Here is a 72,089-nt window from a genome sequence, read left to right as displayed (position 1 = left end):
TGTATTTAACAAACAAAATTCTGAAAAGAGCTTAATCACCCATGGGCAAAAGGAAGATTAAAATTGAAACAACAGGATACATTATGTCTTGTTGTCAAAACAAAACAAAACAAAACCCAATTTATAATCTTCCTTATTAAAGGAACTGTCATTTTATGCCTGCATGGAAGGAATGAAAAAATCCTTAGTCTCATGGAATGACAAAGGCTGAGAATCTGAACCATTATTTTCAAGGAAAATATAAAGAAGATATAAGGAGGAATATGGCTCCTAGGATCAAACCATGAAGTATCTGAGATAAGTACAAAGCAGGGCCACCTGCCATTAGCTCCTTTTTGTCACAGGCTATCCGAGCAACTCTGTGTATAGAACCATGCAGTATAAAGATGGAAATATTAATTACTTTATTAATGGTTTATCATTAATTCATTAAATTAATTTGTAAACCAAAGCATCGATTGTTATACCGAAAGTGAGTCAAACTGCTTTCTCGCAGAGCAAGAAACAGATTATTATTTTCTTTTTTTGGGGAGGAAAATCAGTTCACTAAAAGCAAGGATAGATTTCTGTGGGGGGAGGAATCTTTTCTGGGAATATAAATGAGGAATGTATATTCCGGGAATATAATTGAAGAATACAGAGAAATTGCCTGAGCAGCCAGGGATCAGGTTAGGAAAGCTAAAGCCCTGATAGAATTAAATCTGGCCAGGGACGTCAAGGGCAACAAGAAAAGATTCTATAGGTACTTCGGGGATAAAAGGAAGACGAGGGAAAATGTGGGCCCTCTCTGGAATGAAACAGGAGACCTGGTTACCCGGGACACGGAGAAGGTGGAGGTACTCAATGACTTTTTTGCCTCAGTCTTCACCGGCAAGTGCTCGAACCTCACCACCCAAGCCGCAGAAGGAAAAGACGGGGACTGGGAGAACGAAGAGCCGCCCACTGTGGGAGAACATCAGGTTCGAGACCACCTAAGGCACCTGAGGGTGCACAAGTCCATGGGACCCAATGAGATCCATCCACGGATCCTGAAGGAACTGGAGGATGAAGTTGCTAAGCCACTATCCATCGTATTTGAGAAGTCATGGCAGTCTGGAGAAGTTCCCACTGACTGGAAAAGGAGAAACATAACCCCCATTTTTAAAAAGAGAAAAAAGGAAGGCCCCAGGAACTACAGGCCAGTCAGTCTCACATCTGTGCCTGGGAAGATCATGGCACAGATCACTTCCTCCTGGAAGCTATGCTAAGGCACATGGAGGACAGGGAGGTGATTTGAGACAGCCAGCATGGCTTTACCAAGGGCAAGTCCTGCCTGACTAACCTAGTGGCCTTCTATGATGGAGTGACTACATCAGTGGACATGGGAAGGGCTACAGATGTCGTCTATCTGGACCTCTGTAAGGCCTTTGACACAGTCCCCCACAACATCCTTCTCTCTAAACTGGAGAGGTATGGATTTGATGGGTGGACTGTGCGGTGGGTGAGGAATTGGTTAGATGGTCACATCCAGAGGGTAGTGGTCAACAGCTCAATGTGCAGATGGAGGTTGGTGATGAGTGGCGTCCCTCAGTGGTCCGTATTGGGACCGGTACTGTTTAAGATCTTCATCAATGACATCATAGACAGTGGGATTGAGTGCACCCTCAGCAAGTTTGCAGATGACACCAAGCTGAGTGGTGTGGTTGACACGCCAGAGGGACGGGATGCCGTCCAGAGGGACCTGGACAAGCTTGAGAAGTGGGCCTGTGTGAACCTCATGAGGTTCAACAAGGCCAAGTGCAAGGTCCTGCACCTGGGTTGCGGCAACCCCCGGTATCAATACAGGCTGGGGGATGAAGGGATTGAGAGCAGCCCTGCCGAGAAGGACTTGGGGGTACTGGTGGGTGAAAAGCTGGACATGAGCCAGCAATGGGCGCTCGCAGCCCAGAAGGCCAACCGTATCCTGGGCTGCATCAAAAGAAGCGTGGCCAGCAGGTGGAGGGAGGTGATTCTGCCCCTCTACTCTGCTCTGGGGAGACCCCACCTGGAGTACTGCGTCCAGCTCTGGAGCCCTCAGCATAAGAAAGACATGGACCTGTTGGAGTGGGTCCAGAGGAGGGCCACGAAAATGCTCAGGGGGATGGAATACCTCTCCTATGAAGAAAGGCTGAGAGAGTTGGGGTTGTTCAGCCTAGAGAAGAGAAGGCTTCGGGGAGACCTTATTGCAGCCTATATCAGTACTTAAAGGGGGCTTATAAAAAAGGTGGCAGCAAACTTGTTAGCAGGGCCTGTTGTGACAGGACAAGGGGGAATGGCTTTAAAGTAAAGGGGGGTAGATTTCGACTAGATCTAAGGAAGAAATTTTTTACGCTGAGGGTGGTGGAACACTGGCACAGGTTGCCCAGAGAGGTGGTGGATGCCCCATCCCTGGAAACATTCCAGGTCAGGTTGGACAGGACTCTGAGCAACCTGATCTAGTTGAAGATGTCCCTGCCCACAGCAGGGGAGTTGGACTAGATGACCTTTAGAGGTCCCTTCCAACCCAAACTATTCTATGATTCTATGATTCTATGATTCTAATTTACATTGGTGAAGCTGGCTAGAAGACATACTAAGTCACCCTGCAAAAAGTATACTCCTTAAATGTGATTTTAGGATGGAGCAGTTTGGAATGCAAATTTTATTAAATAAGCAAAATTAAGACTAGGGAAGAGGAAAGTCTATAATTTTAAAACATTGACATTTTATTATAGCATTAAGTATTACCTCTTGGGTTGCCGAAAATATGCCTCTAATCCCTAATATGCTTTGGATTACTTATTCCCCTATTTACTGATTACTGTATTTACTTTGTGTATATAGACAAAAGTATTACGTGACATGACAGAGCCAGGCACCTTGTTGAAGACAATTGGAAATGAAAAACAGCAGGCCAGTTAATACAGTTACTTGAAAAGGTGAAGGACTGGGCTTTCTACAGGCATGTGGATGGAGAAGGAGCAGATGGACGCTAGTTGTAAAAGAGTGGGAGTGAAATAGCTCTAGATGAATATACACACTGCTTCAGCCTTCCAAGAATTAATAGTAGGTAAGACAGATGTCTAAGATCAGTGAAAGACGAGGGAGTTGGACAACTAAAGATCAGCAAAGCCCAGACAGAGAGAAATGCATTATAAAATCTTTGAAGAAAGAAATTAAAAGCTTTCCTTTGGTTCTCCACCACGTAAAGGTGTTTTAGCCTTTATATTTTTTATTTTTTCCTACTGTCCTTTCACAGAGTTATAACAAGTTTGAAATGTCTTCTGACACCGCCCCCCCCCAAACCACTACTAACAATATTGTAAGCCAACAACCAATGTGTCCTGGAGGGCCAAAGTAGCAGCTACCCCGTAGTAACTTTCAGCACCCAGTAATCCCAGTTTAAGCCAGCATTCATTCCTGCTTATGCAGAATGCAATAAACCCACACACAAACTAGACCTGCATGTCATCTATTCTTGCTGTCCAATTAATAAAATGGTATTCCTGTTTGTAGAGGCTAGCCATGTTAGCCTATACATTAGTATTCAGGACGCCATTCCCCTCAGGCTGAAATATGCTGCCTGCAGATGGCATCCGAAAGCAGTACGTGCAGTTTCAGCCCCAGGGTTGGGGATGGTGGCCGTCACTCCACCAGGGATCAAGTAGATTGTCCGGGTGAAACAGACACCACTGTGGAGCAAAAGCCCCTCACATTTTAAAGCTACTCTGTGGACTTCAGTAATGTCGGAGTAGGATTTAATCTTGTGCTGCCACTCTCCGGGGTGGGGTGCCTTTCTCCCTAATGTGCTGGTCAGACTTAACACATGGTCAGAGGAAAGCCACTGAGCAAATGATAAATCAAAGAAGAATCTTGTTACTGACCTGTTTTCTACCAACCTGGATGAAACATGTGTGTATGCTCCCAGTTTTAAAGAGAGTCAAGTGGCTGATTTCCACTTCTGCTATTCAGGATCTGTGACCACCTCTGTTAGTAGCAGAAGGCTGGCAAAGCCCCAGGAAGATTTGCGAACAGGCCACATCGACGGATTTTTGACATTCCTATGATATATTTAGGGAAAAGAAAAATGCTTCACACTCTTTCTTCAAATTCTTCCCTAAAACTCTTCCTACACAACTTTGGATGACTATGAAACATGCAGTAGTAGCTGGGTGTGGTTGTCGGCACGCACTGGACCCGCCTGGATACAGCGTTAACACGTGAACACCATTGTACGTATCTGTGATTAAAGTGCTCTAGCACCCACATCCACCTTGTCTCCGCACTATCTAGTTGGCGTTAAGCGGCAGCAATGGGCCGTAAGCGTTCTGGCAAGCATTGCTGCTGGTTGAGGTGACTAAAGTCACCTTATGCTACCCCAGTGCTTCCTCGCCTGCGCTGGGTGCACAAGGGGCCCTGGGTTGCAAAGGGGAATGGGTTGTACCGTATGTGTTTCAGAGGTGTCTTAGCCTGTCAATATCCATGCCACGGGGGATAGGTATGTTGTGAACAGAGTTTGGGAAATGGATGTGTGTTCAACAGCCAGTGCAGTTGAACTGGGCTGAATTATGCCCATCACAGCTTTGCTGTGTTTACACAGTGTCAAGGGAAACTAAGATCTTGGTCTTCAGCTGGGTCTCGTCAGATTGAGACAAACAACAAAAACTGCATAAGATAATAAAGCTGTAATTTGTAGTCTCTGGTATTAAATTATAAATTCCCTAAAGTGAGGACTACACTTTCTGTGCTTCATGGCATGCTGCCTAACTTGTTTCATCCTCAAGGGTGAGAGGGTGAAGTTGAAGTTCTTTTTTTAACACATTGGCAGTCCCTCCTAAAGCTCAACATCAATCTCTCAAAGATTTTTCTTTGTTTTAGTTTTGTTGAAATGTCTGTCAAATCATTAGCTATTTTCTGCAACCAAACATTAAAAAAAAAAAACAAAAAGCAACTTCACCTTCAGAAAACTAAAAGCTTTCAATATTTTCTTTGCATCTCAAACCCCCCACTACCTTTGCTTCAGACAAAATAAAACAAACTCCATTCTTCAGTTGCACCATGTTGCCAGAAGTAACTAGTTCTGCAAACGTTTTTGCAGTTGACCAGAGAAATACGTGCTGACTAACTGCACTCTTAAGAGATTGCCTAAATATCACAGGAAGGTCTGTGGCAGAGTTGGAACAGAAGTGTAAAGTTCTGGCTGTAATTCCCACTTGTCCCTTTATCAAAAAAAGGAAAAAAAAAAAAAAAACCACAACAAACCACCAAGCTCTCATTCCCCTAGATATGAATCATTTGCTTGTTATTTTTGCAGCTCTTCTTATTTCAGCCGTTTTGGAGGCTGCATGACTTTTTGTTGGATGAACTTTGCAGATTCAGGTCTGGGTTTTTTTTCAAAAGTACTTTTCCTAATTGTTACATATTCTCTAAAGTAATACATTCAAGGAAGAAACAGCCTCTGAAAGCTCTTTTGCAATGTGATTGAAATACTTTCACTCATTAAAACGTTTTGCCTTGTGAGTGAAGGAAATGTTTGGTACAGTTTTGTGTTATATTTATATATTTTATTTGATTTTAATGCTTGGGATAGATACCATTTTTCTGCTTTGTTTCCTAGCTTTTCCAAGAAATTTAAAAATAATAAAATATAAAGTGTAAATTTGCTTCAGCCTACTTTATTACATCCCGAAAGAAAAAAAGCCAGCTATTAATGGACAAAACAGTCAATCAGACTACCTGTGGTGCAAAGTATTACAATGACAGAATACAGTTCTTGGTGATTAGGTTGTGCCCATCTTCTGATTGAACAAAATGAAGCTGCTCTTATAATAGAGATAACATTACCAGGTGAGCTTCATGGATATGCATTGTTACATATTTTCTAAAATTATTTATTTCTTTCTATGGGCTTTGTGGCAATCTGGATATTCTGGAGTTTGGTTTGGTTTGATTTTGATTTGTTTTGATTAGTTTGTCATCACTAATGGAAAGTATGAAGTTAGAAACAGGTTTCAGGGAGTTACAATCACATTCGTCTTTTCTCCCTTTCGTTAAGTGTTAATGTGACTCATCCTTATGGTTACAGAGAGAAGACCAGCAAGGCCTGGACATCCCCCAGTGCAGCCAAGGGAGGGAGCATGAGCAGGGACTGGCTGCCCACTTGCTTCAGTGGAAGAGCACAAGGAATACAAATTCTTGAGAGTTACAAGCAGGTGCTGGCAGGGCAGGTATATGGAAGGTGCAATACTGGGTACCTGGCAGAGGAAAAATCATTGAGGTCATGATGGAAATGTTGTACTTAGGAACATCATGGGAAAACACTGGACCCCACTGTTGAGGAATTTTTATTGTACCCCTTGAGGAGAATTAAACAAATGTTTGTGCTTAAATATAAAAAAATATATATATTAATGAACAATGCAATGGACAGAATCCTATGACCATAAGCGATTCTACAAGGAGCCTGCAAAGATGTGTCATGAGCTGATTCCTTACACAAACTTGAACCAGTACCAATTCTGAGAGACGTTGCATGGGGCACCTTAGCCGGGCCTTGGGTCCATGCCCCAGCCCAGCTCTGCTGCCCAAAGGTATCCCCTGAGCTTGGTCCCCTGAGTGCTCCCATTCCAGGATGGCTACAAGACAATGCTGAGGCTGTTTCTTATCTCATCACCAAGGGAAACTTCACTCCCTTGCAAGGATTCCTTCTGTTTCTGGCATCCCTGCTTCCAGCCAGTTTAACCCCTTCTGCAGTTGGGCTGTCTTGCCCTCCATGCCAGATCATTCCTCAGTCACAAATTAGAACTGCTGAGCAGTTACAATTTGAATTTCCCCTTCACCATGTAAATGCAACTGTAGGGTTTCCAGGCCACTGACTGAGGGGAATAAAGCAGCTTATACTTTCTCAGGTATTGAATACAAACTCTGGGTGAGCCAGAATCTCGTGAGCTACTGCCCTTGCCAGAGAGCAGTACAGAGACACATCACCACGGAAGAAGCCCTGCATGTGTGGCCTCTGCCTCCACCATTTTCTGCGTGTGAATGGGTGCAATATGCTGCAAGCAAGGGTGACACCGTGGCTGGCCAAAGGGAGAAGGAAGAAGAGTCCACTCCTCCAGGGGAGTGTGCAGGGAGTGCTGGCATTGCTCTGTTCAGCCAGACATACACGGCCCCATTCATACCGCTGTACAGATATACCAGATAAAGTAGCCATCTGATTCTCACTGCCAATGGCTACAAGTACAGCTCCGTAGCCCTGCTTAGCCTCAAATATTGCACCGAAAGCCCTGTTCACACTCCAGGAAAAGAACATTTTTGAGCAGAGATTTGAGACATACTTATGTCTCAAAAAAGGGACGTAATTTTGGTAGAAACCATTTTTTCCCTCATAAATGTGACTATGGGGTTCACCCATGAATGTCTCTGCTCCAGGGAGCATTCTTTCCTGCAACTCACCCCAGAAATTCCTCTTACAATCAGTCTGATGGGAAGCGGTGAAGGTGTATGGGTACGCCCAACTGACTCCCCTGTCAGACTAAAATGATGACAGGTGCCACTTGGATTTGATCCCAGGTGCTGAGCAGGTGGATCACAAGTAAATCACTGCATTCGTCTCCTTCACAGCTCAATAGTTTACTATGACTCTGTATGGAGAGAAAATATCCCACAATTTCAAAATGCTGTTCTAAAGATGGCACTCATAATAGAAACTCTGTAGTCATCAGAAAAAAAAAAAACCACAACAATACCAATAGCTATCTGGAACAGCGCAAATCCGAGCAACTAGGGATTCAACTACAATATCTAATGCCTTCCAATGTGACCTGGACTTGCGCTATACTCTTGTGGTATGGGAATAAGGAGCTTAATCCTCAAGCTTGCTGAGCACCTACTGAGAAGTGCTGAGTACTCAGAATTTACTGACTTCTGTAGGAACATATGCTAACATGCAAATCTATATAATAGATTTCTGATGATGCAATATAATTTAGCATAAGATGGTTTCTATATCATGCAGCACTTTAATGATGATGATTCTGCCTTGCTTACTCTGTCCCTTGAGTTCTGTCTCATTTTGTACTGAACAAAATAATCTACTAGTGAAAGTTGATTTTTTCTGTGGGACAAAGGTAAATGGAACAACATTGTTAAAAACAATGAACACATGTAATTAACTTCCGTGTGGCTAGGCATTTGACTTTGGATCTCTCAGTCAATAATTTTTGCCAAAAGATAAGATTGAGTAGATATGGAGATAATTTTAAAAATATAATTCCCCTTTGAGTAATGAGAGTATTGATCTTTGATATGAGAGAAAACACAATATTATGAATTATGCGCCTGGATAAAAGAATATTTGTTTTTCATGCTATGCAAATTCTAATACCCCTTCTTTAAATTTAGCTTTCTGTTTTGTAATTCGTATATTAATGTTTTCTTAATCATTCTTTTAAGGAGTTCTTTTTTGTATATTTGCCTTGCATGTGATGCAACAAGTGTCCCTGCTTCCCTGCTTCCTTCTTTCCTTCTCTATGGCTATACTTAAATGCTGGTGTTCTGAAATAGATTTTTATAATTACAAAATAGTGAAGACCTTTTTTTTTTCTGGCCTGAAAGCAGAGAGTTCTTTAGGTTGATAAGTGAGGAGGCAAGCCATTGAAACTTAGTTAGCTTGAAGCAGGAAGAAAACATGCTTTGGGTTGACCTTTGACTGACATAAGGGAAGAATCAAGGAATCTTTAATATAATCATAAGATTCTTATAGGTGAAGTAATGTGCCAGACTGATTTTTTAAAATATTTGTTGCTTCTTTTTCCCCTGGAGACAGCCATAGACCCACAGCAGAGTTTCTGCTTATCCTAAATAAATGTTAAGTGCTTTGCCTTTGAAATCTGAGTGTTAGTTTAATCTGAGAGAGTGATGATTTTTTTTGAGATTTCATTTTATTTTGCCTTTAACTGAAGCAGAGAAAAATCAGAACTTTTCAGCTGACTGTAGTTGTTATATCAGCAACCTGTTAACCAATCTTTAAAGAAAACATGGAACTGTGGCAGAATTCTAGTTTTATGTCATATTGCATGGCAACTATAAACAGGACTGTGTTAATGTTTATTGTCTGGTTTGTGGTGTATTTAATTGCTTGTTAGCATTACAGAATGTGTCGTATGTGTGCACAGGAACTGCTGATTTAGATAGATACAAAAGTGTAGGATATTGGAGGGATGCTTTTGCTATTTTTACTGCTTCCTTCACCCTACTAAAAATTTATAAGGTTGCCCCACAGGCTGAAATCTTCATGTAGCTGACACACGGTCCTTTCTGTGAGCTGAAAGAAGTGGGAGCTGCAGGAATGGTTCACCAGTGGGTAATGACCAGGGCTCCCAGGGGCTCAGTTTCGGGCTGGCATTCAGACCAGTAAACTGCCAGCTGTGACTTGGCAATGTCAAACTCAAGGAACTCCTCACTGCACCCTCTGCAGTTAATGGGGCTCTGGCGTGAATCTGCTGCCTTGTTGCTGGCACCATTGGTGTGAGTGACAGCCACACGAGCCGTAGGTGAGCCACTACTATGTCACGCACGCAGGAGTGCCGCCATTGCTTCTGCAGAGTGAGCGGAGGGGTCATGGAAAATGCCCACGTCTGCCAGGAATGATCATTTCGGTGAGCGCATGAGGAGGACCTCCTCTACAAGGCAGAATATGCAGTCCAGGAATATATGAAGGCTGAGACTGGCAGCTCACAGACAGCATGTGTTTGATGCAGAGTAAACAGGTGTTTCACTAGGCTGCAAGAAAGACGCTATAATCCCTGCTTGCTCTCTGTTCCTCACCAGTCTTCACCCTGCTCATAAAATACTAGCCTCTTCTTACTCGATGGAAAATTACACTTCCAAACCTACATCTTGTCTGCTTCCTCCCTTTTCCCCTCTATCTTCATTGTTTTCTTCTTTTCTTTTCCTTTACCTGTTCTCTCCAGCTTCAAAATCCCTTTCCAAACACAGAAAGCTCAGAAGGAGTAATTGCGAAGTATTTCTAGGGAATTCTTCTCTTTCTATATGAAATTCTAAAATTTCATATAAATTTAATTCTACTGATGAATAGCCTCTTCTTTCTTGACCAGATTGTCCCAGGCCACTTCTTTTCCATTCTGTATCTGCACAGCTGTCAGCCACTGCTATAGTCCTTCTGGGCAATATAATGAGTCAATATAAAAACTTCCATTCTGTTTAGAGGGATTCCTCATGAAATAAACCATCCCTTAGAAAGCTCTACTTAGAGCAGTGTGGCTTCACTGCCATCTCCAAGTAGAGTGAGCAAGAACCAGTTTCGAGCTCATCAGTGAAAGCTGGTTACCACTTACAGTCATAGAGGGATTTTTGGTAAACGTTGGAGCTGTTTTTCTGCATTTCAGAAAGAGTTCTAATGTTACCAAAAAGTTCTCAGTTTTCCTTCTAGTTATCTGATAGGTAAATTCCAAGGGGGGAAAAAAAAACCCCTTAAACTAGCCTTTTTTAGGCTATGTCATTAAAAATATGATTTTAGATTAAAAGAGTTCCTTGCTATAATATTTTTGTGAAAGAAATGCAGAAGGAGAAGGCTAGAGGCATCTGTTAAGCAAAAATGGAAGGAAGTGAAGCTGTATTTAGGTGCACAAAGATGTGGAATTTTCAGGACAGTAGCAGGGTTTTTCACATTGTTTCAAGAAGCTATAAGTTTGAAAATAGACATTCAGTGGAGAAAATAAAATTATTCATTAATATGCCAAGAACTTCGGTGTACTTCTGTATTCACTCTGTTTTCTTAGAGCTCTCTCTGATTTATAATAGCAGAATAGATATAACACCTTTTAACTTAGATATGCAGCCCCACTTCCTAAATTAGAAGAAAGAAAGACTATAAGCAGGTGAATAGTTTGAGTGACTTCAGATTTCAAAATTATTTATCTGAATTATTCACTGAAGACTTGAGTCAATTCCTTTCAACTTAGTTTCTGTTGACAACAGCTGTGGGTTTGTTTGATAAAAAAAGGAACAGTTTACAAATTCTTCTCTATTAAAAAAAAGGTGATAAACTCATAATGGCTTTCAGTCAGGAAGAATAGTTTGGCTATGCTTTTCACAGCCTTCAAACACAGTTCACAATTATTACTTTATCACTACTCCCTTCTCATAAGGCTATATCCCTCAGCCACTATAATTCAACTAGAAGTAGGACTGAGGCAGGAAAGGGAAGAAGAAAGTAAGAGAAAGGAAAGCAAGGAAACCTAGCACTTATAAGATTCAATAAAATGTTGGCACATAAGTAGTTCCAGATCTTGTGGGGTTGAGTATTAACTGGTATGCTATAATTATTTTTTTTACTTTCCTTAATGGACTGCTCCAATAAGACAAAAAAACAACCAAACAAAACGCAACTTTATAAAATGGAAAAAGTTAAATTAATTTTAAAAAATGAAAGTTTCTTTTTTTCAGACAAAACACTAGGGAGTTTGCATCTTTCTGGGCAATACAATAGACACAAACAAGAAATTCTCCTCACAAAACCAATTTATCCATGGCCAAATTCAAGCAACACTTTTACCCCTGTCTTCACATCAGCAGGTTCCAAAAGCCACTATTTTCCTAGCTAATGGAGGAAAGCTAAAGACTAGAAAGGATGGACATAGTTGTGATGGTGTGCTCCCCTGCCCAACCTGACCTTTATCTCCTGTAACCCTGCTTAAGTGATAACTACCACGGGCAGTCGTTAATGGATGCTGATGGTGATAGTTTTGTCCATTAACGAAGTGGATTTGGGAGCCAGATAACAACACAATAACCCTTGGTTATTGTGAGAAATACGCCCACCTAACCACAGTTATCAGTATGTAAATATGACTATGAGTCAATCATCTTACCCCTATAAATAGTGAGCAGCCCAAGAGCCCTTTGAGCTCTCCTGCACGGCAGCGGGCTGCATGGTGGGATCTCCCCTTGAGTAGGGACGCCTCTCAAGGTTACTCCTCGAGGCTGAGAGATTCCTTGCACAACAGATACTCGGTAAGTGACTAACAGCATGCTAAACTTTGAAATCTTAGCTAAGTGATATAAAGGATTGATTGTGCATATATAATCCTTTAGACATAAACCGTTGACCAAGACTGGGACTAGGACTGGATCCAGCCGCACCTAAACTCCTCTCTGAGAAGTTTAGAAAGCAAGGGGATCCTTTCTGAACCTCATGACTCAACGGGAGGGTCTTCCTAACAGTTTTGTCTGACCCTGTCCTCTATGCAGTAGATAATCAAGTGTACCTTGCCATCGAATCTTGTTCACTGTTGCATTTACCATTGAACTTTGTTAATTCACACTTTAACTCACTGTTTTCTATCAATAAAGTATTGTTGCTTCTCTCTTACGAGTGAAGTGCAGTCTCACTCCATCCATGACAATAGTCCACACCTTGCAAGATGCCTTGTTTCTTTCCCTTAATGGCATGTTGAATTGAACATGAGGATGACTTCTTTGGCACAGCTCAGCACCAGTTGAGTACATTAATTTTGCCTCTAAAAGAGTGTGTCCTTCGGCATTCAGTCTTTCATGGCTAGGCTTGCTATCTGTGAGTTAGGAGGTTCATCCAAGTTAACATTTCTTTTTGTAGGTAGTGGCTTACAGACAACGAGAACAGAGCTTAACTGCTAGGTGAGAATTTTTTGTAGACCTTAATGTTGTTATTCTTGGAAGTCAGAGGTTGGAAGTGTCAGTTTATTCTGAATACCTAATTGTCGTGGTTTAACCTCAGCCGGCAACTAAGCCCCACACAGCTGCTCGCTCACTCCCCCCTGTGGGGTGGGGGAGAGAATCGGAAGGGTAAAAGTGAGAAAACGCGTGGGTTGAGATAAAGACAGTTTAATAGGTAAAGCAAAAGCTGCGCATGCAAGCAAAGCAAAACAAGGAATTCATTCACTCCTTCCCATGGGCAGGCAGGTGTTCAGCCATCTCCAGGAAAGCAGGGCTCCATCATGCGTAACAGTTACTTGGGAAGACAAATGCCATCACTCCAAATGTCCCCCCCTTCCTTCTTCTTCCCCCAGTTTATATACTGAGCATGACGTCATATGGTGTGGAATATCCCTTGGGTCAGTTGGGGTCAGCTGTCCTGGCTGTGCCCCCTCCCAGCTTCTTGTGCACCTCCAGCCTTCTCAGTCAGTAGAGCATGGGAAGCTGAAAAGTCCTTGACTAGTGTAAACACTACTTAGCAACAACTAAAACATGGGTGTGTTATCAACATTGTTCTCACCCTAAATCCAAACCACAGCACTGTACCAGCTACTAAGAAGGAAATTAACTCTATCCCTGCTGAAACCAGGACACTAATCATACCTGCTAGTGTAACAGGTTGTATGTTATGAGGTCAACGTATTATTATAGAAATAGATTTTTACTCCACTGACATAGTAGGTCTGTGCTATGGGATAATGAACAATAAACAGAAAAATGACTGAGGCCAGAATTTCAAGAGCTGGAAATGCAGCCGTGGGGAGCATGAGAGGCTGAAAGACAAGCACAGCACAATGAGAGCAAAGCAAGGGGCCAGAGTCTTGCACTCACAGTGAACCAGATTGGGGTAAATTAGCTTTCCCCAGGGAGGGAAAGGATAGGGCTATTGCAGAAAGCAACACAATACATCTGTAAAGAGGTCTTGGAGTAAATCAGAGATTGCTCCAGTCCCCCTCTCCCTCCACCTATATGATAACCAGATGCCAAGAGTGCCATTCATCTTACTGAATGAAGGTGTCTGGATTGCAGTTCTCTGCATTTTATCAAGTCACCCAAAGCCCCTTTGGAGCACTAAGACCCAGTCAGTGGTGTCTAGAGCACACTTCATCTCATCCTAATGCAGAGATCTACATTGTTCAAAAAAACAGCACCCTCACAGTGGGCTTTGCTCTCTCTCCAGATTGTGGAACAAGCCTCAGCCGATTTATGCCTGCACTTTAGCCAATTAAAATTGAGAGAAATGGTACCCAAAATGACCAACTGGAAATGCCTCACAAAAAAGTTGTGTTCTGCCTAACATGGTTATTCATATTGCAAATTCAAACCTGGATACTCTTTCATTGCTTTTCAACACTTTGTTTAGATTGAAGGTGAGGTAAGCACAATTACACTTTCTATAGCCAGCTCCAGCTCTGAGGAAAACATCCTTAAACCTCTTTTTTAACACCCTCAGGGCTTCTTTGAACTTTTATGTCTTATAATAGACTCCTGTGGGCACTAACATTGCCACAGGAGAGGTGGGATATTGTGCACTGCTGTCTCTTGAAACTCCTCCTCAGCTCTGGCCCATAAAAAAATGCCTCCTATGACAGGGTCAGGGCCAGTGTCAGAGCGGGAAACATAGCTATGGAAAAACCACATCCCAATTTCACACAGACATTTTGCTGGAATAATTCATGTCTCATTTCCACCGCCAGAGTGACAGAAAGAGCTGTATCATCTACAATATAAAAGCAGTGCAATGTCAACTTCCTACCTTATTCTTGTTCCTATGGGAAAAGTGATAAATGCACTCTGCTTTGCTTTGTTCACCTCATGACACTCTGCTTGTAGTGGTATTAAACATATTCTTTTGTGATATTTAAGGATGATTCACAGCTAAGCCCTCCAAAGTTTCTACAGATGTGTCATCAGATTTAAAGTATAGACTCCAGAATTATGACATGACACAGTCTCTCATTAGTTATGGATTTGTAATTATGCAATATTTTTGTACCTTTGTCAGGCAGTGCCGTGGTATTTAGTTTTGCTTTTGCTTTGTTTTTATTATTATCTTTTACTTATTTTGCAGTTGAACTCTGCATCTGAGACATCATCTCTATCTAAAATGTCATAGCCCTAGCAATTACTTTTAAGTGTTTAGTGTTTTACCTTACCTTGAGTTTAAAAAACATTTTTTTCTCTTAAGCAATACATAATTATATATTGCTCACAATGATTGATGGTTTATTGAGTGCAGGATCATTCACAGGCTGGATCGATGGGCCCAGGCCAACTGTATGAGGTTCAACAAGGACAAGTGCCGGGTCCTGCACTTCGGCCACAACAACCCCATGCAGCGCTACAGGCTTGGGGAAGAGTGGCTGGAAAGCTGCCCAGCAGAGAAGGACCTGGGGGTGTTGGTCGACAGCCGGCTGAACATGAGCCGGCAGTGTGCCCAGGCAGCCAAGAAGGCCAATGGCATCCTGGCCTGTATCAGAAATAGTGTGGCCAGCAGGAGTAGGGAAGTGATCGTGCCCCTGTACTCGGCCCTGGTGAGGCCGCACCTCGAATACTGTGTGCAGTTTTGGGCCCCTCACTACAAGAAGGACGTTGAGGTGCTGGAGCGTGTCCAGAGAAGGGCAACGAGGCTGGTGAGGGGTCTGGAGAACAAGTCTTATGAGGAGCGGCTGAGGGAACTGGGACTGTTCAGCCTGGAGAAAAGGAGGCTGAGGGGAGACCTCATCGCTCTCTACAACTACCTGAAAGGAGGTTGTAGCGAGGTGGGTGTTGGTCTTTTCTCCGAAGTAACAAGCGATAGGACAAGAGGAAATGGCCTCAAGTTGCGGCAGGGGAGGTTTAGATTGGATGTAAGGAAAAATTTCTTTACTGAAAGAGTGGTTAAACATTGGAACAGGCTGCCCAGGGAAGTGGTGGAGTCCCCATCCCTGGAGGTTTTTAAAAGACGTGTAGATGAGGCGCTTAGGGACATGGTTTAGTGGGCATGGTGGTGTTTGGTTGACGGTTGGACTCGATGATCTTAGAGGTCTTTTCCAACCTCAATGATTCTATGATTCTATGATTCTATGATCATGAAATAGTACCCTGAATATAACAACAAAGCAAGTCCCACCAAGTCTCAAGGTTTCAGGAGCTGTCACACAGATCAGTCATTTTGTATTATAATCATAAAGGCCTCCCAAAATGATTTAAACAATAGTAAAAGAAAATTGATCCTTCACTTGCAGAGTGGAGGCAACTTGATCACCATAATTGTGGGAGAGGCAATAAGATATCACAAGGGAAAATAATCTCAAGACATTTCAGATTTCTTCTACTCGTTTGTTGGACCTTTTTTTAAAGTTATTTGATATGATCTCTAAGTAAGAGCAGTTCCATAAAACGAAGTAAAGGTGTGTATACATCAAACCCTTTGGAAGACGACCCTTTTCAGAACTACTTCAAAGGGGAGAACTTTCAGCATGCAGCAGTGTATGGCTGTACCTTTTCACCTCAGGAGTGTACACACAAGGAACAGGATGGCATACTGGGCAAACAGCAAGCCTTACCTCTGATCAAGTTAGGTGATGATATCCCTTTTCACTGATAAGTTCAAAGGTCCTCCCAAACTGTCTAGCTTTGGGATAGAAATGATTTATTGTGGCAAACTTATCTACTCCACTGTTTTTACAGTTGACAATCTCTTCCAGGCTAAATTCTGGGGAGGAATACCCCCTGTATTTGCATATTCACAATGATATGCTGCAGGTTGAACAAGATCTCATTTTTAAAGAATACCAAAACTCTGAAAGAAAAAAAAAATGGTTCTGGCCAATAATATTCATTGATGTTGCTGAAAGGTTGGCCAAGATCTTCTGAGATGCCAAGATAAGAGTCATTTTAAGAGTTTAGGTTTTTAGCTCACAGATATCAGATGGGAAATATTTATATTATTCCTGTGCAAAAACAGAGAGTGATAGGCATGTTGTAATTTGGTCAAAATGACAGATAAGATTAGGTGACCTTTCAGAAAAAAATACAAGAAAAGACACGCAAAAGTGTTTAGCAAGCACGGTTGTGTATTCAACTTAAGCTAAGCTAGAACAGTCCACCAAAACTAACAGATCTGTTTTCTCTGATTTGCATGCAGAACAGCTATTCCATTTAATGAGACTCACTCACACAGAACTGTAGGAAATGAAAAACTAAATCAGCCCCCTTGACAAGCCTGGAGAATTAAAACTCAAACCTGCTAATATAAAGACAATACTATTATAAACTTTAAAATCATATTTTATAAGCAAAAATATAGTACTGGAAACCAGAGCTAGATAAAACATTCCAGTGAAAATGCTTTTGACTTTTCTGAATAGAAAAGGTCAATTTTGAAGAAACAATTTTCTTTCTTTCCCCATATAGAATGACACAGTTTTGATGGCCCTGGCCCAGGATGGAAAGGAAGTTTAGCCATGTTTTTGGCAATGACTAAAGAAATTGCTTTAAGCTCACACTCCACAGTTTGTCACACAAGGAAAGTGGTTTGGGCAGGGTACAAAGCCTTAGAGCTGACCTGCTGCACAAGAGGAAGTTCCTTGAAACATTTATGCTTTCAAATATTTGAAACATTTAGAAAGGAGAAAAATTTCTTTCTGTTCAGTTCCATCCCCAAATTTGTCAGTTATGTCTATTACATAATACAGTGATTGAAAATATTTTTTTTCATATATAATTGTATTGGCCATCATCAGCTGAAGTAGCTAAGCAGTGGACAATGATCTCTATCTCTCCCAGTCTCCAAGAGCTTTAACTAATGGGAAAGATGCCAGTCTGACAGGGACACTTGTTTTCTAAAGAGGTGTAGAGGAGAATCCTTTGCATTGGAAATCTTTGGAAATGAGGAGGTCAGTCACCTCCTTCTCCGTTCACTCTCACTATGGAAGAGATTGGGGAAGGAGCTTGGCAGAACTGAAGCAGACACAAGTGCCTTGAGTTATGTTGTGCAACATCTTTTTCTGGTAGAAGGAACCCAACACTACTGTGGCTGCTTTGATTTGTCAGATGGCCTTAAATTAGGCACACTTCTGCATTACAACACAGCCAGGATGAGACACAGTGGGGCTGTTGGAGGAGAATTTCTCTGACCGCTACACAGTGATGATTTCATATGTTTTTCTTCATGCACATTTGCTTGATTTCATTGCTGTTGACACAAATAATATCTCCTTTAAGACAGGAAGTGAATCACTGTCAAAACTGTGAGCCATATTGCAGTGCTGCTTTACTTTGCAGTATTATGCACTTTGCTATGCATTATGCTTCCGTGGTTTCTCTGATGATGTTAGTATACACAGCCGTAGTGGAGCAGCAGGGAGCAATCGCACACAACACGCATCATGGCAGTGCAACGCACCCACCTCTCCACCACACTGTTGGTAGATGCACTGGAGAAAAGATCTAACACATGATGATCTTCCAGTCCTGGGACTGCTCTACTGTGGCTTGTGGCTGCTGAGAATGATCAGCAGCAGAGGTAGGGCACTGCACGGTGGTGTTACTTTGAAAACATTTACAGAGAGATGGAAAAGCAAAATATCAATTGCAGTGTTTCTGTTCAGCTAGTAATGAACAATACCTGTTGGGGAGATAATGTGTGTGGTCATTTGCATAAAGGTACTTACTGCCAGGCACTAATATGTACACTACCGCTTGAGTGAAATAATTTTTCTGCCTCATAAAAGAAGAACTACTTGTTGCTATGGTAGTACATAGAATCCGAAAACACAAGAGGCTGAAGTTATTAGAATTTAGATTAGTCTAATTTATTTTAAATTTAAGTCAGTTTTTTAGCCATGGTGTGGGAAAGAAGAAGGATTTGTGTGTACTGCAAAAATCCCCACAGAGACTGAAGCCAACAAGAACTTTTTCAATAGCTGGTTTGTGAATAATGTTGTATCACAGTCCTTTCAACATAGATATTTGGCTGAAAATATTATTGCAGATTTTTAATGATTTTTCTGTCAGGAGTGAAAGGCCTGATTTTGTAATCAGGGTGGAATTTCCATTTGAAACAATGGCAGCTGTGTGCATAGGCAGAATCTGACTTTGCCCTGCAACTGAATACAAAATAAACCATTTAAAAATAATATAATGTAGCTGATTATAAGTCTTTATTTATATTCAGACAGTGCTCTGAAGCCATCATAAGGATGTAAATCCTTCAAACGTGGATAGGCTTTACCCTGATACAAAATGGATGGAGAAGGAAAACTAAGGCTGATAGCTATGGTCTTCTGATCACACGAGTCATACAGATCATTTGATTATGATCATCCTCCTAATTATTTCTAAATCACTCACATCAGTTTCAGATCTCCTGTCACAAATCACCCAATTTCTTGGGGGCTTCACAAGTCACTTTGATCTGGCTGCCTAACATTTCTCTAAGGCATCTCTCACATTTGCAACTCAGGACTTTAGCCAGATAAAAATTTTTACACATATATTTCCTGCCTTTCCTATTTTTCATCAGTCCTCCACCATCACTAGAGACAATTCAAATAAAAATATTGTGCTATTTTTCAGGACATTTGGTAAAGTTATATACTTCTCTTCACTTTTCTCCTCATGAAGGTTGCCATGAGTGAATAAGATGTTATTGTTTTCTGTTGTTTTACTGAAATAGCTCATTACGGGTACGATTCCCAGAAGACGACCTTCCTGATAATATTTCTACAAATATTAGTATTCAAAGCATCTTTCAATTTTGGCCTCACTGAATGTCCATGTACACAGAGCAGAAGCCAGTGAATAGCACTCAAATTACCTTGGTGATCAGTTACGTTCTGCACTTCTTGAGACATTTCTCAGAACGGCTTCATGACCCTAAAGGATCCTGGAGACAGTATACGAGTTTTCTGATAGTGTTAAAGTATGTTACAAATAAATTTAGAAATCCAATTACATTTTATTTGACATGGCAAAAGCTAGATAGCTGGCTTTAGGGTTAAAAACATCTAATGTTCTTCTACAAATTCTAAACTATTACTAACTCGAATTATTGGTATTTCAAATTTACAGTGTATGCTCCAATTCAACAAGATAGTTAAACACATGTATAGTTTTAAACACTTGAGTAGTTCTTGCTGAACAGATTAAAATCACTTTGCAGTACTTGAATGCTTAAATATCTTTATGAATTGGGGTCTAAATTTACTGCTGAAGTATATATGTTTTTCATAGTAATGCCTGCCTTTTAAAACTATATTTTTAAATGTTAAATACTGGGTTGTGACTCCAATCTGCTACTTGTGTTTGGAACAAATACTTTGCAATTCAAACTGGTGTTTCTCATACTCTTTGTTCAATTGTGTTCAAAATACTGCAGTTATTTTGTTTTAAAATTGCATCAGTGATACAAATACTGAGATTTAAAATTGCTAAAGATAATATTTACAGGTATAACTGAAATTATCTAAATTCATCATTTGCAGTTTTTTTCCTGATCACATGCTCTGCCATGATATCTTTTAATCAGCAAACATAAGGAATAATGTGTATGTGGTGGAGCAAACAAAATAAAAACTGGGCTTTTTTCACGCTGGAGTGTGGTGCAAGACCACAAAAGACATTTATTAGGAATGTGCTCTGGTGGTTCCACCTTATTCCCTACTGTACAACAAGCAACAAAAAACAAAAACTTGTAATAATGTATGAAGCAAGTTTTGTCTTGTGCTAAAATATTTTGAATTTGCAAAATTCTGTGTTCTTGTTCACTCATGACAAACTAAGGGAAAAACTAAGGTGAGTAAATGTGAATGTTAATTATTTAAGGTTGTGGTTTATATAAAAGTGATACCAACAATACAATCATACTTGTTCAAGATGCTAAGGAATATCAGTGCCCATTAACACATTTCTAACTGAATTCTCTCAAGTGCAATTAGTTGAATGTTTCCTTTTTTGGTCTTTTTAACCAAAAACATTTACTGTAACCAAACTTTAGATGTAATAATAACTAAACATCCATTAATTTATTTAACTAATTATACTGTAATTACTTTTGTATGAAAATTTTGGAGAAAAATGTTATCTTTACTCTTTGAGGCTTCTTGTGCCATTCTTTACGGCACCTTGGCCCAACAATAAACAATTCTGCAACTGGAATTTGGTAGCTACCTAAGAATTACTTTTCATATCCCATGAAACATAAGAGAATACTGGCAATTCTAGTTCACAATGGGATGAGATAAGGATATTTTTAATTTTTCAGTCACCCATTCTTCAAAATAAACAAAACAAACAAAGAGAAGAAAAGAAAAAGAGGGATGGAGAACCACCATCCTCCAGGAATATTTATTTTTACAGATACAACCAGAAATTTCAGCCTAGTATTGAAAACTCTTTCCCAGCAGCATTTCTTGTCGGAATTGATGTGTTTCTAAAAACAGACAAACAAAATAGAAGTTTTGATTGATAGGAAATTGCCAACTACATATAACTAGAGTAGTACCACTGAAGCAGTAAACATAAAGGAATTACATGCCTCATTCTGAGATCAGAAATGTTTCATACTCTAATACATCATATGTCATTGTCATATGGTATTACAGAAATAAATAAAAGAATTACTGGCAAGCTGAAAATTTATGGCGCGCTTTTTTTTCCCTGTCTCATTTACACTACTTTCCATGTATGAATTTGGCTAATGTGACATCAGCAATATATGTTTTCCTTTGGGGCTGTCCTTGAGCTGTGACATTATGAATGGCTGGAGAACAACAGCAAAACTGAGCTAGAAATAATGCAAAGGACACAAAAAACAACTCATAGGTGTTTGGAAAATAAGAGCTCTGTGATACTTATGAAAAGATAATACATAGGAAGATGGTAAAAAGGAAAGCACTTTTCAAGTGCATTGTAAGCATCAAACTTGATTTTCACTGGTATAAGCTGAAGTAGCACAGTGGCAAGACAGGCTCATAGTTCATGTACTTGAAGAGAGTGAATGTCAGGCTATCAAAAGACAATGCAAGCAAGCTAAAATGGTAACTGCTTGTGGTAGCATTGACTATACAAACTTGCACAAACTGCCAAATCCTGAGACACATTGTAATGAGCAAAACTGTAGATTTAACGTGGAGTTGTCTGCCACCTAGTAAAAAACACAGAAACTTAAGCAGTGATTGCTGGATAAATCAGATCCTTAAAAATAAGACCTAAGTCTTCAAACCCACTCTTTGCCCTCATCATTGCGTTTGGGACATCTTTTCTGCCAAGAAAAAGGGATTTTACTGGGTACAACTGGGTGAGTTTCTACCAGTTCAGGCTCCAGAGACAGCTAGTCCAAGTTGTTTCTTATATAGATTAAAACTGAAGTGAGGATGCACAGGTGGAGCTCCAGGGGGGTTAGGGACAATGCAGGAAGAAAAAAAATGTAAGAACGGCTGTGTTAAATCAGACTAAAAATCCATTTAGGCCAGTATCTCCAGCAGGGGCTGATAGCCCATGTCTAGGGAAAAGCGGAATAGGACAAGCTTATAGCAATATTCTTCCATTCTATTGTCCCAGCCTCCAAGGGTTCATAGCTCAGGAACTTCCAAACCCAGAGGTGGTATCTTTGTATTTAAGAAAATGAAAGCAGTTAAACTAATGGAGATATCTGAGCAATGAACTCTCTGCCTAAGGAATCCCAAAGCAGTTGTGATTAAGGTAAAAGGGATTTAGCACTTGTTTCTTTCTATAGATAATGTCCTGAACATCTGCATTGCTACCATTTTAAACCTAGTTCAGGTATCATTACACTCCACGAGAGTGACTTCAGGGAAGATGCATTACAAATATATGACAATTACAGGTACAGATTACGTAATTTACACTGCTTTGCTTTTCTAAAATATGCTTTAAGTAGGAAAACAATTGAAATATCATCTTGTTTTAATAAGAGAAATGACAATAACAATTGTTTTGTACAGAGGAAAACTGGTTTTCTGAGTTAGTTTGTCTGACGAAGAAACAATATTTTTCACAGTTCTTCTCAGGACAATATTTTGTCCTATCTATAATGTTAATGTATGCTTAACTGATGACTAAATAGAGAAAACTGTTCTCTATTTACAGAGAATATGTGACATACATATGTAACTCAAGAAGGTTTACTTCAAGAATGAGGAAAAATTAAAAAGAAATATTGAATTAAAAAAAAAAGAAATACAGAAGTATATATATAGAATGGATTTCATCAACATCACGCTAGACTTGGGATATAACATACAGCAGTTTTATATCTACTGTTTTTCTGAATTCATGTCTGTGTCACTGAAGTGGTTACAAGGAGATACATTTTTTTTTTCTTCTAAGAAACAGTTCATTATGATATACAGGAATGTGATAAAGGTGTTGTGTTTTTTTTAATTTTATTTTGTGCATTCATTCCTAATAGAAAGTATTCACAATAGTAAATATGAAATAGAAGCACATTTTATATTAGTATAAAGTATCTTTTGCATTTTTTCAGCCAAACCATTCAAACAATAAGGATGGTTAAAGAAAAACAAGGAAAAACTTGGGTGGAAATTCCAAAATGATAAGAACTTGTTTCAGCACTGTAAATCGAGACCACAAAACCTCAACAATGCTTCGGCAGAAAACTTTTAGCTTTCTATGACTCTCTGTAACTATGAATCCTACCTCTGAATAACAGAAAATAATACTATCAATACCTCACACATTGCAACAGAAGATTTCTTTGAAACCCTCTCTTGATTACAATCCTATTATTTCTCTATTATACCCAAGAGCCAGCAGATACACGGCACATTTCACCTGTTAGCAATAGCCTTCCATGCTTTTGTTTTCTGACAGAACCTTAGTGCTCTTTTAATGTATTTCCTTTCCTTCTGGCAAATGATTTAGAGGTCCCCTTCGGTAAAATCATTAAGCATTTGTTTGCTAAACGAAGGTGGCCTGTTATGTAGATATCATTGATGCTAGCATATTCTGAAGATTTTAAGTCAAGAGTGCATAGAAAGAGGTAGATGCAATTTCCATGCTTTTCTTTACCATTAAGTAATGATTACCATAGTAATCTAAATTGCAGAAATGCAAGCTGATTAACCAAATTATTTGTCAAGACAATACTTTCATTCCCTTCAACAGTGTGCAAAGAAAGCAATCAAACAAGCACACAGTTGTATAACTTTATATAGCCTGGTAGACTAAAAGAAAACTGTCTTGGCAGCAGGTGGTGGATGCAATGAGGATATAGCAATGAGCATAAAGAGGATTGGTGAGCAACAATTAGTAAGAAAAGTACATTGTTTCCCCATTTGGTACTTTGTTACTTATGCAACCACATTGAGAGAAGTTATTATCATACCAACAGTCACGTATTTTTTTCCAGAAGATGAAAGAAAGATCTCTGAATTTTTACAAGAAAAGATATATTTTTCCATCAGAATGTAGATATGAAAAAGCAAGTATGTGTGTACATATTCTGGAAAGAAGTTATATTGCACAGGTGATGAAATGTTGAGGAAAATGCATGCTTATTTTTCTGTTTAGGAGTGTGATCCTGTGATATGCCTGTGTAAAACAGTCTTGTTAAGTGGTCAGAATATTTGATGGGAAAACCTAATCAGGCTTTGAGGTATAGATCCAGAAATTGAGAGTTAGGCACAACTGTGCTAAACTCTGTAGGACTAGGGACAGAGTAGCCTCAGTACGCGATAACGTTTCGAGGTTGTGTTATCAGCCTCTATTTCCAGCAAAAGCCCTAAACCTGCCAGTTTCCCAGGTTTAGCCCTCCTGGTGTTTCCAAAGTCATAATCATTGACTGTGCATCTCCTATGACCTCTTATAAGAATCTCCAGCGCTATACATATACATGGTGGGATTGCCTTAATTTGCAAAAAACATCAAGGTAAAATAAATAAGACAATACAACTGAAATTTGGTTAATTTTATGGAGTAATTCTGTAAGGCATATTCCACAGCCACATGGTACCCGTTAACCAGTTAATCTTGTTAACTCGTGAAAAGTTGGCATTATACTTGAACATAACCCATCCCTACCCGTATTAACTGCAAAGCTGAGATCACTTTTGTATCAGTTTGCAGACTCTGCAACGTCTAGTTTTTTAATGATCCAGACTTCTTGCAGTGACAAGCCTAGTTACGTTTCCACACAGAACACCTTTAACCACTCAGCTGAAGTCCAAATGGGTGCAAATTGCACATGGAGGAACTGTAAGGTGTAAATTAGTTACGGTACAATGCCTTAATTTACACCTTACAAGTTTCGGTACCCGGTTATTCCTAGATAGATTCCTGGGTATTCCTAGACATAAGGAGTGGGTGTAAGTAACTCTAAAGCTTAAGCAAGCTTAAGTCAGTACACAATTGTCTATCTTATCCATAAGCAACAAATTGTCCGTGATGGCCAAAAGTCAGTTTGCTATGCTACTGTATCTGATAAAACAATATAAAGGACAACAAGGGAGTGAGGAAGTGAGCGTGTGGCATAATCAAGCAGGGTAAAAGCACTGATCTTGTTGGTTCTTAAATAAACCCCAGTATCCAGATCTGCTACAGATTTATTTCTGTATTTATTATATTTATTTATTTCATTTATTCTGTGTCATCTATGACAGCTTCTCAAATATTTTACCAAATATTTTCTATTTATCACAACAAATTTCTAGCCCAGACAGAAATATGGACTCTTTTCCTCAAAGAGGGTAAGAAGCACAAAAGTAATCCAGTCATTTTGCCCACATACGCTGATCTCATGGCATCTGTGTCATAGTCCTTGTCAGCTAATGCAGAAAAGCAATGTGATTCCACTTAGTTTCCTATTTAATAACTCCTCATTTAGGAAAAAAAAGGAATGACTATGTAGGAGGACTAGTGAAATTATTTTGTTATAAAAGAAGACTAGTAAAATAGCAAAATGAGAAAATATGTGTAATATTCCATCTCCTCTTTTACTATTTTGTTGTAATCTTGTATATGAGTAGAAACATTAAAAAGAAACTAGAAGCAGGGCCGAAGGTACCTAAAATGTATCCTCATTTCCTTAGAACTGGACACATGCTCATATTCCAAAGGCTTTTTTGACAGGCTCTTTCTTCCCACACAACCCTGACTGTATTTTCACTCTGATATTAACCAGAGCAAGGACTGTTCCTGTTTCCAATGGCAATGGGCTCTTCACGGCTTTTGATGCTTGTGTGTATAATGGGGTTGAACTCACTCCACCATTTGTTGCCGGTTCATCTCTTTTCTTGGGTTTGAATTATTTACTCCAGGATATTAAGCCAGGGTGCTTGACCTATACTCAATTTATATTGGATGAGTATTCTGACTAGAATTTAGTGATTGAGTCTTCTGTTTAGTTTACAACAGTTAACCTGTTATCTAGGTGTGAAGGAAAATAAGGTTGCTCACTTTGCCTTTCTTGGTCCACTGTCATGATACCTCATATATTCTCTGTAAGAAATCCTTGTGATCTCATAAAGGCAGGTTTTCCTTAAAGGTTAAATGTTCCTTTTCCTGACACATTTTCTATAAGAAGAATGTTACAGAGGCTTAACGATTCTAGTTCAGCTTTTCAACAGGGAAAGCTTAGACAGGTGTCTCAGGAGAAAATCCACTAAAAATACGCTTGCAGAAATGTTGTACTAAGTGTTGAAAATTGGTTAAATTACTTGCAGTAGGTGGGGGCACATAATTCTGTTTGCTTCTCTTCCAAATCCTATGACTCATGTTCACCTTCATAAAAGTTATTTTTGCTTTGGGAACCACTACAGTTCATCTTTACGTCTTCCACCACTTTATAAGCACTTAGTAGTAAATCATCTGGACCCAACTACCTGATCTCTTGTATTGGTTCATCAACCTCTTTCTTTGCAATGTTAAATCATTTGTAAAGTTAAATAAAAAAAATGAGGGAAAATATGGTGAATTCATGAACATATAACTAAATTAACTCCAAGAAAGTAATTCAGGTGGCAAAGGTGAGTGATATATATTTATTTTAAATTGGTTTTGTCAGAATATTCTATTAAATTAAATACAGAAGTTACAATTTAATGACGTGTTTCATTCTGTCTATTTAAATGGCTTGATTCATTAATTATTTAAGGCAGAGATTATTTAGCTTGAAATGAATGTGCAATTAAATCCATCTCTAAGCTGATTTGTATTACGCACTGCAAAATTCATGGCTCACTAGGTTTCTTGTTTAGTATTTTGAATGGGCTGCAGCCAGGTATGTCAGGACCCTGTAACAAACCCATGCAAAGAGGCTGCTCCCTCACCTCCCAGAACCTCACCGGAAGCAATACCTACCTGCTGGTACACCATTTTCTAGACTTGAAGCCAGTCCTACCGGGGGCAGAGTTTGGCCCATTGTATTTGCACCTCCTACCTGCTACCTCTTAAGTATATAATTAAGCTGTCTGTAGCTTTTGTTTTGCAAATGTGCATTCATCCGATATGTGAAGGGGGAGGGGAGCCCTCAGACCATTCTTTTTAGTCTTCAATTTTCCCATTAGGATGTACTTGGAAAGGAAATTAAATTGGTGTTGTGTTGATGATTTATTGCAGGAAGGAACACAATTTACACAGAGAAAAGTGCAATTTTAATTTTACATGGTTCACTAACAGCATATTCATATGTTCTGCCTATAGGTGTTGCAGTAAAGATGACAGTGTGGTTTTGTTTTCTAATAAGGGGGAAACATAAAGCTTATTTTCACTTTTAATATATTATTCTAATGTCTTTTCTGTACAATAAAAAGGAGTTTTCTAATCAATTTCTATTATTATTTTAAAGAAATCCACCTCTACACTTTTAAAAACTTTGAAGGTGTTTGCATATGACAGTCTAACATATATCTAACCATATCTTAAAATATATTGGTACACAATGGCACATTTATAGTAATGGTTCAAAACGTTTATTATGTATTTTTAAATCATATAAGCAGTTTTCCAAAGTCACCTAAATGTCTATCACAATTTGTTGCCTACAATCAACCCTTTGGAGCTGGCAAGTTAGGAATTCCTGCTGTTCATGCTAATATATTTTGCATTACTCTCTCGCTTCAGGAGATCTCGATATGTGGGTTAAAAATGTTAATTAATTAAATAAACATTGACTTGTATTAGACTTGTATTATCTCTGTGTCATGCTACCACCCATTTATTTAACCTCTGGGCTAAAAATATAGTATTTTCTTTTGGATGGGAAAGAAAACCATTGATGTTGGGAACTGCTATCTAGGAGATATGGAATGTGTCAATGCATTGTTACAATTTAAATGTATCAAATGAAACTATTTTTGTTTTTATCTGAAGAGTTATTGCACTGTCTTCTATGAGACAACTCTGCATGAATCTTCAGGAAGGGAGTTGTTATTTCCTCTTTTTGCGTTATATACTTAGTACTTTGGAGTTAACTTTACTAGATACCATATACTATTTGGTGAGGGACACAGTGAGACTTTTTCCAGAGTGTTTTACTTCTGATTCCAGGGGCTCAAATTTATCCTCTATACACAGGGAAGACAAAAGTACTTGCATAGTTAGTAAGTCTTTGCTAGTTCACATTTTCAGAAAAGAAAGCATCTGGAATTATATATAATGATTTCTAGAAGAACAGGATGTAATTATTTCTTCACTCCAAAAGACATTGTAAGGGCTCAAATCAATACTGCCTAAACCATTTTTTTTCTGATGAGCTAATCTGTCTTTTACCAGGTTGGTCACATCTAAAGTTGTAATAGAAGTAAGGATCATTAAAAGTACGAAATTCCACAAATACAAACTTAGAAGTTTACAATTATATAAAAAGAATCACATGGCAACATAACTTTAGTGAACAGTAATTACTATACACTTTCAGTAAAAATGAATAAAACTGACTGGAGGTCTTATATACACAATAATTTGGCAAAGTAAAGGCACATTACAGCTAGTTAGCCAGCTTTTCAGTTTAAATTTTGTTTGCCAAAAAGTATCTTTTATAATAGTTTTTTGCTGAAAATAACATGACAAAATGAAAGAAAAGTACCTGTTTGTTTTGGAGGTGTTTCTTCGGTCATTGTTTTTCCATTATTGCTTATTCTTTCTTGATGGCAAAATGAGAAAAGAAAAAATAAAAAAAGGTAAGAAAATGGAGTGGAAAAGGAAAGCAAAACCCTCTGCTCCCCCAAAAGTTAATGCCTTCCCAAGTTTTTTGTTACACTCAATTTCCTCTTACAAACTTGTCCAAACCAGTCAGTGTGATGTTTTTAAAATCTCTGTAATCAAATCACATGAACATTTTTTCTCCTATTTCCTTCTAATTTTCTCTTTATGTCACCATCCTATACGGAAGTGAGCAGAAGGCCTCATGAATGGAAAGGTAGAAGAGCAATTTCTAATGAAGATGGATGTGTTGTTACTGCTGTGTAGCAGAGCATTAAACTTTCTACCATAGGCTGAAGCCACCACATTATGTGCAGCCTAAAGAGGTGTACAGTGATGGGCAAAAGAAGGTAAGTAAAAGAAGATCTAGTTAAACACTGAAAAAATAGCATTCAGACACATGCATTTGAATACTGAATGAAGCAGCACAACTTTAGAATATTGTCTTTAATTTTGGTCTACTGCACCTGTTCTGGTTTATGTTAGTCACCCAGGTGTGGTATTCTTCTGATACTCTGTAATATTACTCAATTTGTCTTGGTATTTTGCCCATTTACTATGATTTACTATTGCATAAATAGAGAAATCAGGCTAAAATATTGGGGGTTTTTAATAAATACAAATTTTATTTTGAGTGTTTTTTACTGAGCCAGCTAATCTGCACTGTTACCATATCAAGTGTTCTCATTTAGCTAGAAAAAACATCCTCTATGCATTTAAACAGCTCAGGCTTTGCAATATATTCAGGAATCAATACCTTCAAGTGGTACTGAATCATTATTATTCCTAGCTTAAATAGATTGCGCAAAGTTGGCAAAATTACTTTAAGAGTTTTCTTTGCTGGATAGTTCTTGCTGTACAAACCAAAGCAGGAGGAGCAGGAAACCTTCAAAGAGGAGAGATGCTGTCTGCATAGCTACACCAGCAGTAAAACATTAACAGTAAGGAATCTGGAGAAGATGAGGAAAACTTCATTATGAACCAAGACTGAGAAGCAGTGATAAGGAAGGAGAAAAACTTTGAACTTAAAAAAATAAATTAATAGTTATGAGAACAATGGGAACTATCTTCTTGGTTTATGCTGATTTTTAGCATCAGCTATTGTTGAACAAGAATGCAACACACACTCACTCACATTCTTAAGGGATCTGTTTGAGACCAGATGGCTGCCCAAATCTTTCTGTTTATCAATATGATAAATAATAAAGTCCCAATGCCACTAAAGAGACAGTGTGTTTTATTGGATTTCACAAAGAACTGTTTTGTCATACATACCTTCACATTGTTGCTACTTTCAATGTTTTGCTTAAAAAAATTAAAATGAAGCCACTTTCTCTATAAATAGATGGATGTTACATGCTGCTTTGTGGTACTAACATTTTTCAAAGTCATGAAGAAAGCTGAAGAAAATGTTAATATTCATCTTGAGAAACCACATTTTTGTTTCCACAGTATTCATTCTTTTATCCCCTTTTTTCTGTGAACATAGATATTTTCTCCTTTTCTCTCTCTGAAGTACTTGTGAAAGTCTGATAAAGGCCACCACATGGTGTTCCAGAATCTTTTATAGAGACCACAAAGTAAGACAATACTGTGTTATGTAAATGCCCATTGCCCACCGCAGGTATTTCAGGGATGATGATTTATTGCCTCCTAAAGCTGAAAGGAAAAGAGGCACGTGAGTGGCATGTGCATAGCTGTGGATACTGCCCCAGCTAGGGGGGGGTACCTTATTCCTTATGTTACACATTATGATTGTCATTAAATGACTGTACATCCCCACATTAAAACTGGGGTAATGTTCTCCCCTAGCACCCAGGCTGTATGTTTTCTCCCTTTTTTTTACCTATCAACAAACTCAGGGATTTTTGTCTGAAGTCTTTCATAAGAGTTGAAAGGTTTTAACCTCTGTTTTGACTCGAATAGGCAGCAAATTTAGCCTGATGTTTACACTTGTAAACATTTTATCCAATACACAAGAAAAAAAAGTCCCTGCACAGAGACCAAGTCTGATTTTTCCATACTCCTCCTCACTAAAAGTTGGATTCCCACATGCATGGCTATCATTTCTGTACATGAGCATCTCACCCAATCCTTTCTATCCTCATGAGACCTCTTGCGGGGGGAACTATTGCACCATTTATACAGGTGCATGGAAAGGTAGGTCAGTATTTCCTATGGGGTTAATGACATAGAAGTCACATAACAGACTATTGCTCACCAAAAACTGTTGAATCTTTGTTTATCAGGTTGTTGTGGAAGTCTGTCCTTTGCAAGCAACGGATATGAACACTGGGACCTCTTTCAGACCTTTGTGCAGGTTGTCCATACAGAAATCATTTCTATGGTTTTCCCTATTTTCACTTATGTTTTAAAGCTTCTTCTAAAATTTGTAATTTTAGAGCAGCCTCTCAGTATCCCCTGGTTTTCTCAAATAAAGAGTAATTTCCACAACATTCCTATTCTGGCCCTGTTTGTTTGGTTTTTTTTTTCCTGGCCTATTAGTGTTTGGAAATCTGTAATACCTTCGAGGAACAAAGCATTTCTGTTGCGACAGCTATTTCTGCCTGGTTAGGGCATATGTACATGACCAAAGTCTGTCTTTGCTGTGGGTTAGAACTACATGAGCCAAGTTCATTCAGAAGGTGGATAGCCATGCTAGCACAGAGTTTTGCTCATAAAAATTATTCCTTCTGAGAAGTTAATTAGTTGCTATTGCAACACCTTTGCACTTTTCATAAGGGTTTTGGTGTCCGAAGGATCTTACTCATCTCTCAGCCTACCCAGGACAATGTTAACAGCAGTTTGCAATTGATCTATTAGACTGTTATCCTTCATCTTTAGTGCACTGCTACCTATGCAGGAGTTGACATACAATGAAAGATAAAATGCCTGGATGGCTTGTTCTGTGGCTGACTTACTGTACAGTCCTCCGCATAGTCGCCACCTGGCACAGTATTTGTCCAATATCCTATTTTCCTTATATTTTCAAAAGTACCACAGTGATCTGCTGATTTATTTAGGAGCTCTGGAGATGACTTTGGGAGTGAGATTTATCACATCTGCATTTGCCACAAGAGGTCTGCCTACCACTGGTCTCTTTGTCCAGAGTCATTATTTGGTAAGGGAAGAAAAAAGAGGCAGTTCTGCAGCACAGTTTGCTGTATTGTAAGGTAGCTATCTGAAATAGGCCAGGTGATCCTAGAAGAACTATTTCTTCCATTTATTAAAACACAGCTGGCTCAGAGATAAATCTATTCTGTAGCTACCTAAAATGAGGTAAACCAAACTTCCTTGGGCTGGGAGAGTTAGTTCGATTTCATATGATTTTGGAAAGGTACCCTTTGCTACATGTGACAAATGGTATCAGAAAAACAAATGTTCAGTTATTTCATAAATACATTTTTTTTTCCTTTTTTATGTGCCTTTAGAGTTTGAGCTTGACTTATTCAGCTTATTTATTCAGTTTAACTTATTTATTCAGCTGTAGTTACTTTTTCTTTCCTTTTTTTTTTTTTATTTCTTTTTACTCATTGTGTTGGTCTGTTTTCATTACAGTAGCTATAAACCATACATAGAAATTTTGAAAGTAATCCATTACCATTGCATGGTTTGGACATGCCTTAGAGTACTTCCTTTTTCTGACTTAATTCTATTAATTTTAATTCAAAGTTTCTTATACTTTCCCTCTTTTTTTTCTACTATAAAGTCTTCAATTTTATTTAATTTGTTTCAGCCCTATTGCTAATGTAATCGTGATCAATATTATACTAATCCCATTTGGCATTTTTGTCACCCATTCTTTCCTGTAAAGTGAACCTGGCTGTTTTTAACTAAGTTTCCTGCACGATATACCACATAGGTCAACATCCTAATTCTATCCAATATACTCGGAGATACCGTTTCATTATTCCCTTCTGCTGCATTTTAGATCTTTTTAATGTCCCTGTCATTTCATATTTCTCCTGGAGCTTTGTGGAGTTAATCCTTCATTCCCCACTCCTACCCACACATACATACTATAAAACCATCATATTTAGGATTCTCTGGGATTTTTTTTCTTCCCTTTTGCAACAACAAGAATGTGCTAGTCAGTTTTCATTGGGGCAATCTAACAGATTTTGCCAATAAAATGGCTTTTTACTCTCCAGTTTTCTTCTCTGCCATTAAAAAGCAGTAAATTTAGAACCAATAAAAGCAAATGCTCCTTTACGCAGCATATAATCAACCTGTGAAATTCACCCTCACAGGAGGCCATCAAGTCAAATACCCTGGTTGAATGTTAAAAAGAAGTGGGTTAATTTTATGAACACTAACAACATTTGTAGCTATGCATGCCAAAATAAATAATAAGGGTAAACCAAATATCATGCTTCAAGGCATAAATTGATTATCTGCAGGTGTCAGGATGAATTCCTACTCTCCACATAGAGCTTTGTGCAATTGCTAAGGGTTTTTTATGAGGATATGAAGCAGTTACAGGAATGGGGTTTTTTGTTGCGTTTTGGGTTTGTTTTGTTTTGTTTTGTTTTTAATTTGGTTTCATCTCCTCTAAATAATCTCATGTTGCTTTCTTTCAGTGTAAGAATATTGTAGCAAATTGTAAGGTAAGGCAGCCCCTACTCACTCAGAGATTTAATGCAGGAAAGAGACTGTCTCATGCTCTTTTGTCTACGAAGACAGTGAATACTACAGAGGCAGGAGTTCCCTATTAATGAGCTGTCACGGTATCTCTCTTCAGATCTGCCTTTAACTCTCACGTACATCTTGGTGCCACTTGACAGTGGTCAAGCAAGTGATATGCTGCCATCAGTGCCCTAAATTTTTATATTTCCCAACTTTGATAATCTCTCAGTTATCTTTCTTTTTCTCTAATTTTTCTTCCTCATCTTCTACCTAAATTGTAAGGGTTTTTTTTTAGACTAGGATCATCTTATTGTTATGTGTGAATGCAATAAGTAACAGACTAGAGTTCTGATTATTCTAAGCTAATATCCTAATTATAATAACAGATGAAAACCGAAGCAGCCAACACTGTGTTGGGGATCTTTGCACAAATCCTTTGCCTAATTAGTCTTTCTCTTGGAAAACTGTTACCTCTAAAAAAACTTTCTTCCTATCTGACAATGGCCTTCTACACAGCCATGTCATTTGCAAGGTTTTTCCATTTTTAGCTTACAGTTTTACTTCTTTCCACATATTGGTCTACCTAAACCACCTCAAGCTTTCTGACCAATGATTTTCCCTACCTTTTAATCACAAATATGTGATAATCTTGTGTAAGTTCAGCATAAGCAAATTTAGTTTTAAGAAGTTAAAAAATGTGCACACTGCTGTATCAGACACTGCTGCCTAGCAGTCAAAGCCACCATATTTTTTCTCATTTGTAACTATGGATTATCCTAAATTTCTACAGATTTCTACAGTGATGTGAAGAGGAACAACCTAGACCTAAATGAGATAAGCTTCTGGGCTCTTTTAGATAATCTCGTGGCAGGGTTCAAGTCTGGATGACCAGTTCCCATGTAACTCTTGGAAAATTCTCCCTGGATTTTTAATAGGAGTATTGATGAGCTCTAGAGAAAAGAGACTGTGTCAGCTGGACCTCCCACTAAAATCTGGGGAAAAAAATTCAGCTGATGTGAAGCTAAAATACAGAATCAACATGAACACGGTACAGTAGGTATGCAACTAACACCATCACCTCAGAACAGAAGGGGGTTTTTTTTCTATATATTACTGTCTACAATATTTCTGCCTAAATATAAGTCTCTAGTCAGCTGGTTCAGCTGATGGGAAGCTACAAGTTTTATAATTTATTAAAAAATATCTTTGTATAGAATTATACTGGTTAATAACTACTGACCCACAAGATAAACTAATGTAATTGTACAATAAGCTAAAATTTAGCTCTTTGTTGTAAAATAAAAAAAAGGGGGGAGGGGAGAGTTACCATCTAGATTACAGGTTCACTATGTGTGTAAGTCCATTTTATAAGAACATTATGATCTGCAGTCTTAGACTTTGAAGAAGTTGTTCAATGGCGTTTAATTTTAAAAGCATGTTCTGAGGAACTGCTCTGTAGACATGTGCTTCAGTGTGCATTTAACGTTTCAGCTGAGATCTGAGAGGAGACGATCATGCATTATCAAGCTACGTGATCAAAACACAATAATTAATACATAATATGGCTTGTAAAACAAACGAAAATGAGCCAGAGGGAGGAACTTGCCAACCTTTAAACAAGGCTAACCTATTTATATAACAAATGCCTGCAATATTTCTCATGAGTCACTCCTTCCACTCAGCCTGAGAATATATAATAAACTTTTTTGTTCTGTACCCAAGGTCATTAGCCCCACGTTAATGTCTTCCACTTTCATACAGTCAGATTCAGACTGGTTTCAGCCAGTTGTAAATTTCCACAAGTTTTTGAGTTTGCTATCATCAACAGCACATCAGCCAGCCCTGGCAAGCATATTCTTGCAGAGGCTGCAGCTGGTGTTGCCAATTCAGCAGCAGTAGGAAGGAAGAGTTTCTACAGAGCAGAGGGGGGACCTTGGAGAACGACATGATAGGTAACAACTCATGAACCATGTGGTATAACTACTTGCTGGGATGGAACATGCTATTGGCAGGTAAAGAGTTTTAAAGCACTGGTTTAATTTATTACTCAGAAAAAATGCATACACACACACATATACATACACATATATATTTACAGAAAGTATATTAATAAGATAAAATCATTATAAAGGCTACATTTTCAAGTATGGAATGCAAACACTGTTGATACCAGTCGTTATTGCATGGAGATTATTTGGCTAGTTGAATAACAAATCTGTAGTTAAAATGGTGATTGCTGTTTCTCTCTCATGTTGACTCACCACGTTTCCTTCATTTATAGAATTCTTCATAAAATGGTGCAAAAAATTAACGTCAAACTGAGCTTGTTTCATTGTTGCCTTAATTTAGCTAAAACCAGAAACGTCACTGAAATAAAAAACAGAGTAATGGAAAGGAGAAGTGGGCTTTTTAAGATTTTAATCATTAAACCACTCTTCCCAAGAATTAGATGATTGCATGCTTGAGTTTGTTTTGTCTTGATGAAAACTTTCAGGACCTGAATTGTAAGAGAAGTTGAGCACCCCTAAATCATTACATTAACAAAGGAATCCATCAAATAGGAGAAAATAAATTGAAATAACCTGACTCTTAGTAGCAATTAATTTTTACAACGCATATGAAAGGGTAGCAAAACAGTTATGTGTTTGCCTCATAACCCCTCTTTGGACACCCTGAAAATGTTAATAAAATATTATTATCTGCATTTAACATCCAGCCCTAGTTTATTAGATGAAAAATACATATCTGCTTGTGACACTGGCTTTGGATGTTCTTTTTTAAATGTCACCTGCTAGAAGATTCTGATAACATTACCCATTCTCCGGAGGCCCTCTTTCTATAGGGAATCCAGGTGAAATCAACCATGCAACCCAAACTGATAAGAGGCTATATTAGAATTCAGATGATGTAATTCCACATACAAGTCTAGTATGAATTTTTTTTTGTATTACAATCTTCCACTGTTCTTAATTGCCAATCTAACTTACAGCACACACTGAATGCACACAAAGTGGCATACTACTAAATGCTTATTTTCATATTTCATATATCAAAGCACATGAAATGTGATACTACAGAGATCTCTGTCATCTCAAATGAAGTCATCTAGAACAGTAGAAAACCAGGAGAGAATAATTACAAAACTCCCTGCAAATCCGTTGAAGGTGTTAGTAGTGCCAATGATCTGATTTTCCATTCTCATCCGTTTAATTTGTAGGCTTAAGGAAAACTATTTAGTGTGAGGCTGAAGTGCATTTGGTAGATCAATACTCCATTGATGTTGATATTTGTCAGCATTTTCTTTAGCTGATGATTTATAAGGTGCCAGAAGCATTTATAGAATACTTAACTCTTTGTCATGTCTCAATTTGCTCTACGCAGAAAATGGTTATTCTTTATTACACTGTATTTTTAACAAAATAAAGGACATGCCACATTAGATAGTTTATAAGTGTGTTTAAAACAGAGTTATAGTACCACTAGGAGTTATTAGATTGTTGTTACTTGGTCTAAAATCTTGTTAAACTAGTTTAAGAAACTACTCTTTCTAAACAAAAAAAGGAATCCCTTTTTAGCCAATACAACACTACTTATAAGAGTTGAATTAATCTCTACCTTTTAATCCAGACTCTTTTTTTAATAACATAAAAATAATTGAAAGTGTGGTTTCTCTGAAATTGAATAGCTGTTGCTGATGAAATTAAGTCTGAGTTCTTGCAGAGTTTTTCCCAAGATCTGTTAAGAAAAAGACTTGGAACAAGGAAGTTGTCTTCTTCTGTGATAAAAATATATATTGCAATGTTTTTAATAGAGAAATTAAATTTTCAACTCATAAGTGATAAAAGGGGGTAAAATACCTGACTAAAAATAATGTCTAGCTCTTACATAGTGATTTTTATCAAAAGGTTAAAAAGAGCTACTGTCTTTTTCAGGTATTTTGAATCTAAGATGCATAAAGATGAAACAAATTCTTCAAGTCGGGGTCTAGGCTATGACAGGTTCAGTTGCAGAAGACGGGCTCATGACTGGTGGCACAAAGTCCATCTAGAAGCCAGCCCCTGTACCTCATGTACCCCTGAGGTCGATACTGGGGACAATATTGTTTAACATCTTCATTAAAGACCTGGATGATGGGACAGAGTGCACCCTATGCAGGTTTGCAGATGATATAAAACTGGGAGAAGTGGCCAATACATCAAATGGATGGATGTACTCCAATTCCTATCTGGAGTACAGTGTCCAGGTCTGGCCTCTCCAGTACAAGAAGAGAACACACTGGATCAATTCCAGCAAAGGACCATGAATATGATTAAGGGACTGGAGAAGAAAAGATTTGGGGGGATCTTATCAATACGTATAAATACCTGATGGCGGGAATGAAGAAAAGGGAACCAGACTCTTCTCAGTAGTGACCACTGACAGGACAAGAGGCCATGGCTACAAATTGAACTACAAGAAAATCCATTTAAACATGTGAAAAAAATAATTTAAGGGTGACTGAACACTGGAACAGGTTGCCCAGAGAGGTTGTGGTGTCTCCATCCTTGGAGATACTGAAAACCTAACTGGGCACAGTCCTGAGCAATTTGCTTTAGGAGACCCTGCCTGAGCAGTGAGGTTGGATCAGATGATCTTCAGAGGTCCTTTCCAACCTCAACAAGTCTGTGAACCCTAGCCCTCTGACATCTGCCCTGAGTACACAACTACAAACAACAAGCTTATTTTCCTACTTTGTTATTCTAGTGATGAAAAGTTCTTCATCAATAAACATACACTAGTGTAAAACTGAAATAATGCAGTGTTAAAGTATATAGCAATGTAAGGCAATGTCCCAAATACAGTGGAAGTTTATTTTAAACTCAAAAGAGATTTGTTTGCTGCAAGGTGGTAAAAAGAGGCCAACTGTTACAGAGCTGTAGTATACTAATTAAACAAATAGCCACAAAAATATCAATATTATCTAAAATCATTTGTTTTACAAGGATTTTGACAGGATTCATGGTGAAACAATGTTTAATATTTTATTCATGGATTAGTATAATATATTTCTAAATAAAATCAATACTGTGTTTTTCTTAAGAACAACATTGTCCTTCCCAGCAGAGAAACAAAATGCACCATAAGAAAGGAACTGCAGAATTAGAAAAGAAATTGATCACTAGTGCTAAAACATATCACTACAGATAATATAAATAGTTCTTACTCGTGTATTTAATCATGTGTCTGTTTTTATTTTTCTATTTCTGGGCCTTTATTTCTTTCAGCAAAGGACTGATCCTAAAACCATCTCAGGGCTTAATTTACAGATGGCAATGCTTGCATCTGTATGACACGTGGTGAGATCCCTGAAACAAACACACCCCAACGAAGAGGGTGGAGTACAGGGACATACATGAGAAGGCTGTTTGAGAGTCTCAATCAATATAAAAGAGAATCAATATAAAAGAGAATCAATACCTTCACTACTGGCAACCAAATGTGGGTTTTGTAGAAGTGTTATCTCAAAGGGCAGGATGTTCAGGCTGATCTAGAAGAACAACTATGAAAGACAGAAAAGCTTTTGTGATCATTCCCACTCTCTCTGCTGTGCAAGCTGCAGTTTAACAAAGGTTCACGTTAATATGGAAACAAAAATGAAGAGGGATGATAAAAAGCATTCTGAACAGCATGAGGAAAAATGGGAAAGAAAAGGGGAAACAAATGCCTTCCCAAAATACATCTTCTGAAATATATATGAAATGAAATGACTTGGTCAGTGAAATTGGAAATTGCAGATGACAACATCACACTGTTTTTGGTTGTACTTGGAAAAGCTGAGGGGTTAGGTAGAAGGAGACAATCTGTTTAGGATACTGAAAGATCATTAGAAAAGAATTGTTATAAAATGAGAAAAAAAATCAATAGAAAATTCAGTATCTACTGCTGTCAACAGTTAAGTCAGGAAACCTATGCAGTAAACTCCAAAAGATACTTGTCCTTTGTTGATTTAAGGCATATTTGACTGTCTTTGTATTTTGAATAGAAGCTGTAGTTTATTAAAGACATCTCATTTTTGAGATAACAAATAAACATGAAGCAGAGAACATTAAGACTTTTTAAAGATGAGCACCATTTAACACTCAGACTAATGTTTACTCCCTCTTTTTAACTATTCACCAAGACCTGGTGCCTCATAGCACTTTGATTTCTGTTCCTCCAAAACAGCTGGTCCCTGCAAAGAACTGTACTTGCCTGGCAAACTGTTGCCCCCTCAAACCCAGTTATGGTAAACTCCCTTTTGAATGTAGGTAACGAAAAAGGAAGGTTGTGATTGACTGCAGTTCTTCCTCCCCTCTACTTTGTGAAATGAGATTCTGAAGGAGCTTTTCCAAATGGGACTTCTGTCATTTTCAGTCCCCTAAGAGAAGGTGAGAAAGCTGTGGTTATTGTTGCCATGATATCTGTCCTGGCATTTAGCTTAAAATCCTACCATTTAAAGAAAAAGGAAAATAAAAAATGAAAAATCTCCCTGCCCCACAGACGTAGAAGAAGTGTATACAACCAATTGCATTGACAAAGTAGTGACTCGTGCCATTCCAAATGCTAAATATTTGAGTTTTGGCTATCCAGAATTGTTAGCCCACATCCAAATCTTTACCTTTGTACCCCCTACAGGAAGTCCAAAGGACTGTGTGGTGCCCAAAGAGCGTAAAGGGATGGTTCTTTCACAGTCAGCCAGCAAGAACAGTTCGTGCTCCATGATGCAACTCTCTGGATCAGCTCCGGGGTGTTCATTCTTCTTCAACTGGTTCAGTAGATTTAGCACTGTGAAATAAGGTCTTCATGACTGCTTAGGCTCTTCTGTAAACTCCTCTCTACTCTGTCCTGTAGATTCATTCCACACAGGGCATACAAAAATCAAAAGAAAACGTGAAACAAAAGAGGACCTATATGACAATTCTTTACCCTATGACCACAGCACTTGCTCACTCTCTGACAGGATTTGCATGTGTGTGTGTGTGTGTGTGCATGTGTTTCCTCAGAGAAGATAGTATAGAGTGACCCTTTCTTTATAAGGTTCTTTCTGTATATTCCCTTTACCCTTTCCCTGCAGTAATATTGCTTAATTATTATTTAACTAGCGATTTCATTTCAGGTAATGCAACAAAAGTCAGCAGATGGCTTTATAGGTATGAAACACTGTAATTCATATATACTAAAGTAATGAGAGCTCAGTTGCTGAATAATTTTTTTCTGTTCTCTCTGATTAGGGGAACAATATCTTTATTTTTTTCTCAGTCTTCAAACTCATTGGCTGAAGTGTCTCTCAGGGTAACAATTTGAGGTCTTAACTGAGACTGGAGCACATTTTATGTCTTAATATATTGTATATGAGGAAAAAAATCTTTGCCCTGAAAAGTTTACAGCCTAAATAGATAAGACAAAGACTTTAAAGAAAACAGGAATAGAAAAAGGAAGGAGTTTCATAAAATCACATCCACTTCAAAAACTCAGTTTTCCTGCAATATTAAGAGATATCATATGTGACTAGAAGAAACAACCACCTATGTGTCACCATCCAGGTCTCACAGAGTATGGTGAGAAGCTCTTGAATCTGTGTAAAGAAAACAAGCAGAGAGCCTGAGGGACAAGTAGGTGTGTCAAGAAAAAAAAATCAGGAAAAAATTGGCACCAAGATCTTCCTTGGCACTTCCTCAGAGGATTTCAGCACCAAAAGTAAGTGGCACGAGTCATTAAAACTTTGAAAAATTGTATTTGTGACAAACAGGTCCCACAGTACACTTTTACATACTGACAAATACTTTCCGTAAGTTTCATCTTTCAGATCTGTTGCATCTGAAGATGCCACAGGATGCTAAATGTTTACATTTTAAGGGGTTTAACATGAACATGTTCAAGGAAGATAAATCCAGGAAGAATTAGCAAATACATGAAACCAATGTTCTCAAAATTCTGAAACATAAAATGTCAGAGGCAATATAGAGAGAAATATAGACCAGTACTACAGATCTGGAGAGAAACATTGTCAAAGACGTATCAAACTCAGCCATAGAAGCACAGAGAACTTGGCTCTGAGAAAATGTTAAATTAGAAATGAGAGCTTTAGGTCTGAGTGTCATGAGATAAGAAATTTTCTTTGGTCATATGTTTGTCCTTACACTCAAGGAAACAGTATTTAATCTGAAAACAAAACAAAACAAAACAAAACAAAATCCCAAAGCTACAAAAACCACCCCCCCCCAAACAAACCACCAAAACCAAACAAAAAAAAAAAAAACCAGCAAGAATGTATCAAAGGTATCTGACAAATCATCAGCTTCTCCTACTCATACTCATAACTCAAAATTTTGACTTAATATTATTTACTATTTCTGTTATGGCTATGTGATCTTGGTCATGGGTCAGATCTCTACATTATACATACAAAGAACAAGGCAACAAGACTTGAAAGGTTATATGCAATATAAATATGGTCACAGCTTATGGTAAAATCTCCTCTGGCGCTATTCTAGAAACCCCACTCTGTCAGGCAAAGAGTTTATGTTTATATATGCACACTTATTTTGAATACTGACAATACAACACAACAGCAAGATATGTCAGTATTTTTTCAATGTATGTTCAGCAGCTGAAATAGACATTTTTATGGTGGTGTACCACACAAGTGCTTTTCATGCCTGATGAAGCCTGACTAATCTGAGTGCTCTAGGACTGTGTCACGCTTTCAGGTTAATAAATGTTCATTTATTGTAAAAGGCTGGTTGTCAATGCAAGAACATACTTTTCAGTTAGCTACTAAGTTTTCTCAATGTATGTAAGTATTTGGGGCTAAATCAAAACCAAAAAAAAACAGTACATGCATTTACTATGCAACCTTGCAACAAGCAAGAGTGACAGGAGCAATAGTGCGAACAATTCTGGAAAAGGCATCTCCACAGAAGTGAAGTAAACTCTCCGTGGTCTGCCTCCTGGCCCGCAGCCAGAAATCAGGGCTTGGATGAGGGCAGTCTCGCCGAGGCTGGTGCATCATTCAGGAGAACCATACAACTGACTGCTACTCTGTGCTCCTCCGCAGCTTTACATCATGTATTTGCAGGTCAGTGCTGCCGGCCCTCTCTCACTCCCTGACCCCGCAAGCCGGGCACAGCCGGCCAGTATAATTTGCAATCTGCCAACAATCAATTTTGGGCACCTGCGGTCCCTGCAGCTAAACCAGCAGGATTCAGCGGAGTAGGCTGGGAGACAAATGCAACTTTCTGTGCTAAACCCCAGCGGTGGAACCTTCTTTGTCATGTCTAATTGGCTGAGGCTTGTTGTATGACCTGGCAGAGCTCTCTCAAGGGTTTGTGGACCACCGTTATTTGATTGGAGGGGAGGGCTGGGGGAGAGGGGAGTTGTTCAGTGCTAAAGGCCTTTGCTCTAGTGCGTGTGTTGTTCCATCTGCCTGCTGTTTTGTAACATCATTAAATATTTCTTATTTCTCAGCTCTACTAATCCGTTCTTCCAGAAGCAGCCTCAGAAGTTACATTTGCCACAGATGAGTCTAGAGAGCAGCTTTTAGCATGGAGATGGCACAGATTATCAAAATTATATTTATTAATAAAGATCCCTGTCTCATACCTTTTTTTTTCCAAAATAATGGAACCTCATATTGAGATCTTCCAGTGTGTTCATGCTCAAACACATCGGCTATAACTTTGCTTCACCCGCATGGATTTTACAAGTTGCCCTGCATAATTAGGGAATCACTTGGAGAAAACTGCTGAAGTTGATTCTATACCAAGATGTTTTGCAAAATAAAATCAAAATGGATTGCATTTGTTTGGTTTGTTAGTTCAGTTAACTCACTGTTTAAAACGTGTGGTTAAATTTAAAGACATACGGCTGGACGGATTGGTCCTCTTCAGTGTTTTGTGTTGTGTATTACAGACCAAAGTCATGTTTCTTTGGAGTGCACCTAAGGACAGAATTTGGCTTTAATGATATACTTTGGGGCATTCAGGCATTTAACCTAAGAACTGTGTTGTCAGAGAAAGTGATTGATGGTGGGAATTTTTATGAATAGATTATACAACACTCTTTGGCACTACTTCTCACACAGTCCCTGTAAATCAGGCACAACTGCTTTATTGAAGTGAATGGTGTTAGATCATCATAAAAATGGTGTAAATAAGGGAAAATTAGGCCCATCAAATTTGAATACTGACTTTCAACGTCAGATTTTAAGAGATTATTAGCCTTCAATTTTCAGTGAGGCTCTGCTCTTTCACACAGTGAATGCCATTATAGACATAGCCATAATTCTGAGAAGAGACTATCATATCTACTAAAATGCACACAGCTTAATGCGGCTCTATGAATACAATATTGTCCACTTTTACTTGCCCACCTGGAACATGTATTTCACTACTGTATTTCACTGCTTGCCACACTATTAACACTACTCTAACTGTTGGGTTCTTTCTGCTCTGAGTTGCTAAGTCACCTGCAAATAATAATTCTCCTTGTCACAAGTCCAGGAGAGTTTTTGCATACTCCTCAGTGTTGTTAAAACTCTTAACCCCACCAGAAGTTCTTAATGTTTCTAGACCCTGAATTAAACTTCTACAAGAGGAGATTGCTCTATTTTCTGTAAGGAAATCCTGTGAATATTATTTTTCCTCATACAAACTAAATTGATCCACAACTGAAACAAAGTGTACTTCTACTAGTTCTTAGCATACCTAATATATTTGTTTATTGCAGGTGTTTTATTCTGAGTCACATCAAAACCACAGGATTGAAGTTGTCATGAGTTGCATTTTATCAGCATAAATGAGAGGGGTTTTGCCTCATAGAGTGATTATTTCAGCTCAAGCTGTGACAGTTCTGAAGAGAATGATTACACATATATTAGGAAAAAATAATAATAATTAATTTTAGAGAGACCTTGCAATGCAGTCTTCCATGTGGATTTTTTTTTTCTTTTGCTTTTAATCCTTGTATGTGACAGTAATTCATTATTCTGTTACTGTGAGTTTGCTGAGCTGAGAATGTATGTGGATTTCATGTAAGCATCCAGCCATTTGTGTAGTCTCCTAATTATTTTCTGATATTCTAGGAAGAAAACCAAGCAATTATGGATTTGGAGCAAATGCACGTGGCTTCATTATTCATTATTTTAAGCTGTTCAGTTTTGTGAGTCTGGGGAGTTTTCAGAGCTTAAAATAAAGAAAAGGAAGCAATCAAACTTTCTGTTTGGTGATGATTCATTTATTCAAAAACCCATGAAAAAAAATGTATGGTTGACAGGAACTCTGCCATTTGCAAAGGTGACTTGAGGCACAAAATAAAAAGAGGTTTTCAGTAATGTTACAGCCTCTTTATACTACATTAGCATTGCAAATATGTCCAGACAGAATCACATTTTCTGTTTATGCCATATTCCTCATTCTGATGCATATGCTTAATTCCTCACATAGTCTTTTTCCTTCAGTGAAAGCCCAGATTCACAGAGAAGAGGTACAATTTATAGGTCAAGGAACAGAAAATTCTTCTAGTAGTAGTAGTAGCAGCAGTAGAATTAGTAGCAATAGTACTATTACTCCAAAAATAATTAAAAAAACCCTTCTGTAGCTCTTTTCTTAAACTTCAGGTGCTTTACGTCTCTCAGGTACTGGAAGAGTATAACATTCTTAGAGCTAAGATTTCTGATATGACTTCTACCTTATATTGGAAATTCCCATAGACAGTTGGGCATATTCTAACTCTACAAGCAATCTGTTTGCAAGGTATTCTTTATCAGTATGTCAAAGTCAAAGTTGGAGTAGGAAACACCTTAGAGATGTTAAACTCAATATGTCTGTGTCCTGTTCTCAGAAGTCAAACAGTTCCCAGAACATAAACCCAACTGATGTACAACAATGAACAAAATAAGATATTCTTTTACGATCAGCATTGGCACCTCACTCAAACTCACAAACAGTATCTAAGATTGATAAATTCTCAAAAAAGCCCAAAACCAGCCAAACCAACCCAACCAACCAAAAAAAAAAAAAAACCAAACCAAACAAAAACCCCCAAACCCCAAAATCTCTTCTTATGCTAAATTTCTGCCGATGCAATCTCTTTCAAGCATATTTCCTTTCTCACTTCATTGTCTGCTTTGATATATACAATTTAGGATTTCTTTAGGTCAAATCAAAATAAAGTAATTTGACCAGCAAAATAACAGAAAAGTGAAACTATGCATTGTCTGATGGTCTGGTTTTGTTGTTTTGTAGTGCCAGAACAACCCACATACATATTAGGATTGAAAAATTAGTTTTAACCATAAATTTTTATAGTCAGCCAAAGATAACTGGTCTTTGTACTGATGACCACCCAACCCTTCACCAAACAGAACTGGAGATTCTAATACTTCTCAAATCATAAAAAGTACCTAGTCGAAACTTTTTAAGGATCCTTAGAGTGCAAATTCAACTGAAAACTACGAGTAATTTCTACCAGCAGAGACCTACAGTGAGTTGTTCAAACATGAACATTGAAGATGACTTGTATCTAGTTGAGGTTTGAATACAACATACAGGCATCAGAAACAATTCCTGGAATGGAGTATGGAGTATAATAGAAATATGACTACTAAAGTATTCATCCTAAGGTATGCAACCAGTATGGGCAAGCCCTCGCAAGAGATTAGGGTTTTGCAAAGCCATAACCATCTGAAAATAACCTTAGAGTAGGAAATGTCTGTACCTACATAGTTACCAGTTCCATGTATAATACAGGGATCAGTTTAGCCATTTTCTGTCTAGTCTGTATATTGCCATGGTTAAATGAAAGATATACAAGCAATGTAAACTGCTGGTGCAGTCAGGCAGAATATTAAAGGATCGATATTATCCTTTCCTGCTCTCACAGGCAGGTTTACAAACAATACTTTTTCAAAACCAGAGAGATTGCACTACTTGAAGTGCATTTTGCTTTGACAAGTGACTGTGAAAATGCTACCTTGGAGCTTCACCTCTTAATGATTCCTGGATCAAATGTGCAGTTTTCAAATTAGGCATCAAGTTAAACCTGGACAATTCACCAAGTCATGGCATATGCTTTGTTTCCTTTTAGAAGTGCTCTCATTGGTGCTTATGAAAATTTGCAGAATTAATAAAAAGGAATACCAAAATTATTTTCAAGGATGATATACAAAAAGAAGAATTCTTCTCACCATATATTTTCTGTATAGGCCTGAAGGGCTAACATAATAGCAGAGAAATTAAATCCTGCATAGGAAAGAAAGCAAAATAATTATTTTTTTAAAATCTTATTTTCAGTTATATTTTTATTTTCTGCTAAATCTGATAAGTAGGTGATTGTATTGTTTGCATGTGATATTGCAATCTCAGAGAAACCTTCAGTGCCACTAATCCTATAGGGTCGGATAGGAGAAAAACTATACAAAATAAGAGAAAAATTTATGAGAAGTACACAGTGACGTGGGTGCATAAAAAGTGAAGGATGCAGACAATAAAATCTAGCCCAAGGCAAGCTCTCAGTCAAAAATATCACCTCCCCAACCAATCTTCTATTGGTGTAAACCTATAGATGCTCCACTGACATCAGAAAAGCTTGGTCTTCCAAGATGCTTTGAACTGTTCTATGGTCTTTCCTGTTCTATGATACATCTCATATCTAACAATAGTTTAGTAATTTGATTAGCAAGCAGACTAGTTAGAACTATGAAGTTTTCTCAAATACTTCTGTATCAGATTTTTGGACCCAAAGTTTAAACACAGACCATTCTAAAAAAAAAAAAAAAACAAACAACAAAAAACAAAAAACACAAACAAAAAAAAACAAACAAAAAACCCCCTAAAACAACAAAACTGAATATGAATCTAAACTCAGAAAGAGAAAATGTTGGGTGGAGACATTTAAAATGGGGGATTTTAATTTCATCTGATATATTTTAGCTATGGTGGAAATGAGCTATCAAAAGTATTTATAGAAGAATCTAAAGCCCCCACATATGTAGTTTAGGGGGAAAGAGAATGATATGAATTATTCAGTAAAAAATGAACAGTTAAGTAAGAAAAGAACATTTCAACCTGTTCTGAAAATAAAAACTGTGGGAGCCTCTCTTAAATCAACTGTGAACAAATTTATTATGGGCAAAAGAAGATATTTCGTTCTGTAGTCAGAAGCCATTTTATAGAATCAAAACCATACACAAGAATTGAGATAAACAGGGAAATTGGATACAAAAGTGATATGGCAGTACACAGCAACAAGTTTGACATAAAACAACTTGTCACAAAAAAAAAAAAAAAGAGAGAGACCATTTCAGGCAGAAGTCATCAACAGATTTTGCTCATAATCTCATGAGGGTGAGATGACAGGAAATAATATTTCCCCATTGGAAATATAGGATATAGTAAAAGTTTGACAAGGCTACTACAATGCACACAATACCCATATATTAATTTGATTGAAAAATAAGATGTTGCCCAGAGACGTGGTATATTCCCCATCCCTGAAAACATTCAAGGTCAAGTTGGACGGGGCTTTGAGCAACATGATCTAGTTGAAGATGTCCCTGCTTATTGCAGGGGGGTTGGACTAGATGACCTTTAGAGGTCCCTTCCAACCCAAACCATTCTGTGATTCTATGAGTCTATCAAACTTCAGTAGCTATGACCAATGAGAGCCCAACCACAATATGCATTCCCTCAATTGCTTCTTTTTATAATGTAGCTTTTAAGTGACTATGAGGTTTTTGTTTGTTTGTTTGGTTGGTTGGTTTTTTGTTTTCTGTTCAGAAGAGACATCTGTTAAACAAAAGCTCCAAGTGGGGAGCTCCTAAGCAATGGAGAAAATTATTTTCTCTAATTTAATTTTCATCCATCTCATCAATAATCTTACCTTATTAATCTTACCTTTGCAAACCTTACACTTCTGTGCCTTCAAGGTACATTAGGTTTTTAATTTGCAGTGATGAGGTTTTAACAAATTATTGTATCTCCCATTTTCCATGAAGAAGATGCTGTCTTCTGTTATAGAAGAATCTCTTTCTAATATTTCAGCTTGATCTTGCAGTCAGCCTGTTGCATCAATAAAGACTGCTAGTTGATTTCACAAGGGTCTATTTATTAAGTTGCATTGCTGTATGAGGTCTGTCTCAATTTTTAATTTACATTTTTGTTCAAGAGGGAAAGAGGAGAGAATCCTAATAATTACTTGGTCAGTTTTTCCATTTCCAGATTTGTATTTATGTATTTGTCAGATGTCATCTGATCTGCATTAAATGTTTTCTCTATAGATAGCAGAATTTCATCCAAAAATGGGAAAACAACCTAATTCTTCATCAGAATTCTCATTCAGAAAGAGTGCTGAAGAATTCTTAACATAGCATCAGCAGCCAAAGGGAGGGCTATGGCTGGCCTTCATTTCTCCACTTCCTCTTCCCTTTCACATGTAAAGAAAGGCATTCTTAGGACATGAGGAGATTGAGAGCAAAAACTAATAGACAGGAGATTAAGAAAATTAGGTATTCCAGTAGTACAGATAACCAGACCAGCTAAGGAAGAGACATACATTGAAAAGTGATGCAATATTAAAGGAAAAAAGGTTAACTCAACACTGTTTTTGAAATTTAAAATAATGATAAAATTTTGGGAAACATAATTTCAAGATGAAGGCATCCAAGGGACTGAATAATCAGGGAAGCACTTAGTGATTATTCTGGGTTGGGATCTGAAGTGGGTATTTTTGATCTTTGAATTTGTGTATTGGAGTGTTTGGAAGGAATGTTCAAGGCCAAAAAAAACCTAACTGAGCCACAGGAAAAAAAAGCTGCAAATAATTTGAGAATTTAGCTTATTTTTACTTGAACTGTATCATGCCAAAGATTTGATGTTTAATTACTGGATGATTGGAAAGGAAACAGATTCCGCCCATCTGAAGTAGTATATATTAAATTTTTTTCTCTCAAAATTACTTAACTACTCTGGGCGTTACAAGCTGGGATTTTAAACTGTGTTTGCATTTATGACTGTTGGTTTATCTTGTACCCAAGTATGTCTCTTCTGGAATAATGGAAGTCTAATTGTCTATGCTTCTAGGGCTATGTCAGCCTCATTCAGCTATTGATTCCAGCTTAAACTTTGCAAGTACTTTACTCTCTTTGAGAGTGTAAGACTTTATTTTGGGGGATATTACGATCCTTGGTATCTCTTTTTCTGAAAATGTTTGACCTTGATAAGCCATAGAGGGGTTGGGGTTATTATCTCTGATCTACAATATAGCCATCTTTGTGTTGAAAAGTAACAGCCAAATTCTGGAGTAGCCCCTGAAGACTAACAAATACTGCAGTTTTGTACTAAAACCTAAAAGCTGTACCTTCTTTCCCTGCACAAGAATGAGAAGTTCATAGAATTATCACTGTGTATCTTAGCCAGGCATTCATTCTCACTTTTTATCCTATATCAATAGTCACCCCCTAAAAAGTATGCAGTAGTGTCCAGGTAGTACACTGTAGCCCCTGAAGGACAAAATAATGGAGGAAAAAAGTTGAAGAAATAGCTGGTAACGCTTATCAGAAACACAAGGCAAAATTGTATGCAGAATGGTGTGCAGTTACCAATAATGTGTATGAGAAAGGGAAGAAGGTTATGCTAAGGGCTAAAAAGTCCAAGTTTTTGAGTGATGTAGAGGTCATACAGGTTAGTTAACATAGAGGCCATACAGGTTAATTAGTCACCAAGAGAAGCACACAGTGCAGCAGGATAGACAGCTTGTCTGACGGGCAAGATGCATTCAGTGCAATAGCATCTCTATGTGACAGCAGAAGCAAAGGCAATGCAACGCAAAAGACTGTTTCTTGATGAAGGGAAAACCTATAGAGTGAGATCCATTATGTTATCCTACAAAAGAAAGCACACCAGATAATATGGTGACAAATCATCCTTCTGAAGGACTGCAGCACATAGGCATCTCTTCAGATACTTTTTAATCCCATCAGTGTTTCCACCAGCATTTACCAAGCACCCATGTTAAGTGTCTCAGTACTTGCTTGTGACCCATCATACAACACATCACAACAGAAATAGCTTGTGAAAACATACGTTTTTTCAACTTTAGCCTGAATTGGGTGGTTGCCACAAGAGTGTGGTCAAACAGTGGAACAGGCTTCCTTGAGAGATGGGCGATGCCCCAAGCCTGTCAGTGTTTAAGAGGCATTTGGACGATGCTCTTAATACTATGCTTTAACTTTTGGTAAGCCCTGAAGTGGTCAGGCAGTTGGACTAGATGATCATTATACGTCCCTTCCAACTGAACTATTCTGTTCTGTTCTGTTCTGTTCTGTTCTAAATTGGCTGATTCCTCATTTGCCCATCCAGGCAAACAAATTAGAGGTGAAGGAAGGAGAACCAGACTAAGTTAAACCAATGTAAAGGAAAAGGTTTTCCTCTCTGTTATTCTGCATTAAAACAAACAAAGCAAAAAGTGATGGATTCAAAAGAAAAAAAAAAAAAAAAGCCATTTATACCACTTTTAACAAAAACTGCTTCTGCTCCATTTGGGGTAATTTTAACCCAAATAAAGCAATGGAAACGAAGTTGTAGATTTAGATATGTTTTGCAAAATCAGGAGGCAGATGGTGGTTTACTTTCATGGAACACCTCAGCAGTCATGAGATGTGAGAATGCATCAGAAGTTTCTCCAGTTGTGAGGGATCCACTTTCAAGAGAGAATACTATACCTATTGCCACAAGATTTTTTGGACATGGGCTGCTCTCCAGCTCTCCTGCTGATGCTGTTCCTCCTTATTGAAATACTTAATTCTTTATTGAGCTAAAGAGGAAGGACAAGAATAACTTGATAATTTGGTAGGTAGGGAGCTTACCTGGAAAACTGGACATTTCCAACTAAGTCCCTACTTTAATGGATACTTATGTACATTATGATAGTGGATAAAATCCTGATACTATTTAAAACACTGAAATTTAAAGTCCTACTAAAACTTTGGGTTTCAGCAAGCCAATCAATTTTCTGCTATGTATTCACAACCCTGTTTCAGCCTAAAATGTCTAAATAAATATAAACAACGATGCAAGGACCAGAGCTGCTTCAGAAACTCATTGGAATATAGGTGCAGATATGCTTACTGATACCCTGGAGTTAACTGCAAGTGGAAACCTTCCAAAGTGTCTACATCAAAATAAAAGCTCTCACAAAGACAAAGGTGATTTATAATTCATACTCTTGAATTTCTAATAGCAATGATCCCTACACTTCAGATACTTAAATTTTTAATGAAATGGCTTCATAACTTCTTTTATTTGTGATCTGCTTTTATGATCAACCCTACCTGATTTGGTTTAATATTTTGATGGAGGGTTTTGTAACAGTACTTCGGAAACCACAGACCTTGTTTGCTGCCTACCAGCTGTTCATTACCACCCTTTCCCTAAAGGTTACCGCCCCAACAGCTGAGCTACAGTAATCATGTGGCAGCTCCTAGTCCACTTCAGTACAAAGTCAGAGCGCTTGTTAAAAACACTGAAGTTAATTACCATTTACTATGGTTTATGAGTAATAGATGGGTGAGATTCAAACTACTACCCAAACATTTGTTGATTTTCCTGGGGTACTTGGTCTCTTAATTGGGTTGCAACATATTCCAGTGTCTACCTCTTGGCTCCTATTGAAAAGACCAGACTTAAAACCTTAATTTGGCCCTCGTGATAGATTGAAGTCAGCCTTTCTCTGCTATACTAATGATTAGCAAGTAATGTCTTAAAGCATTTCAAAACTAAGTAAAAATTCTCATGCAACTTCAACATATTTTGCTAATACACAAGAATGTGCTAGCAAACTGTTATCTAATACCATCTCCCACTATATTAGCAATCATTGTATGCGATGACACATGTTCCTGGAGAAATCATGGGCATACTGCAGGTGGGGGGATAAGAGTTCGCTGTGTATGCATAGAAATTTCACACTGCTGTAAACCATTCCAGACTGGGGAAACAATCCCCACCCACACTCATTAACAGAGGCTCAAAACGAGATCTAGCCCCACCTCTGGCATGCTTTACCGAGCCCTGATTTTGCAGTCCCATCTGTTCTTCAGAACTGCCAGTTCATCTAGCAACGAATCACATTAGACATTTTTAAACTGAGAGAGGAGTTAGCTGGAGCTCTTAACAAATTGTTCCTGTCATCTACCATCTATTTTCCCATTATCATTGACAGCAGGACCAACCCATGGCCAATACCCATTTGCACTTCCAGTTGAGAGAGAAAGTTCCCCCACAAAACTTCATTTAAGCTAAAAAACAAATTTTATTTAGCTGAACTACACCGGCTGAGGACTCACCCATCCTTCAACAAAAATGTAGAGAGGAACTACTTTTTGGCGCTAGAATCATGACTGAAGCAAAATTTATCAGATAAAATCAGCTTAGGATTCTCTGTCTACATTCAAAATTGGAGACCATAAATTACTATGGGTTGAAGGAAATATCTTCCAGCAGTTTAGCAAAATACCCACTTAGACTGATGTTTTGTAAAGGTGCTTTGACGTTCCTTGGAAACTTTGCTCCAACCTCTCATAGGGTCTTTCAAAAACCTAGTCCATCATTAGCAAGATCACTGGATAGCCTGCCCCTATGCTAGTAAAATATAGGGCCATGCAGAATAGAGCAGTGGCACACAAACTGCCTGCTGGTACTTGAGAAATATACACAGGAATTGTCTGTGAACGTCCGGGTCAACACCAGCCCCCAGTGCTCTGGGTAACATTCCTGCAGAACCGACCACAACTTCCAGAGCCCAGCGACGTCCACAGGCACTGTTTACTTTACTCATACAGACCTAGCCACTGAGTCCAAAAACGTTGCTGAGCTCTTTAAAAAAAATTTTTCTGAATTGGCATTAAAATACTCTCAAATGGAACCACCAAGTTTAGTGGTCACTTTAAAACCTTGAATATTACTTCCATATCTCTAAAGATTGTTTTTTGCTAGTGAGCCTGGCTTCTGAAGAATTCCAAGTTTTTCTGAGGATGTTCAAGCACAAGTAGACCTGGTTAAATGTGGCTGGATAAAGTGCAGAATAGGTATTATACTATAGAATCACAGATTTCCACATCAGTGTGGAATTTTTTTGCCAGTGTCTATGACAATGTTTGTTTTGCATATCATCCTACAGCCTATGCCTCTTTACAGATTTCTTTGCTCCATTTTCTCCTATAGCATTAAGGACTAAACAATATAAATATTACTTTGTGGCATGTTGAAAATAGGTTTATATTATTTTTCTGTCTCTATATTTTGTTCTTATTTCATGATCATTGATATCTTCCCTTAAGATAATAACATTTACTTTGAAAAGTCAATGAAAATTTGTCCAGAAGGCACCCAGAAAAATAAAAGAAAGGGAGGTCTACTAACTATTATTCATTTTTCATTTATGGAGCATTATCTTCTCAAAGATAAATATTAGTTCCAATGCTAGACTGAATCAGCAATTTGTAACAGTTCAAAATTTGTTCTCTGCATAATTTTCTTTGGTTTTGAAGATGGCCAAAGACCATTTAAATTAATAGTTTAGTGTGAAGCAGTGGTACCCAGACCTTCAGTGGAAAGGGACCATGGAGTCTCCTATTTAACTAATCAGAGATCACATTTCATTACACTTCCCACATAATACAATTGTCTGAGTGCTTCTCACACAAAAGGAGCTGCCTACCTTTATAGGTTTGAGGAATGACAGAAATAGGAACAGTTTATATGGCTTCAAGATCTCTTCCTCTCTAAATCTGAAGGGACAGAGAAGAAAAGAACTTGACAGTGGGCAATGGACCCAAAGGAATGGCCATGGCAAGACAAATTCACAGGCTACAGTTGCATCCCCAGCAAAGGCAGCCTTCTAAATTGCTCCACTAGCCAGGAATCAATCAGACATCTTCTAAGCCACTGGCAAATGTCTTCCCTCACTGTCATGCAGTGTGTCTGTGTAAGACAAGTTAGTTTTGATCAGTTACCTGCTGCAAGTCAGCTGAGATCAGTACTCTGACTGCTCAGAGAGACTAAAGTTCCCCCATTAAAAATATGGGTTCAACCACCATCCTGCTCCTTGGCTGGTTCTTTCACCTCCTTCCTTCAGTCAGAAGGAGATACCTTTATCAGTGGTCCTAATATTTACGGTGTGAAAAGGGGTGTAATCACATTTGCTCATGTCTCTTTTGCCTGAAAAAAATGTATGTAGGGCAGAGGATGGGAGATGGGGTGATATTGTACATCAAGAAATCTACCAGCTGGGCAAAGCAGTGTGTTCATTGCTGTTGGAACCTCATCTCTGTTGCTGCAGACAATTTTTTCTTGCCTTGGTCTCTTGAATCTGTGGCGTCAATGAAAGTCTTTCTGTGACTAAGATGATCCATCTTTGCTCCTATGAATAGTAGGTAATGAAAAGTAAGATAGCAATCTCTACAAGAGTTGAGAAATATTACTCTTATTGTGATTAGCCATTGTTTCTTAGTCAGGTTTCCATCTCTACTAAATGTCACCAGCAGATATGCAGGGGAGAATTCAGGTCAAAATCAGATGATACCTGAGTTCTGAATGAACAAAACTATATGCTTCACATTTTCCTCTGTATCTTAATATTGCAGAGAACAAAATCTGGGAAGGCACAGAAAAAAAAAAAAAAACACAAAAAAACCCCAGCTCAGAATGCAGCAATCAGGCTCACTTCTAAATGCATAATGTGGATGATATTGAAGTGAATACCCACAAGGAAACTTGAATAAGATAGTTCTGGCATTTAGATATTTACTGATTCCAAACTGTCTTTGTGAAAACTGCAATTTAAAGAACATAGAAGCTTAATTCAGTATTCCCTGAAATACAAAAGAAGAGAAGCACAGTATCATTTGACTGATTTATTCTGCTTCTTTCTTCAAGAGCGCCTGCATTTTATTCTCTTGAGAAGACTTGTAGCTTTCAGAAAAGCAGGCTGGGAAGCTAACCAGGTATTGTCAATGTACCATCACCTTGCAGCTGGGAATGAATCTGATGAGCTGATTCCTAGTGACACAGCTTTTAAAATACAGGTAATGTAAATGGAGAATCTATACAGTTGTCAATAGTTTTGGAAAGCTTATTTGTCATCACCCCAAAGTTTAGAAGCAGACCAGCTAAAGTTTTCTCATTACTGGACGGCATTTTGCAGCAGATAATGTCAGCTTGCTGGGCTAAGACTAGAAGCAGTTAACACTATACACAGTGGGGTGGTGAGAGGATTAAAACATCCCCAGATCTAGATCTAGATCCAGATCCAGATTGAAATAGTCTTAAAAGCCAGTAGCATGCAGTTGCAGTGGTTTGTTACAAAATATTTAGATTTTTACAATTAATATATCACATTTTCTTGGAGTTATCAAAGCCTACAACAGAGAAAATAATTAATTACATACATTTTATGAGATTCAGATCTTGCTTTATGTTTGTGATATTTTGTAAACAGTGCAAAGAATTAACGGGGAATTGTTTCTAATGGTCCTGACCTTGCCTTGTTCTGTGCTGGGGTAAAGGGACATGAAGATCTATGTTCGTAAATGTTATTTAAAAAATGGTGTCTTCAAATGCAGAGTCAATTGCTGTGTCACTCTTTCATGATAGTTAAATGATACTGTAGGAATCCAATACAGATGATGCTCTTTGTCCTTGAGATGTGACAGCTCTTTCAGCTTAAGGTATCTTTATGGCTGCTCTAATGTGTACCTGAAGATATATTTGATTTAAATTACTTTAGACTCATGGGTCACAAAGAGCACTTCAATGCCTTCTTCACTCAGCTGCATCAGCTGATCAGTCACAGCCAACATTCCTACAAGGAGGCCTGGTGCCTCACTTAAAAAGCAGGAATATGCTTCTACAATGGCTCTACTGTGAATTACAGGCCCCAAATATACTCAGATCCAGGAAAAACTTTCTCAATGTTCGAAGATGTTTGGATCAAAGTGTTACTTTCTCAGTGTTTCTATCCAATTAAGCTTTGCTCATACGATGGCAAAATGTCACCACAAAATCATATGACACCTTTTCCCCTGAAATTCAGACCTCCTTTCCTAGGACTTACACTGGAAAGTGACCGTTCTTTGTCTGAATATGAAGACATTACTGAATGCTTTGCTTTGAACATATCCTAGTGAGCTTTCTATTTGGTTCGAATTCTGTCGGTTCTGTCTGGATTTTTTTCCAGTGTGAAATCTGTAAGAATGTAAGTGGAATGGGAGCTATTGAGCAATATACTGACCCTTCTTGTGTTCCTCCCAGTCAAATGTCAGTCATGGTCTTTGAGTACAAAAGATGTGTGTGTGTGCACACCAACTGTTATTTAAAATAAATAAGCCATTTCCACTGGATTCCATGGGTGCCTTTTTCTGCCCTCAGCTATTATGCTCTTCTGATGGTCTTGCTTTATCCAGAGCTCAAGTGAACTTAGGAGTAAGTAAGCACTTTAACTTGGGGTTGGACTAGATGACCTTTAAAGGTCCCTTCCAACACAAACTATTCTATGATTCTATGATTCAGTCAAACAGACCCGAACATAAAGATATGACTAGCTTATTCGTATTCATTTTCTATGAACATTTGAAGTCACATTTTAAAATGAAAATGAATAGGTGAATAATAAGCTTCAGTTCCAGACAAGCTGGCCTCTGGAGCTTCTTATATAATTCATACTCAAGGGTGCTTTGTGTTCCTTGAAGAGCCAAGTAGCCTCCAAGTGCAGTTAAATGGGGTCAGTTAGACACTCTCTTTCTGCTGGATGTCTCCCTCACCTCCTTGCATCTTAAATTCTTGATCTCCTTCTTTCCCATCTCTACTTTTTTCCTGCCATGTATTCCCAATTTATTCTCCTTGCATTTCCACATTGATCTTCTCTACTCCTTTACCCAGTCCTTCTGAAGCTAGGCAGTTTTTAGCTCCCTTTCATTTTTTCTTTCAGAGTAATTATTCCAATGATTAAATTACATTTTATAGTGAGGAATATTTTTAAATATGGGAAAGAAGAAAGATAAATTCTGGAAGACTCTCACCTTCAACAAATCCTATTTCAGGTAAGGAAGATATTACACGAACCAACCATAGCATGCTCCCAAGACAGCTTACTTCAGAAGGTGTCGCAGCTGGGTAGAAAACGGAATTGCTATCCTCTGGAAAACTTTACTGTTTGATGTTTGTTTTCCAACTAGCATATTTCTCTTTGTGGGCAGCCAAAGACAAGACCATCCTTTGAATATATTTGTGGAGTTGATGGGGCATGGCGATGAGGACAGGAGATTACTTAATCCTCCTGTGGAAAAGAAGCATTTGGAGCACCACGGTGCACTGATCCTAAATGCTCCAAACACTTTCCCAGGGCTACAACTCTTAAGGTAGTAACCAAGCATTGCTTAATTTGCACAGAGTGCATAGCTCTCTTTGTCCACGTGGCAAGAGAGAAAGGCACAAAATACGATGCTTCTGTAGCAATTAGTAATGTCCTTTAAGAAGCAAGGGAGGTCCAAGATTGCTTCTACACCCAACAGCTGCAGTAAAAATAAGAACCCTAATCCTTTATCATGCTCTGCCCCATATTGCTTCTATTTTACCTTGTACGTCAGAATTAATGCTCCCTTCCCTAACTCCTTTTGGGAACGCCAAAAGTTCAGCCTTTCCTCTGGGATCCCAGCCCATGTGAATAACACAGAGCTTATTCAAAGGCTTCTCTACATCTCTAATGCTACTTTCCATGCACAGCAGTATCAGAATTGGGACTGAGGACAGAAAAAGAAAATCTTTTTCTCAACAGCACTGAAAGTTGTTAAGTGTCTATATAATAAGTATCAAAGACCCAGGCGTATTATTGGATGTGTGTATGACTAGATAGTTTGTGTAAATTTAATTTTGTATGTGTATGAAGATAATTGATTGGGCATACACTTTTTCAGATCACACGACACTGAGAGACCAATTCTAATCTCAAATGAATAATTTGCAGTGTGAGAAATCTTGAATATCGTGTTGCTGTCATTACAAAAGCTAGTTGCAAGAGGATTGTTCACTCATCATCTGAGATTCCCCATTCTCTATTTGTTTGAAAAATGTGTTCAGGAGTTACTTCTATGGATGTAATGCACTAATCTAACTTTCCATAAAATGTAACTGATTGGAAAAATATACCTAATTGACAGAAATAATTTAAAATCAAGTGACTACTTGATGAAGGCAACCCCTTCTCTCCATGTCTGTTTTTTTTCAAAGACAGCATTGAAAGAACCAGAATCCTTTTCAGTTCATGTAAGTTTGACATTATTTTTTTTCCACCTGAGTCACAAAATCAGTCATCACGGAAATCAAAAGCAAAGAGGAGACTTTAGAGCACTTTAAGAGGTGTAGTGTACCTAGAAAGCAGTGCTCCAGAGACAATACCGGAACAGAGGAGTCTCGGAACTAAAATTTCCATGAGACATTGCAGATAGTACCATAGCCATGATGCATGGACCTATGTTCATTTCTCAGGGACAGGGGAGGAAGAGAAGGAGTATATACAGTAATACTTAGGAGAAATGCAAAAGCAAAAAGAACCATGAGCTAGAAAGATGAAACCTTCATTAAAATTAATGTATTAACAGCACATGATTCAGCAGAACTGAGATGGACAAAATAGTTTCCCTAACATAAGATAACAGCTGCTCTACCTGCTAGCCCTACCTTTTGATATACCTCCTGCCACTTTAGATGTCAACTAGTTTGAAAGGTTGATGAAAATGACAGGGAAGAGAGACAAATGACACATGGTTTGACAAGTCAGCACACCACTCTAAAAGCCATAACAGGCAGAATGGACAAGTGGAAAAAGAATGGGTAAACCCAATACAAAAAGAGTTAAAATATAATAAATTTCATTGTCCAACAAATTACACAGTCAAAAATTGTGAGTTTGGTGAAAAAGAAGCATTAGCTTTTTAAAACAGGAATTATTATCAAATTTCTGTCATTTGCTTTTTCAAATCACTAGCTCATGTTCTGGAGTTGCTCTCCAAAAAAATATAAAAGTGAAAAATTTACTTTTAAAAATTTAAAGCTGAGATTCAGGCAATCTGTTTATTCCAGAAAATAGGAGTTTATGAAAAGCACCAAGTGCTGAAAAATGCATGAAAAAAAGAGTTGGTTGAAGGAATGCGCAAAAGTCCAGTAAAAGAAGATGGAGATGCAAGAAAGTTTTATACCATTAATGCTAATGTATCCCAGCTTTGCCATTCTGGAGCTGGGTTGTTTATTGGTTGGTTTTTTGGTTGGTTTTTTTTTGGGGGGTGGTGGTGAAGGTTAACCTAAGGGTCATAGGTAAAGACAAATTTTGAATTTTTTTTTTTTTTTTCTGTATTGAAGAGGGTTTCGAATGGAACAGGTAAAAGATACAAAGGGCATTGTAAAATTCTGCCAGTAACTGAAAGCGGCCAAGGGTTTTATATAGGGCTTACACAGCTAAAGGCTTTGTGGGATAGCATGCTGCTGAAAGGATGTGGAAATTTAACCATAGCTAGGGATCAAGAGTGAGTGTTGTGCTAGGTCAACTGATAGTAGCAGAAAGAGCCTGTCCTTTAAGTGTTCATCAGAACTTTGTTTTTCAGACTTTCAAGAGCTGTTCATCTTTAATTTGTTGTTCTGCCATTCTTTCTTCTGGCATTGTGGCTTCCTTTGTAATATGAGTATGCTGGTTTGGTGTGGTGCTTAGTTGCCGGCTGGGGTAAAACCACAACAACAAGCTAAGTTATTTACTGCCTAAAAATAAAATAAAACAAAATTACCAAGCTGTGATTTTATGTGCAACAGAAATGAAATCTGCAAATCAGCTAGTTCAATGACAGGTGTGTATTCCCCAGGAATACCCAAAGGAATGTATTTTACTTCCTACTTCTTATGCTACTTTGTGACCACTGGAGACCAATTGAATACTGAAATAATTTTGATAAAATAAAACATTTCATCTTTGACCTCCACACAAGGAAAAAAATTACTGTACAAAGTAGACTGGCACCAGAGGATAAGGATCTAGCTGAGAGGTAAAGGACAAGTTTATTTTATTTTCCTGACTTTCACGGTATGGCATAAAAGCGCAAAACAGCAAATGTCTTCATGGAGAGCTCACTAGAGTCCTTGGCGAGTCTTCAGTGAATTATTTTACATTCTTCTCCCCCAGAAAGTAGCAGCAGATGTGTTCACCCCATGATGCTATATAATTGCTCTGAAAGATACTATGAACAGAAAGTCTCCACAGAAAATGTATTGTTGATGCCCCACAACAACACAGCAGAAAAAGTAGGGTGCTTAGGGATAAAGAATAAAATTTGTGAAGACACCTAAGTGATTTAGAAGCCCAAGTTCCATTTCCAAAAGTGAAGTATGTTTGTAAGCCCAAATCCTCGGAGGAACATAGGACTTAATACAAGATGCAGTAAACTCAGTGGCATCACAACTAGACTGCTACCAGTACCTGAGCTAGTCAATTTAAAGTTGGCTCACGTATCTGTGGTTGCAAGACTACCCTGAGAGTTATTGACTCAAATGCTTAATTCAGTTCTGAAAATGGGACTCGGGACTCTTAGCTGCCTTAGACCCTTTAGAAACATATAGGAAATGACTCAGCCTTGCAAGGCCCAAAGTGCATTTAACTACCATTGCCATCACAGGGAACTGGAAGCATCAGAAGAAAACCAGCAAAACGCAAGTGTAAGAGTTAACAGAATGAAGAGAAAGAACTTGCTTTTTTTTTCTTTTTTATATAGCAACTACTGCAGTGTTTAATTTTTAATAAAAAATAAGATTGATTTCATCTTATATTTATCTATGGTTGGACTCAATGATCTTAAAGGTCTTTTCCAACCTAAATGTTTCTATGATTCTATGATTCTATATGTAAGTATCGTGATTATACATGGTGTTTATATATATCTACGTCTACATATGTTATTGATACTGCTAAGCATGACATGACATATCAAACCAAGTGGTAAACCAGGCATAAATCCAATGCACCTGTGCCAGGAACCTATGCATATAATGATTAATGGACTGAATAAATACAACATATACAATAATGTCCCTTCAAAATATTCCCAGTTACCCTAGATAACTAATTGTTGCTTCATCACCTTTTGCTGCATATTTTGTCTATATCAAAGAAAGTCTCAAAATATGACTATACTCTCAACAGGTATCTGTTCTTATACAGTAACCATGTATTGCTTAACCTTGTCTTGTCGACTCACCAAAGAAATCAGATCAGAGGAATACAGTTGTTGATACAGCAGCAAGTTTATGAGAAAAAAGAAAAACCAGAGAGTATGCTGTTGTCATGCTCTGAATATGTAGGGTTTTTCATAGCAAGAATACCTATAGTTTGCTCCATTATCAACCCATAGCAACCATATGTAAGGATCATGTTAAGTATTTTTCCTTTTAATTTATAGTGCATACTATATCCTGAAGTAACCACATCTAACCTATTGAAAGCATCACTTCAGCTTAATGATAAGAGTTCGCTATGATGGAAAAGCAAAGAACCTTGCAAGAAAGTCAGCTCTATTCTCTTGAAATTTATTGCCAAGCTTTAGCAAAACACAAGACAAGTTCTGAGTGATACTTGGACCTATTTTTCTAATCTGTTGTTTTACCACCTGCCCAACAAAGTTTTGTTCTCAGCTGCTCCATCATACATACTCTCCATCTGAAATTATTTCATGACAATAAATGCAAAATATTTTTGCTTTACTACTTGGGTACTTGTGGAGTAATTATTTTCTGGAAATTGAAATAACTTTCTGATCCCTAAAGCTGCATTGGCTTTATGCATGAGGGAGATAATCGTATATTATTTGGAATGGTGACTTACTCCACCACATTCTGCAGTAATGACTTCTGTTTCGCTTTTACTGAAATAGGCACGTATCTTTTGTTTCTTGTATTTCAGTTTGATATCATTGAGGCTAAAAACGTATTTGACTGGACTCATTGAAGGTGAAGAGTCCCTTCAGTATTCACATTATTACTTTTGTCACTTTCTTCTTTCTAATCTGTCTTGCAAAGATCTCATATATTAATTTTTCTTTCAGTTAAAATGGCACAGGTCTGATAGTGCCCTCATTACCCAAACTGTTATTTCTCCCTCTGGCCTCACAAACTGTATTAAATGATGTTTCTTTGGGGGAGTCCAGCAATGACATTCTGAGTAATGCTTTAAACGATGGGTCTCAAATTGGATTTAATTTACATTTAATAAGACATGTATTGTATGGCATATTAATTATAACTGACTGTTGAACGTGGTTTTTGAGAATTAATAGTTGAAGAATGAATAGTATGTTTATTATATAGAGAGTTACAGAACATCAATTATATTTCCTTCCACTAATGAAGTGGTATTTGTTTGACATAAGTTAATTATTTAGTCAGGTTTAAAAGAATAATTTTCTGAGCTCTGTAAACAGGCTCTGTTAATTAAAAAAAAAATAGATAGAAGGCTTCACACAAAAATCAAATGGATTATTATTTTTTTTAACTAATTCTTTCTTTTTTGAATGTTTTTCTACCGGTAATTTTGAATTTCATCACTTCTGCAAGTGACTCCAAATTAAGTAATGTCAAAATATCTTTGTAGCCATAAATTTACACTCAATCCACTTTAAACAAGGGATAAATTAGGTATCATATTTTCAAGGTACAGTTCTTCGCAGGGTGTAGGTATATTTTAGATTCCAAAGTTTTGGTTGCTTAACCAAGTCGATTCTAATGATGTACCAGAAATACATCATATTGGTTTTGGTATTTTTGTTTGTTGGGATTTTTTTCAATAGTCTGGCATTACAGTTCAATTTTTCATAGATTTAAAATTTCCCAACAGACCCTTCTATCATCTCACTTTTACTATGCAAGTCTTATAAAAATCTATTAAAATATTTGACATAGAAACACCTCTCCTATGAAGAAAGGCTGAGAGAGTTGGCGTTGTTCACCCTAGAGAAGAGAAGGCTTTGGGGAGACCTTATTGCAGCCCATCAGTACTTGAAGGGGGCTTATAAAAAAGATGGCAGCAAACTTTTTAGCAGGGCCTGTTGCAACAGGACAAGGGGGAATGGCTTTAAACTAAAGGGGGGTAGATTTCGACTAGATATAAGGAAGAAATTTGTTACGCTGGGGGTGGTGGAACACTGGCACAGGTTGCCCAGAGAGGTGGTGGATGCTCCATCCCTGGAAACCTTCAAGGTCAGGTTGGACGGGGCTCTGAGCAACCTGACCTAGTTGAAGATGTCCCGACGCATTGCAGGGGGGTTGGACTAGATGACCTTTAGAGGTCCCTTCCAACCCAAACTATTCTATGATTCTATGATTCTGTTATTTGCAGTTTTGATTGGATAACCAGTCCACTTTTTCTTCTATATGCTACTATATTAAGGCTATAAACAATGCAGGAGTCAAGTGACCACCCAATCAAAGTATAAAATATTGAAAAGGTCAAAAGAGTGCAGCTCATGACTAAGATTCATTGAATATAAATTAGGCATTAAACTCCTGATACCTCGTTCCCTTGACTGAGTAGTAATGAGAATGGAAAATGGCAGAAAATTAATCCCTTCTTATTAAAAAGCTTGTAATGAGAATGTGGAACTTCATAGAAAAGTAACCCGTTCTCATTACAGTCTTCAGAAAAGGGTCTTTGTGGTCTTCTTCAGATGTCATAGCAGTGACAAAATAAAATAGTACAGGGAATGTGGTTACATTACATACAATTCCTTTGCATAAGTCTTCTGCACTGTAAAATCATCCTAAAGTGACATAACCTTTTTCATTCATTGACACTGGAATTTCTGCTGTATCTATACTTTTTGTTAATGTGAACATACATCTGTGCCAGCTGTGTTTTCAGTACTGCCTAAACCAGGTAAATGCCCACATCCTATTGAATTTCAGTGTAATTTGCAGATTAAGTTTCCTTAGAGTCTTTTGTAAAGTCTAGCTAGAGTTGAGAGTGACATAAAATGAATATCCTGATGACAATTATCCAAATAAAAATGTGTACACATAGGTTAAAGAGTGCAGATTATTAATGGGATAAATACCAGGAATGGGCTTACACACCTAGCCACACGCACACAAATTTCTGACAGAAAAGGACCCACAGATTTCTATTCTCCACATTAAATTCTGCTGTGCCCACAATATATAAATTATCACAGTGAATTTTACATGGTCCTTGACTTGGAAGTGTATCCAGACTTTTCTCTAAGAGTATTTAGATTATGACAGAAGGAAAAGTAAAAAACCAAACAAAATACTGCAACTAAACAAATCTGTATTTTGTTTTCCATGAAAAAGTAGGTATAAAATAAAATATTTTGATGGAAGTCTGTAAGTTAATGTTCATTTTGGTTCTCGGTAACTGAACACAGCAATCAAGAAAATAACCAAGAAGTATATTTATTTTTTATACTGAAAAATACACGGCAGAGTGGTTTGGTTATGAAATCTGAGGAGGAAAAAAAAATCACATTGTGTTCAACTAGGTTACCAGAATGACTTGTTTCCTGCTCCATGGCAGTGCCGGGAGGCAATTGTCCTGGTAAGAAGAGTGACTGCTGCACACTGGCTCTGCATAGGAGTGCATCCTGGCAGGTGGCCCTGGGCTGCAGACGACCAGTGGAACTTTGCTCACACCTCCCGCCCCAGGACCCACATGGCAAGTGCAGTTATTTAACCAACGAGGCGGCTCTATCGGGCATTTTACATTGCCACATTGGGAATGAAACCACAGTGCTCTTCTGGGATCTAGTAAATCCCTGATGCCATGAGAAGGGGTTGTTATGAAGTGTGGAGGGTATTAATGAACTAGAGAGATAAGGACTTCTGTAGGAGAAGAAATTCCCAACCCGCTCATCTGCATACACACACACTTGCACATTCACACATATTTTTCCAGGGCTATAAAAACTCACATGCCAACCAGAGACAGCCAAACTGAAGGTCTCTCCATGTAAGCTGCAGCCCACTTTGCGCAGCGGGAAATGATAGCACTCAATGCTATGGCTGCTCCAAATACCCTTGACAGCTGCAGGTTGCAGAACTACCCACAGGCAACCCAGGAAAAGCATCTGTAACTCTGAACAGCAACCTGGCCTGTCTAAATTATGCTGGCAGCAGTTCTGGCTCTTGAAACACTCTACAACTGGGAAAGTAGAAAAGGGCTAATCTCACCTCTTTCTCCTGATCTGGCTGCACCAGTGTGTGAAATGACTCCTACTATCAATGTAAGTGTATTTTCTTGACGTTGTAGGTGTATTTTTACAAACACATGTATGCACACAGAGGCACAATTCTTATGTATCTTCCCCAGCACTTCTCTCTCTCTCTGTAGGGAGAGATGGATGGATAGATTAGATAGATGCTTTTTTTTTCTCTGAAAATGGTCATGAAAATGGCCATTTTCAATTTGACATTTCTCACAAAACTATTGCTAACTTCTACAAGCAATCTGCTCTTCTTAATTTTTTTCATACTATTATTTTTTTGAGATTTTGTGGCAATTTCTTTAGCAAAACATTTTAAGATATGCCAGTTAGTTTCATGTCAGTATCTGTGAAAAAAAATAACTTTGACATTTAAGTAAGTGTTGCCTAGGAAGAAAGATTTGTACTGCAGAAAGGGGCCTGGTATACTGCAGATTTCCCTTCACACCAAGAGACTCTGGGAAGGAATACTGCCCCAATGAAGCCAAATTCTGTCTGGTGTCCCTGTGCAGCCTACAGGAACACACAATTTAGGGCAGATCAATGCTACTAGCACACAATGAACCTGGAAGAATCAACAAATATACTGACACCTAAAACCAATGCCATAGATACTTTAGTGTCCATAAAGTTCCTAAGACTTTGCCAAAAAGACCCCCTTATTTGTAGCTCATTTCCATGTCCATACAAAAGACTCACTAGCACAAAGATACCTGCTCTTTAGCTATCTACCAATTTCTCATCTCACAAAGGCTATGTCCCTTCACGGGTTTTGCTAAATGTCTATGGGATATGTTCCCAAACACATAATTTCCTTTTCTTTTTTCCTTTGTTTTTCCTGAGGATTAAACTGCAGATTTCACAGCATCCTCTGTCATGGGCCTGTGTGATTTTGCAGCTTCTCTTCAAATACTCTCTTTCCAATATATATTTTAAAATAAATCATACTTGTAAATTACTTTTATTCTGTTTTTCATCATGTAGAGCATCTGAGAACTCATCTGTACAACCAAAATTTTCCACATCATTTAATATCAGAAGGTACCTGCCAAAAGTGACTGTTATCCAGAAATGCTCATCCGGGCAGTCAAGGCCTTGGTGGGTGGGAGAGAGAATAGCTCATTTCATTGTCTATTTTCCACATCAGTAGTCACAGTTCACAAATACTAGCCCTCCTCATTGCATCTTCTGTCTTTGTAGTATCATACTCCATGTTTGCTTTAGGAGGCACCTCATTTTCTCTTTCCTTCTGAATGATCATATTCTTGAGAATCCAAGATGTCAAAATTTGCATGGACAATGGGAGTCATTAAAGGGTTACCTAGTCTCTGAAAGTTTAGCATTACAGTTGTGCCCTTCACCCATTAACTCATGCAAAATTGATTAAACATCCTTCTCTGGACTCATGTGTCCAACAGCTCCAAAAAATGACCTTGTTGTTTGAAAAGTACAGATCCATAATTCAATGCTCTTTGCAACCATAGTTCCTGACCCAACTGTGTGAAATATTGACAGTGGTAGGATCACAGTACTGCTTTTGAGTGATTGTGAAAGCTTTAGAGCCTCCTTCCTGAATCACAAATGGACTAGGTGATTCATGCTTATTTGGCTACTGTAGAAGTATTTTTAAGTACATTTACAAATCCATGATTAATAGTTTAAAAAAAAAAAAAAGTTCAGTATCAGGTTAGAACTATTAAATGAAAACGACTTCTGTACACCTGCTTGCTGAGACAAGAAGCTGTTCAAGACATACTGCATTAGGAGTTGCCCCAATGGATAATACCATTGGGGGTGACTCAAAGAATACAGTGATGAAAAAGTCCTTCCAGCTACTTGCAGTAGTGCTCCCTGGAAAGAGAAAAAAGAAAAGCTGGTAGACTAAAAGGCATTTGTCAGCAAATCACTTGCACTTTTCCTGCCTTTAACCATGGTATAATTCCATCCTTCCTCAGCAAGGCATGCTTACCTAAGCAGACTGACTTAAGTAGGATTTAAGCATGTGCTTAATGATGGATAGTTATAAACACTTTTGTGAACACTAGTAGATTTAAGCATGAAAGTATATTTTGTTTTCCAAATTGAGCCCACAAATTAGCTGAAGGTACCCAAAATGCAGAGCCCAAAATGCAGCACAGTCCCTTTTGGATCTGCAGTAGGGCAAGGATGATGTCTAGATCTTCACCACCACCACCAAGGCAAACCTTTAGCAGAGGTAATAAACAAAACTGAAATCCATAAATGTACCATGTGAATAAGTTACTTCATGTGCCTCCTCTGAACAAAAATCTTAAGCAAATGAACATTACTGAATTGCTGTTTATGTCAAACATTTTAAAAAAAATATGCTGAAATTCTATTTTTGGCACTGGCGTAAACATACATTTATACCACTCTATAATGAAATAGGGATTCTTGAAACTTTCCTCTCACCCATTATCTCTTACAGAGTGGTCTATGATGCACAGACACAAAAGCTGATATTATTATAAAAACAATTACTATGTCAGGAAACTGGCCTTCTTGAGAAAATTTGAAATATTTTCTGTCTCCTGTGAAAAATGTTAAGAGTTAAGTGAACCTGATGTACTAAGGTGAGCAGCTTGAGAAGAAAAGAATAGGAGGGGGTGGAGAAAAAGGTAAACTATGACTATCCCACTCCCCCACTTCTGATCATCCCTGTGATTGCTGATTAGAAAACTATCCTTACAAAGGAGAATGGAAAATTACTCTCCAGTCTCAAAACTGGGACCTTTTATTGTGTAAACTGTTGTATAATATAACTATATACTTCACTAAAAATGAATTTTATGTCATGCTACCATTAAATTGTTATTGATTAAGCAAAACTAAGAATAAAGCATGGATTAAATGAGGATCCTTAAGCATTTGGCTAAAAACAGCATTAACTTCTCTCAGGCTACTAATTCTTACTGTGAAAGAGGTCAGTACAATGGCATTAGTAAAACAGTGATATTTCTCAGACTCCTATTTTGTCTCCCCAGTCTAAAAACAAGGAAAGTTGTGCGCCACTCTTGAAGGACCTTCCTTGGCCAGCATAAAAGTATGGTCTGTGAAAGAAGGGTGGTTTGGAAACAAAGATGAAAGTATTTGAAATGGAAAAAAACCTTGTGGATAATTTTATTTTCATCTTCAGGGTCAAATTCTCCCGTCTAGGAATGAATAGGTTGATCTGAAAGAAAAGTCTGAGCATATAAATAATCTCTTGGCTCAGTTTAGATTCTACATGTTGACAAAGTATCTCCTTTCTATTCTGTATGACTTGTGGTATCACATTGTTTATTATCTGCCTACTTGTGGATCAAATAAAAAAGGTCACTTGCATTAGTCAAGAGGTCTGCAATGTTCTCAGGAGTCAAAAATGATCTGAAATTATATACTTGTTCTTTATAAAACTACCTCTTAATAGGCAGAAACACACAGTGGGAGCAGAATATCATTTAGATATTCCTGCTTTAAATGCTATGCAGTGTTTCAATGCACTGCCGTGCCAAATGAGTTGGAAATTCTTATTATAATTCTTGGAATTACAATAAAACATACACCTTCATGAGTGCAAAGCCTGTTTGGCCTGATTTTTTTTAAATGTGCTATGTAATTTTAACTCAGCTTTCAAGTAATGCAGTTGTTCCAACTACACAAAGATCATTGTCTTGGAAACAGTTTATTTAAGCCATACTGTCACTTAGGTATCTTTCATGGATCCCCTACAAATAGTCCATTGACTCCTCTCTCAGCCCTAGAATTTACCGAGTTCATGAGACATCAGACTAAACTAGATGCAGGCTGGTGAGGTAGCTGGCCTGGGTATGGACACTTCATATCTTTGGATTTCCAGCTCTCCCCAAAATTTTCTGTATGACCTCAACAAATACCAGATTCTCGAGCTTCTTCCCTACTGTAAGTTGTGGGTGATAATGCTTCCTTTTTCTATTTACTCTCCTTAAACTGAGCAACAATGGATGTGCATTGCCTGGTGTGGGACAAGATGTGGGGTTATGGTCCCATCTGCTCTTCCACATGCACAAAAGCTGCCTCAAGGCCTGTGCAACAGCCCAGAAGAGAATGCTAGCACGCTCCCTGTCACAACTCCAGTTGATGACTGGTCTTTGTGTCTTTTATTTCTGTTGACTGATGGAAAGGCACATTACTAACCCTGCTTTGCTGGAAGGGCTGCATTATTCGCGTCAGCCCAAGTATTAATCTTTTCTCTGTATAAATAGAAACAATATATCTATATTGCCTGCACCCCTGGAAGCATTCTTTGAGCAGAATTTGGAAATTTAGATTAAAGGAAAAAGATGTCATATTAAAAAGCAAGCCTACAGCTAACAACCTTCTTCTATGGTATAGGACTTTCTGAGACACAAAGTTCAGTGACAATAGAATACAGCACGACAACATTTGCAGTTGCTTTAGGGGGTTACAGTGCATAATGTGAACAGGTCATCCAAAGAGAGCTTTGCTACAGGAAATCTTTATTTTTACTATTATTATTGTTATTACTGTGAAGCTGTAATGATTGCTTTGCTGCTGTATATTTCCTGCTCTGACTCCCAGGTACAGAAATGACAAAATACTTCAACAGATGAAAGGCTGTCCTTAGGGTATTTCCAGCTCAGTAAGAAGTGGCAAGTACAAGACATCTCACAAGAAAGCCTATCTTTAGCAATTTATAGCTGTATTGTGCACAGCCTGAATCTTTTGATCAGGATCTTTGGGGCACTCTCCTTTTGTCCATTCTGAGTATACCTCCTTCTTCATCATCCTCCTTCTTTCGTCTTTTTTAATCTTCTTTTTTTTTTTTCTTTAAACAAGGGTAGCTGCAGGCTGCTCCACTTGTTTCACTAGGGCTTTAGACTTCAGTATTAGGTCAGGTCTGTGAACTCTCCTTTTATGTTAAAGAACCTGAGACAAATCCTAGTTCCCTTGTGGTCCATGAGAATTTTGCCTTTGACTTCAACAGGACAGGATCATAGAGAAATGCTTTGTGCAAAGATCCAGGAAAGGAGGGCTTTCTTTTCCTTCCCATTTAACTCTTTCCTGAAAGACACTGAAGAAATTGTCATTTTTGGTCCTTGGATACATAACTTCTTTGAAATAACAAAATTATATAGCTCCACAGTCTAGACTCTCTCACATATGTTTACCAATCCACTCCACTGAAGGGGGTGAAGGTCATTAGCTATACTTTAACAGACATTAAAACTAAAGGACTCAAGGTCATCATAGTGACTGCTAACAGGAAAAGGACCTAAGCTCAGGCTTTCTCATTTCAAGACCAGCAACATACCCTCAAGAGCCAGACTAACAGCCTGAGAGGGACGTATTTACTGAGGGTTTTTTCACTGTGTTAATTTAGTTTCTGAAAAACTAATTGGTGGCTTATACTCTGAAACAGGAGTAAAACTACTACTTCTGTGTCCAATTCCCATGAAACATGGTGTGGTTTTTGGGATAGGACCTCATATTGCAATAATCAAGCGCTATACTTATCTAAATCTCACTCAAGTATTGGGACCACAGTTGAACTCAAAAGGTAATAACTACTAATAATTTATCAGATGTAATTAATGAAGGATCACCTTTAATAACATTCAGTCTGAAGTTTCTGCATGGCTTAGAAGTGGGTCAATGCCTCAATTAAATTGAGGTGCCTAAACACCACAGCAATAAAATGCTGCTCTGATACATCCTGTGTCTAGTGGAAGTTCCTAATCCTGAAAATTGGGCAGTTGCTTTGGTAAGAGACCCCCAAAAGTTGAATATGTGTGAATTCATCAATATCAGAAGTATTGCAGGTGCTAGACCTGACTATACACTAGCTAACAACAGGACTGGAAGTTAAACTGTCATTTCAACGTGGTTCTGCGACCACACTAATAAGCACTAATGGGAAGTAGGTATTGCATCTTTCTGATAGCAATGAGCAATATGTCTCTGCACAGAGCTGCCTTGTACCACGTCAGCTCTGCACTTACGCCTCCTCTACCTTTCACTATGTGGTGAAAAAAATATCTGTTGAACGTGCTGGGGCTTTTGGGTTTCCAGTCCAATGCTGCAGAGCAAAAGAGGATCTCATAGTTTAAATACACATAAGGATTTGAGGGAGTTCTGTTCCTTTTGCAGTTTCTGTGCCACTCCAGAAAGGCTTTAGAAAAAAAAAGGACAAGCATATTACTTCTGGTTTATTTTTATGTTGAGT

This window comes from Aptenodytes patagonicus, chromosome 2, assembly GCF_965638725.1.
Source record: "Aptenodytes patagonicus chromosome 2, bAptPat1.pri.cur, whole genome shotgun sequence".
Taxonomy (NCBI): Eukaryota; Metazoa; Chordata; class Aves; order Sphenisciformes; family Spheniscidae; genus Aptenodytes; species Aptenodytes patagonicus.
The sequence above is the reverse complement of the archived record's forward strand: the minus strand, read 5'-3'. Positions refer to the sequence as shown.